Consider the following 72,015-nt stretch of genomic DNA (forward strand, 5'->3'; position numbering starts at 1 on the left):
TTTCATTGTTTTACTGATTTCCTTGATTCTTGGGTTGATTTGAGAACTTTCCCTTAGCCTTTCGATTCTCCTATTTCTGACTTGGTTTATTTATAATTTCAAATTTCTGACTCCTTGATTTACTATGTACTGATTGGTTTATTCTATTTCTTACCTTATTTGGTTGACCGTGTATTTCAAAGATTCTTCATTAAATCTTCACTTAGTTAAACACCTATGTATTTTACCCCTAATTTTCTACTTTGCACAAGATGTTTACTTGATCTCCTTCCTTAATAATTTTTGTCCATTACCATTTAAGTTTAAACTCCTTAATTAAAGAAAGTTCTTATACTGATTGATTTGTTACTTGGTACACAGTTTCATAATTATTTTCTGCCTGTTTTCACACTATAAATACGTGTTCTTCATTGACACAAACACACCAACACTCATAGTCTTTCTAAACTTACACTTACCCTCGAAAGAAAATATTCTTTCTTGTTGCTTGTAATGTGACCTGTTTACAAGACCTACTGCTTACTTTTCTTTATTTGCTTCTTCGAAACTGGTATATCCTGATTTAAGCTTTTTAGCATCACAACAATGTGTTTGTTTACTGCTTTTGTATCCCTGTCTGCTTACTGCTTCATTGTGTTTCAACACTACTAATCTCTTTCTGCCTGTTCTATTGTGAATCCCAAACCCCTGCCCCCTATGTGTTTAAGCTATGGTTTGAGGCATGGCAATACTACAAGTTATTGTCCATGAATCAAACTCGATCCCTTGGGATCCTAGCCTCTAAATAGTGTGTTCTGGCAGGTTTGAGAGTATGCTAGCATCCTCCATTGCTGAGCATGCTTAAAGCCTATCCTGGCCTAAGCAATAGGCTCTTCACAATTTCCCTACCCCCCTAAACTCCCTATGTGTGTTTATTAGTAGTTGTTTCCCTCTCCTTTTCCTCTTTAGTAGTCTATTCTACACTTGCACACTTTCTTAGTCTTTAAGTTCTGCCCCTCTCTTGTGAGCCTTGCCTTGGGACCCTTTGAGTTCCCTCTGAACTTGGACACTTGAGGGTTGGCCTTTCCACACTGCACTTGTCCTAATCTGATTATACATTTGTGTGTGAGCATTGCCCGGAGTCCCTTTTGAGGCTCTTAGGGAACTTGGACACGCTCAAATGGGAGAAAGGCTTTGGATCATGATCCCTTAGAGTTGGTTTACCTCATGTTTCAGACATGAAGTCTGAATCAGGCTCTCCTTTGGTTGTACTTTTATTTATATTTTCTACTGTATTTTTTTTACTTCATTCTGGGCTGTAATAATTTGTAATAAACTTATGGGGATGGATAGTAAAAAGGGCGGGTAACTATGTATGCAAGGGGTAGATACCATGCTTATAGGTCATTCTGAATTCTGCAACTCTCACATAGATGCCATGTCTATAGGTATTTTTGAATTCTACAGTCTCTCATATAGAAATCATGTCCCTAAGTATCTGGAAATCTGAATTCTGCATATGCGTATAGAAATCATGCCTATAAGTCTATTACAATTCTGCATATTCCAATCCAATACATATAGAAATCATGCCTATATGTCTATTACAATTCTACATATTCAAATACATATAGAAATTATGCTTATAGGTTTAAAGCGATTTCTGCATTAGATACCATGCCTATAGGTTTGAAAACAAGCTTCTGCACCCAGATGTTATGTCTATAAGGTTTAAAATCAGCAATGTATAGAAAGAATGCCTATAGGAGTCTCTGAACGAATCTGATTCGCTTCACTTAATGCCAGATCTAAGAATCAGTAATAATATGTACTATCATCTGCAGAACCTGTAATCAATTTGTTAATTCTACCTTTCTTCTAATAATTTGAGTCCTTTACTTAACCAAAGTTTAGCATGCATGCCTATAGGGTTTTCAAATAATTTGTCTCGAGTTTTAATGTCTTATTACCTTCCAAACTCAGTAGATATCATGTCTATAGGACCCCGTACTAACACTTAGGCAAGCCTTAGGGTAATAACTATAAACTGAATCTGTTTTAATAAGTACAACCAGCAGACAGGCCTGATTTGGGCTTCTTATCTGAATTATGTAATAAATCAATTTGCCTCAACTTTTAGACTCTCTCTCATATTTGGTATTTAATCAAACCTAAATAGTATGTGAAAGCCATGCTACTTATGTGCTTTTATTGTTCAAGGAGGTATAACTGAGCCTCTGTTTGTTTATATGCTTCCCCTAAAATGTGCAATGTGTTTTTTGTATGTCGCCTTAGATTTTTTACCTTTTGAAACCTCAAATAAGCCCAATATCCCTCCCTTTTAGGATTAGTAGTCCTTAGTGCCTCCGGAACTGATAGGATTGGGACGGGTAATAGCATGCAATAAGTAATCGAGACTATCCGCGCTTTAAATAACTTAATGAGGTGGGAAGGGTAGATATGGATATGATGACCACGCGATAACGTCTCGTGTAGCCCCTCACTGAGAAGTGATTACCGGATGTTGTGTGGGGTGATCCATATTATTAATAAACCTAGGACCCCCCTTTTTCCTTTGTTTCTTTGTTTCTTCTAAAGATTTCAAACTATTTCTTTTAAGAAAATTAGCTTTTTTTTATTTCTTTCCAATTTTGTTTGTAACCATTATGTGAAAATCCCCTCTTACTTGAAGTTTGTTTTGCCTACATGTTATTTGCACCTAAATTTACAACAATAATCTGGCCGGGAACCACACTAGTGGATTCTGAGGGGTGCCTAACACCTTCCCCTTAGGATAATTTTAAGCTTTTACCCCAATCTCTGGTTACTCAAATCAAACCTTCTTGGTGTCCTAATGCACCTTAATCATTAGGTGGCGACTCTTCAATTCAAACCCAAATTCCCAAAAAGGGAATGAGTTATCCTCCCAAATATCATAAACCCAATTTCGCGAGAAAAGAGGGCGCGACAGTTATATGTTTCAAGTTGAATAAATGTCGCACGATAAGGAATGAATGAAGTGGAAATTTTTTCCTACTAGTTCTGTAGCCTCTCGAAGATAAGTACAGACGTCTCCGTACCGATCTGCAAGACTCTACTGAACTCGCTTATGATTTGTAGCACCTATGAACCTAGAGCTCTGATACCAACTTGTCACAACCCGAAAATCCCTCCAAAGGAGTCGTGATGACACCTAGTCTCTAAACTAGGTAAGTCTAACATTTTATGCAATAACAAGGATATTTACTAACTTTAAATTCAATAACTCTTAACAATTTACAATTCCCAAAACTGGTGGTACTAGTCATAAGCCTTTCTAAGAGTAGTTATACAAAATAAATACATCACTGTTCTGAAACGAAGGGGGACAAATGGAAATAAGTACAATTGAAGGTGACTCCGAGGACTGCGAACGCTGCAACAGGTTTACCTTGAGTCTCCACCGCAACGAACAACTACTATCGATCAAATACCTGGATCTGTACACAAAAATGTACAGAAGTGTAGTATCAGCACAACCGACCCCATGTGCTGGTAAGTGCCTAGCCTAACCTCGACGAAGTAGTGACGAGGCTAGGACCAGACTACCAAATAAACATGTGCAATATAGCATATAAAAATAATAGGAAGAAGATAACAATGATGGAAACAATGACCAACCAGTGATATAAATAGCAGGCAACAAGAACACCATAAATGCTCTCAACAAATAATAAATACAAGTGCAATAAATTAATCAAATCCTTCAAATATAAATCTTTCGCCTATAAATCCTTCAAGTAAAATCTCTAAGATAATATGTTTTTCAATAAATATATTTCGAATATATTTCCTTCAAATAAGTATCTTTCAAATAAGCATCTTTCAAATATAATTCTTTCGAGTAAAGGTCACCTTGTGACGCCTCACTTCATAATCATAAATAATATAGGTTTCAGCCCATTTTCATATTTCCACGGCACCTCGTGCCCACATATTTCTGTCTCATATTGCACAATAATATTCTCATATTACTAAGTTCATAGGTTCCATAACCCAATACAATTAAGAATGTTCAAGAAGCCTCATTCATTTAACAAAAAGTAGAGTACAACTTCCAACCCAAATAGGAAATCAACAAGAAAAGATGAAGTTATTTTTAGAAATCATTTGATAAAGAAAATACCCCTTTTCAATTAAAGTGCAATTTCGAATGAATTATTATTGTTAATACGAGAAATCAATAAATCAAAACATAAAAGAAATTCCTTTTTAAGTAAAGTACAACCTCAAACGCTTTAAGGAAAATTTAGCTGAGAAATCAATTGAGTAAAAAAAATGTAACAATTGTTGAAATTTGAAGTATTAAATATATATAAAACAAATAGGGCGAGGTATTGTCAACACTATGGATTCCCACACAAAGGATCACAGTCGTAAAGGAATCTAAACCATTAAAACACTTGAATTGATAACAAAAATTACAACGGAGACAAAAATAATCACGGAAGGAGTACAGATCAGCACAAAAATAACAACCGGGAATCTCCCACGATACCGTCCTGTAGTCCCCAAATATAAATACTCAGTATTGGGAGAATCTACCGGGTGCATTCCCGTAGTTCCATATAACTGTGCAGGGGGATCTCCCGGGGATCTAACCCATAGTCCCAAAGAAAATATGCAGGGGGATTTCCCGGGAATCTAACTTGTAGTCCCAAAGTAAATGTGCAGGGGGATCTCCCGGGAATCTAACCCGTAGTCCCAAAGTAAACAAATAAGGGAGAGCTACTGGAATCCCACATCTGTAGTCCTAAAATAAATACACAACGCAACCAACAGAATCAACAGTTACATCACAACCGAAGGATCGAATATCACCGCAATACATATAACAACAACAAATGACAATAACACAAGGTAAGACAAGTAAATCAACTCAGAGGCTGTAAATCACGAGAAAATGGTAGAACCAGCTCAAAGGAATAACCACAGAAAAAAATACTGCCATAAAGGAAACAGTTCAATAACGGGAAAACTAAAACATAGCAACGATACCACAATATACAAGTCAATAATAAGGAAATCAACACGAGTCAAGTAGTTATGAAAATATAACATAACAATAGGAGAGGCAAAACTCTTCAGTTAAGTCAAATAAGAGTCACATTAATCAAAGTATAAGACTCACGGGCATGCTTGACACCAACGTATAGATACTCGTCACCATGCCTATACGTCGTACTCGACAAATAACACATAACAATTATGACACAACTCCTAATACCTCAAGCTAAGGTTACATCAAACACTTACCTTTTTGAAGTTAGGCTAATATTCCAAAATAGCCTTCTTGCTTGAATTGACCTCCGAGAGACTCAAATCTATCCAAATTAATTGTAAAACTTCAGTAAAATACATCAAAAATAATTCTGGATAATAAAACATTGACTTACAAATTCACATTAAAAAGTCAACCAAAAGTCAATGCTGGACCCGCCTCTCGGAACCCGACTTGATTTTTATGAAATCCGAACACCCATTCCAGTACGAGTTCAACCGTACCAATTTTATCAAATTCCGACATCGGATTGATCTTCGGATCTCAAAATTCATTTTGGAAGTTTCTATAATATTTCTCCAAAATTTCACCCCAAATTACGAATCAAATGATGAATTCAATGATAGATTCATGTATTCTAGCCAAATCCGATAGGCTTTAGTATTTTGGCCATAACTTTCTCTACATATGTCCAAATGCCTATTATAATATGTTTCTGAAAACTAGATTCAAAGATCTACAACTTTTATTTTGAGTAATCCCTAAATTCCTTGTAGATCAAAAGATATGAGCTTCCGAAGTTGGACCAACGACCTGCAGATTCTTCATGACCGCGGACCATTTTCCGTGGCCGCACTAAAACCATCGCGCCCACGCTAAAACTTCTCCCCCCATCCATTTTCTAAGTTTCGGAATATCCGGACTCACTCAAAACTCACCCGAAACACACCCGAGACCCTCAGACCTCAACCCAAACATACCAACACCTCCCATAACATCATTAACACCTAGTCGAGCCTTCGAATCACTCAAAACAACATCAAAATACCAAATCAAATTCAGATTCAAGCTTAAGAACTTAGAAATTTCAAATTCCACAAACAACGTCGAAACCTATCAAATCCAGTCCGATTGACCCCAATTTTGCACACAAGTCATAAATGACATAATGGAGCTATTTTAACTTCTTGAGTTGGATTTTGATCTCGATATCAAAAAGTCAACCCCTCGGTCAAATTTCCAAACTTTGACTTCTCATTTTCGCCATTTCAAGCCCAATTAAACTACAAACTTCCAAATAATTTTTCGGGCACACTCCTAAATGCAAAATTACCATATGGAGCTATTGGAATCATCCAAAATCCATTTCGGATTCGTTTACGCATATTTCACCTTCCGGTCAATTTAATTCAACTTAAGCTCTCTTCTTGGAGACTAAGTGTCTCAATTCCTTTTAAAACCTTTCTGAACCTGAACCAATTTCCCCGGCAAGTTACATAAGAACCGTGAAGCATGAATGTAGCAGTATATGGGGAAACGAGGTTGTACTTATTCAAAACGATTGGTCAGGTCATTACATAAGGCAGAAGTTTCATCTACATACCTTATTTTTGCGGGGGTCCTATAATAGTCGGATTATTAACCCTATAAATGCCGAGGTGGCATAGAGAGTCTGTTCCACTCTCTTTAAGAGGTGAGAAGCAAAAAAGTGGGGAAAATTTATTTTTGTAATTTTTTGTTACAATTAAAAAAATCGCTCTCTTCGTTTGTCTTTTTTTCTTTCCGACAAAGACCATGAACACCAATGACCTTCTCGAGTGAACTATTTTCCTTTATTTTATTTTTCTTCTAATCTTCTTCCTCTCACTCTCACCACTACTTCGATGTTGTAACCACCACTTTCACGTTCCCCCACCTCCTTTTTATCATCACCCATTTAATCTTCACCTCGACACCATCATCTTGGCTCCATCATCATTACCCAAACCCAGATCTTATCTCTCCAGCTTCCCGCTGGAACATATAAGTCACTGAAAAAATAAAATCATAATCGAAACTCATAATTGGTAAATAAATTCTCCCGCCGGTAAAAATAGAGTTCCTGAAATTCCAATATGAAATAAGCAATAGACCCATATACACAAACTCTTATTAAACAAGGATAGGATCAAAGACTGGATCTTTATGAACGGTTCAAATACTTGAATGTGAAGAAAGAATGTAAAAGAAAAGGGATTATGCATAAAATCCTCCCCGATCTATGATCATATTACCAACTACATGTCACGACCCAAAATCCGACTATCCGTGATGACACCTAACCTCACCCGCTAGGTAAGCCAAATAACAATAATTTAATTTATTTAATATTTAACTAATGCTAATACACTCCCCAAGTAGTAGTTGTAAAAATATAAGCTTCTAAGACAAGAATTTACAAAGCTGGTGTGAAATAAAAATACATCATCTGTCTGAAATATACATGAACGTATTAAATATTCTAAAGCTACCATGAGCAAGAGGCAGCTATGACTAGATTGTAGGTACATCTTCAATCCTAGCTTCTGCCATACACAACATCATCAACATCAGAAATTTGCATGCAAGATGCAAAAGTATAGTATGAGTACAACTGCTCCCATGTACTCAATAAGTAACAAAGTTAACCTTAGGTTGAAAGTAGTGACGAGCTTGTACCAAGGTCAGAGTCCACACCAATATCCAATAACATCTCATAACAATATAATTAAAGTAGCACAACAAATAACTGAATAATAAAATGCTCAGCTCGTTCACAGTTTCCGAAAAAATAAATATTTTATTTTCATGTATTATATAGTAAAATTCAATTCTCTTCACTAAAATTACTAATATATGAGTAAGTCTGAAAACTGTGATTTTTCCCAAAATCTTTCTTCCACAACAGGAAATTTCATTTTTCAAATGGCGTGAGGAAAGTACATCTCTATGACTACATGTCAATGTACATGCCAATGTAATGCAACATAGTGATAAAACAATATGCATACTCTCAGAGTATCAATTCACTCAGTCCTCCCAGTCACTCAATCCTCCCAAGTCACTCGGCACTCGCACTCAGCATTTGCTTGCGCTCACTTGGGGTGTGTACAAACTCCGGAGGGGCTCTTTCAGCCCAAGTGCTATAACAAGCCAATCATGGTATAAATCAATAAAATATGCTGCAGCGTGTAGCCTGATCCCATAAACATCTTCACCATCAGGCCGTCGGCCTCATTCAATCATTAATCTCTCTAGTCTCTCAGGATCAAAAATGTCATGAAAATCAGCCCAAGAATGATGATATGATGTATCAATAATTGGGATATGATATAAATAAATGAACATGACTGAGTTTGAAATTATAACTTAAACAAATTCAACAACAAGATGACCTCTGTGGGTCTCAATAAAACTGGCATATAGCCTCAGCATGATTTTAACCTGATTCTCAGCTCAAATTTCTTTAGCATATGAAAATACAAGGATAATGTCGAGATCAGTTGACCACAAAATTCCACGGAATCAATTACGCCACAATTTCAACGGTGCATGCTCACATGCCCATCATCTAGTATGTGCATCACCTCCAAACAAATCACATAACACGTATAATCAGGGTTCATACCCTCAGCTTCAAGTTTAGAAGTGTTATTTTCCTCAAACAAGATGAATCCAACGCCGAGCAAGCTAATCAATACTCCGGAAATTCCATTTCGTGCGTATCCACCTCTGAATGCCTTCTTGTCTCCTCAATTCAATGCCAACAATCTGAAACTGAAATTCACCCCTTGATGATACTATAATGATATACTACGCTAAGTAACTTCAATCTACAATATCAAATGAGACTAATATTAGTAACAAATTCCATAGTTTAGGTCATAAGACAATTTATCAAACTCCTAGTAGGCATACATTTCTACATCTCTTAACCATATAATTAGTTCTTCCAACTAACACCATTTACCAATAATTCATCACACCGTCATTTTTTAATAACTTATACTCCCAATATCACATGTGTGACCAACCATTTACACCCAACCCACAAAATCTCATCAAATAATCACCTTTCAATCTCTATAATTAGTATTCATTTAAATTGAGAATTTATGGCGTCCAATCACCATAGCATGAGTTCCAATACTCGATTCATACTCATATTTTCATAATAAATCTATACATGTATTCATAATACTCTCACACCCAAGAATCATACTTTGCGTGACTTACTTTTAATCCAAATCCGAAATTGAAAACTAGGGTATGAAAACTTACCTTTGTGATGAAGAACTTGAGGGATTTCTTGTTGGATTTCAAGGCTTGGACAAGATTTTGATGAATAAATCTCTTGAGCTTCTTCCTCTCTCTACAATCACTCTCCCCTCTCTCTAAAACACCAGAAATTCCCAAAAACTAAATCCCAAATAAGTTAATAAAATGAGGGTCAGGTTATGAAAACCCAAAAATTGCACTACCGCGCTACATAGGGCGCCGCGTGGGGCACGCCGCTGTAGCAAAAAATGTGTCTAGAAATGAAATTTGGAAGTGTTCTGGAAATTTGCATAGCCGCACCGCATGGGGCAGCGCGGTGGTCTAAAATTCAGCTAGCTTTTGGTAACTTGCTTATAACTTCTTGTAGAAGTGTCCAAATGACAAACGGTTTGAAGAGTTAGAAACTAGACTCAAAGATCTTTCATATGATAGGTTGTGTATCACATAACTCCTTAGATATATATGGCTATACTCGTCCAAAATTTGGTCTTGTGTGTACTCATTTGAAACTTCATATCTACTATTTTTATAATTTTAATAATGTTTTACATATAAATTTTTGCTCAACGTGAAAAGTTATGGGTTCAATTAAACCTGTTGTCAACACTCTACATCTGCCTCTGCCTATATATATACAAATTTTTTGTTCTTTGAATCACTAAATGTTAAATTAGTTGATTGTTATTGTATAACATTGCATATATTATTTTGAAATTTTCAAGTGGCTTTTTCTCGACACCATACTTGGCTTAACCTCAATGCAAACTACTCAATTGCATTTATATTCAAATTCAGATATCATATCAATTTGTTAGTAATAGTAATTTTGTAAAAACGACATACAATTTAAATTAAAAAAAAAAATCTAAGATATCCTTGTCTTATAGTCTATATATTTGAGTTGAAAAATATTTAAAATCGATGATATCAACTTCTAAATTTTTTATACTTAACATAGATTAAACAGAAGAAGAAATTCGTTGTCATCTCTTATTTCTGGTTTTTAGATTTTTCAAACATCTTTTCTATATTTATTTTCTTTTATCTTATTTTTTATGTCTTTTTTTTTTTACAAAAAATTAATTTATTTCTCTATAAAAATATTAGTTTAAATATAAATTGTCTACATAGGAACTTTATTTATATTTTTAGTGTTTAGTTAAAATTCTTCCATATTTTTCTTTTGGCTTTATCTAATCAAAATAAATAAGTGCTCGACTTACCACTTAAATTAAAAAACTGAAGAATGTATAATTTATATATAATCCATATATAATATGTGTATAATATATATATATATATATATATATATATATATATATATATATATATATATATGTGTGTGTGTGTGTGTGTGTGTGTGTATGCATGCATGCATGCATGTGTGACTAATCAACCACAATAAATCAAAATTGATAGTGTCCAGGAATTGCCCTAAGCATACTACCAAAGAGATGGTTAAGCTTTTAAATATCAACACAAGCAAAAGCTTTGGAAAATATCTAGGATATCCCATCACAAATCACAAACCTAATTCTTCTTATTACCAATTCATTATAGAAAATATGACTAGGAAATTGGCCTCCTGGAAATCAAACATACTCGGCATGGCAGGAAGGGTAACTTTAGCTCGTGCCACTTTAAATAATGTGTCAAATCACAACATGCACTACAACTTCCTTCCCATTAAAATTCTCAACTATATTGATAAGCTTCAGAGAAACTTCATCTGGGGATCGACCTCAACTACTAAAAAAATCCACCTAGTTGTGTGGAATATAGTTACCAAAGATAGGTGCCACGATGGGCTAGGTATTAGAGCTGCTAGGCATATGAACTTAGTTAATCTAGCTAGTTTTACTTGGAGACTTATTCATAATATCGACCGGCCTTGGTCAAAGGTTCTAACCTCTTTATATGGCTCTAAAAAAAATCACAACAGTTCTTATATATGGAAGAGCATTATTAAAGGATGGGACATTTGTAGTAAAGGGTTAAGATGGATCCCCAGATCTTGTTCTAATCTAAATATTTGGGAGGCCAACTGGATCCCTAAGTCTTCGGAATTAAGAAAGGTTATTGCAGGTCCTCTAAACAATAATAATTCAAATCTTTTGATAAAGGATATTTGGACTAATGGTAAGTGGGCATTAGAAAAAATTTCTTTTAACCTCCCAGTAGATATTACTAACTGCATTCTAACCCTTCATCCAAACATAGGGAAAACTGACAAGATTACTTGGGTCCTAACGGGGGATGAAAAATTCATTTCGAAAAGTTGCTACAACCTTAGTACTCACAGTGATCAACCGCCTATTGACTTTAGTTGGATTTGGGAGCTCAAATGCCCAAGAAAAATGAAGTTTCTTTTATGGAAATGTCGTCACAATAAGTTACCCACTAGATCATACCTCTCTTATATTGGTATTAACATAGATCCCACGTGCCCAGTCTGTAAGCAGGACACAGAATCTATAGAACATATTTTTTTGCAGTGCCATGCAGTTAGAAACATATGGAATAGGTTGGGGTTTAACTACAACCCATGATCTGATTATTCGTACTGGTTAGAAACAATGCACAATACGAACACCACTTCACCCTCATCCCTCCTATCATGGAAAGATTACTATCCTTTTTTTCTCTAGAGTATTTGGCTTAATCGAAATAACAACAACCACCAAAATACCAATTACCACCTTAACCCCAAAACTGTTGTAGCCCTAGCTATAGAGTATATTCTTATAACTGGAAAAGAGAAATTCACTGTTCCAACCCATGCAATCAAAGTTAGTTGGCATAAACCTCCTCCCCACAGTTATAAACTTAACATTGATGGGGCCTTCAATGATAAAGGAAAAGTAGGAGGACTAGGAGGTCTGTTTAGAGATCATAATGGTCGTTGGTTATTAGGTTACCAACACAGATGTCCTGCAACATCTCCTCTGCATGTGGAACTTTAGGCTCTTAAGGAGGGCCTCAAAATTGCCCTAACAAAGGGATTCACCCCTTTGGTCGTGGAAACGGAGGCCACACAGGTAATAAAACTTCTAAAAGTTGGCTGCAGTACTCATGAAACAATCATTGATTCTTGCAGGTAGTTAATGCTCCGGCTGAGGGAGCCGAGGATCATCCATAATTTTAGGGAAGGGAACAAAGTAGCACACAAGCTGGCGAGGGAAGCACTGAAGGAAGGGAGTGAGTTCCAACTCCTGAATAACCCACCCTCTTATGTAATAAATAATCTAGCTTCGGATAGGGCTTCTTGTGTTTATTTTGTAAAAACTATGGCTGTTACTGTTTGTGCCCAACTAGCCGAGTGGGGTAATTTGAATGTCCTTGAGACGTGCTACTTTGAAGGTGATGTAACAGACGATAACCAGTAGTATTAATATATTATCTTCCTTTTGGTCAAAAAAAAAAAAGACTAACATAGTCAAATATAAAATAAAGTTACCATATACTATTTGCATTTATTAGCTTGCCACTTGGCTTACCCACAATGTAATTATATATATATGGTAACTTTCTTGCTTGAATATATATAAAAATTATATTATTTATCTTTTATTTCTTTATTTCTCATTTTTCAACCTTTACTTCACGTTGTATGCAATAAAATTTCGACATACATGAAATTTTGTTTATTTATAGTTCCGTTAAATTTTATGACCACATTTTGTTAGATATATCAACAGTTCTCACTTTTAGTAAACTTAAGGGCCATATTTTGGTCATTTTATCTTTAGCATCATTATTTGGAATAGTTTCTCATCCTCACCTGTAAAGCTACTTTATAAGATGCCTTTGGAATCTCATTCTTCTCATACAGAAGCATTTTATATTCTCTCACATGAGAAGTAAGCAATATTTTACTGACAAAAAACAGAAAGGAACAACCGCTCCATACTCTCTGTTGCTTCATTCAAGTAAAAAGGTTAGCCAATTATGATCTTAATCTCTATTAACTTAAACAAAGTTTGTTTAACTGAACTTTTATGTATGGCTATATATATCTGCAATCATGTTTTCTACTGTGACTTTTTTACGCTTCTTTTCTTCAGTTACTTGGGGACTGACCAGTGAAAATTACAATAATGGAAAGAGGAAAACAAATCGAAGGAGAAAGCGAGAAAGGGAAAGCAACCAAATTATCGGTATGTCATACAATATGTATTAGTCATATTTATTAACACCTTGTTTGGATGGTTGTTACCCATTGTATCGTATCGTATTGTTACTTTAAATACAATGTTTGATTTGATTGTTACTTTAATTGTATTGTATCTTATCATTAAATTTGTCGTTACAGAACGACGAAATGTGTCACTTTATGTAACGACTGATTTGGTGTGGTCGCGTCGTTACCTTGTCTTTTTCTCTCAATCTCACCCTTTATTATTATTAAATTATTTTATTTTATCATTTACCCTACCTTTTTATATAGTAATTTTATCATGTATCATAATTTCTATTTATAATATTGCAAGTTTATTCTTCATATTGCTGGTGTGTGATATCATAAAACGATGGCAAACGACACAATCTATCCAAACATTGTATTTATCAAACGATACAGTACAATACAATACAGTACGATACGATACATTATGAAACAATGTGTAACAACCGTCCAAACAATGCGTAACAACCGTCCAAACAAGTTGTAAGACTAATATTATCTTGGAGGATTATCCAATTAATCCTCAAAATATAATATGTATGTATTATTTTAATATATAAAAAGGAAGTGACATAATTCTTATGACTCTTTCTTTAAAAGTTGTATCTGTTCAAAATTATAAATAGGTTTCTGCAAATTAAGAAGAAACCAACGTGTTTTTTCTCCGGAAAATTTTCACATAAGAATAACTGGGCTCCCTACTTTTCAATTTTATAACCCATATTTTAATTTACAATCAACTAGCCCAAAGATAATAGGCTAAGATTCAACATCCAACTCCAATAGGTTCTCGAAATACTATTTAATTTTTAAAAAAGAATATTCAAGCTTTTAAGTTAATTTTTGAATCAATAACTGTGATTCAAATATTAGTTCAACAAACTAAATCTATTTGGGTGGTGAAAATTAGATTTTTAACAAGTTTAAATATGTGGGTTTAAATTTCGAATTTAATTTTGTAAGAAATTTGGAGTGGGTGTTATTTAGACTTGTTAGAAATAGTATAAAGAGGTTGTATATAAAATTTGAAGTCATTTAATGGAGATTTGGACCGGTTTTGAACAAGAATTGCATATGAAAATCGTGGAAGAAGTTCGTCTAAAGACGCTTGTATAAAGGTGTATAAAAGTGAAAATAGTGTATAAGATGTGTTTATACACTCATATACACTATTATACAAGATTATACATAATTATACAAAAAATTGACTTCGTCTTCTTCCTTGCATCTTTTCTGAAATTTAACTCAAATCTTGCTCAAATTTACTCCAAATCATTTCAAATTTAAATTTTGAACTCTTTTTGATATTTTCAATCAATCAGAACTACACTCAATTCAAACAACTAACAAACTCAAAAAGTCCTCTTTTCGAAAGTAAAGCTTGAATAGCCTTCAATAGTGGATTTCTACTCTTCAATTTTCTTACATAACAACCAGATGACATAGGGGGGAGAAGTAGTAATGGCGAACATCCCCTTAAAGCATATGTAGAAGATGTGAGAAGAAGAGAGAGTGAAAACAATGATTGTGAGAATACAAATTAAATTTAACTTCATAGCTTTTAGAAGCAATGGTTGTAAGTAAGGGTGTTCAAACCGAACCAGAAAACCGCACCAAACCGAAAAATCAAACCAAATCGATTAAAAAACCCGACTAGGTTTGGTTTGACTTGGTTTGGTATTGAGTAAAAAAATCCGAACCAAACCGACATATAAATATATAAATTTTATTTATATTTTTAAGACTTTATAGTGAATTTTCTTTAGAAAATGTAGAAATATTTGGGATCCTCCTTAAAAGTGTAAATTAACGAAAAATTATTGTTAGACGGCTAAGAAAATAACTATTATGTGTTACTAAAAAAATTCTCCAATTAGAATACTTTAATAGATCATATGTTTGTCGATATTTTCCATATTTACTAAATATACATTCACTTATCAAAGCTTTATCTATAATTTTAACAAAGTAAGATTGAAATAATATTCATGTAATAAAAAGACCCGAAAAACCCGATAAAACCGAACCAATCCAAACCGAAATAATTGGTTTGATTTGATTTTGATAAAAATCAAATCAACCCGGTCCATGTACACCCGTAGTTGTAAGAATACAAATTTTGAATTTGCATTAGCTTTCAAACGATGGGCTAGATCGGGTAAAACTTAAAAACATGGGTCATTTTTTGTTATGGTGTGAAGTGACATGTATTTTGTGGTAATTCTTTCCTATTCTCCACTCTAACTTTTTCCTTTCTAATATCAGAAAAGAGAAACTCTCTTCAACTATTGTGGAGGATTCCTTGAAGCGGCCTTTAAGAAAATACTGGAACTATGCTCTACAACTCAGGTATTTAATTACACAATTGTTCTTACAATATGTAATCTCCATTTCCAAACAAGACATTGCGAGTTCGAGTCTCTCCAAGACTAAGGTGTTAAGTTCTTGGAGGGAAGGATGCCGATATCTATTTGGAAACAGCCTCTCTACTCAGGGTAGGGGTAAGGACCGCTTACACACTACCATCCCCGGGATTAAACTGGATTGTTGTTGTCGTTGTTGTTCTTGTAATATGTAGTCATACGTATTAAAACTAATATTGACTTAGATGGTTATCCAATTAATCCTCAATATATATATAAATGTTTTACACAAGGATGGATAGTGTAAAGATCTTCTAACGCTATTACTGAATTATAACTTGTGATAACAGATCAATTGCCATTTTTATTCAATTATCCATTGAGGCTATTTTTTAATCTAATAAAATGTGTTAATATTTTATATTATATGCTCCGTCATCTGTTAGGGTTCGTCAGCTACGCATCCGTCAGAAACATCAGAGCCATCCTGGGGTGTAGTTTCGCTTGGAGATCCTGTCGAGACGCAGGTTAGATTTAATAATATTTAGGGGACGTTTGGCCATACAAAATTTTCACTTTTTTTCGAAATAAGCCGTAATTGCAGGCTATTTAGAAGAAAGTCTGTTAGTTGCCTGTATAGAGTAAAGTATTGAATGGTAGATATGTGGCTATGAAAATTTGATGCAACATTTGGTCTTTTGGCAGGTGTCTTTTTCTGCTTTTCGCAAGGACATTGTCAATGTTCTGGTATTCCTGGAGAGGTTAAAGAACGAAGAAAATCAAAAAAATATTATGGTGGTTCGAATTGAAAAGCTGAAATTGGTGCTGGCATTTTTTTGTACATACACCCAGCTTTCTTATTCCGATTTGGAAGAGTTTGAAGATATAATGACTGGCAAAAGAAAAGAGGTTGCAGATTTGGTTCAATCAATTGTCAATCATGTTGGCCGCAACATGAGGTTTAAATATGAAATGCGGCATGTCCTTCCTCGCCTCAGGTATAATATTCGTACCAACTCACGTTGTCGTCGTTCTAGATCAAGTGCCACCATGACTGAGGAGCAGTTGGACTTCCTCCTCCTAAATCTCCATCATCTATCCAAGTATCATGCTAAACAGGTTTTTCCTTTAGTGAATGAATATGAGATTCTTCAGGGTGTATGTGGCAACATAAGAGATTTCCATGCGTTGAAAGTGAATGGTTGCGTTGAGCATGAGATTATTGAATACGTCTTACCTCAGCTTCAACTTATGGCTGAGAGAATAGGACTTTTCCTTTGGGATAGTCGGATTCATGGAGGTTCTCGACTCTTCGAGCTAGCACATCTAATCTTGAAGACTGTTCCAGTTGAACTGGAGGTTATGCACATATGTTATACTAATTTGAGAGCTTCAACGTCAACAGAAGTTGGATGCTTCATTAAACAGCTCCTAGAAACCTATCCAGACATTCTTAGGGGATATTTGATTCATCTACAAGAGTACATGGTGAATATAATTACCGCTAACACTTCAGGGGCTCGAAACGTTCATGTCATGATAGAGTTCCTATTGATCATTCTCACTGATGTGCCTAAGGACTCTATTCATAATGGCAAGTTGTTTGAATTCCTAGCACGTGTTGGAGCACTTACCAGGGACGTATCAGCTATTGCTCGCGACTTAGAAGAGAAATCAAAGAATGGAGAGAGTACCAATGAAACAAACACTGCGACTCTAGGCTTGCTTGAAAATATTGAACTCCTGAAGAGATATCTCAAAGATGTTTGCTTGAAAGCCCCGGACTCATCTCAACTCTGTTTCCCCATGAGTGATGGTCCCCTCTTCATGCATCTTCTACTCAGACACTTGAATGATTTGCTCAATTCCAATGCTTATTCAGTCGCATTGATAAAGGAAGAAATTAAGCTGGTGAATGAAGATCTAGAATTCATAAGATCTTTTTTGATAAATGTTGAGCAAGAATTGTATAAAGATCTATGGGCACGTGTTCTAGATTTATCATATGAGGCAAAAGATGTCATTGATTCAATTATTGTACGAGATAATGGTCTCTTGCATCTTATTTTCTCACTTCCCTTTGTCATAAAAAAAATCAAGCTTACCAAAGAAGAGGTCCCGAATTTAGTTGAGAAGATTCCAAAGAACAAGGGCCTCCTAGTTGTGAAGTCTCCCACCAAGTACGTTGAAAGGAAGTCTTTAACAACTGGTCAAACAATCGTAGGTTTTAAAGAGGAGACAGATTTGATTATCAGTAAGCTCACCAGTGGACCGAAAATGCTAGATGTCATTTCGATCACTGGTACGCCGGGTTCCGGTAAAACTACTTTGGCGTACAAAGTGTATAATGATAAGTCAGTTTCTAGTCATTTCGACATTCGTTCATGGTGTATAGTTGATAAAAAATATGACGAGAAGAAGTTGTTGGTGGACATTTTTAATCAAGTTACTGGCTCAGTCTCGAAGTACAGCGATAATATTGATGTTGCTAATGAGCTACGGAAACATCTATTTGGAAAGAGGTTCCTTATCGTCTTAGATGACTTGTGGGATACTGCAGCATGGGATGAGTTAACAAGACCTTTCCCTGAAGCTAAGAAAGGAAGTAGAATTATTTTGACAACTCGAGATAAGAAAGTGGCTTTGCATGCACAATGCCACAGTGATCCTCTTGACCTTCGATTGCTAAGACCAGAAGAAAGTTGGGAGTTAATAGAGAAAAGGGTCTTTGAAAATGGAAGTTGCCCTGATGAACTACTGGATGCTGGAAAAGAAATAATCCAAAATTGTAAAGGGCTTCCTTTGGTGGTTAATCTGATTGCTGGAGTCATTGCTGAGAAGGAAAAGAAAAAGACTGTTTGGCTTGAAATTCTAAATAATTTGCATTCCTTCATTTTCCAGAATGAAGTCGACGTGATGAAGGTTATAGCATTAAGTTATGACCATTTACCAGATCACCTAAAGCCATGCTTAATTTACTTTGCAAGTTTTTCGAAGGACAAAAAATTTTCAGTCAACACTTTGAAAAGTTTCTGGCATGCCGAAGGATTTGCGGAACACACAGAGATGAAGAGTGTGGAAGAAGTGATGGATGTTTATTTGGATAATTTAATTTCTAGTAGCTTGGTTATTTCTTTCAATGAGATAGGTTATAACCCGTCTTGCCAAATTCATGATCTTGTGCATGAGTTTTGTTTGATAAAAGCAAGAGAGGAAAAGTTTTTTGACTTGATAAGTTCAAATGCTTCATCATCTTCTTCTTCAGATCTGATGCCACGTCAAATGATCATTGGATATGATAAGGAGCACTTTGGGCATAACAATTTTGTCCTGTTCGATTCAAAAAAGAGAAGGCATTCTGGTAAACACCTCTATTCTTTGTGGATAGTTGGACAGAAACTCGACAATAGTCTTTATGATATATGTCATCTAAGACACTTGAGGCTTCTTAGAGTTTTGCAACTGGATGACTCTTTTATCAAGGTGAATGATTCTTTGCTCATTGAAATATGCACATTGGTCCATTTGAGGTTCTTAAACATTAAGACGGATGTTAAATCTCTGCCTTTGTCTTTTTCAAATCTTTGGAATCTAGAAACTCTACAGGTGGTAAACGACGGACCACCCTTGGTACTACTACCGACAATTTGGAATCTTGTAAAGTTGCGAGTGCTGGACATAGATGATTGTGCTTTCTTTGATTTGGATACAGATGAACCAATACTGGTAGTAGAGGACTCAAAGTTAGAGAAGTTGAGAGGATTATCGGGACTCAAACTTTCCTATTCGAAAGACACGGAGGATATTTTCAAAAGGTTTCCCAATCTTCAAGAGCTTAGTTTTAATCTCAAGGAATCATGGGATTGTTCAACAGAGCGATATTGGTTCCCGAAACTGGACTTCCTAAATGAACTAGAACATCTCAATGCAACTTTTGAAAGTTCAAATACAAATGATAGTGCACCGTCTGTAGCGACGAATCGGCTGTGGGATTTTTTCTTCCCTTCGAGTTTGAAAATATTGTGTTTGTTTGAGTTTCCTCTGACATCCGATTCACTATCAACAATAGGAAGACTTCCCAAGCTGGAAGATCTGTACCTTGTAGACACAATCATCGAGGGGGAAGAGTGGAACCTGGGGGAGGAAGACACCTTCCAGAAACTCAAATGTTTGTATTTGGACCGAGTGAATCTTTCCAAGTGGGAGGTTAGAGAGGAATCCTTTCCTGTGCTTGAGAAATTAGAACTGTGGGAATGTCGTAAGCTTGAGGAGATTCCACGCAGTTTCGGGGATATTTGTTCATTAAAAAGTATCGAACTGGGGAAGAGCCCTCAACTTGAAGCATCTGCTCTGAAGATTAAGCAAGAAGTTGAAGATATGATGGGAAAAGACAGGATTCAGGTCGTTACTGACTGATTAAGTCTTGAGCGCTCTTACCAAGGGAAAATATGTGAGTATAGACGAACTTATTACCTTCTCCATTTCATTTTATGTGAAGGAGTTTGACCAGTGTAATTTTCTTTGCAGAGCGCATGTACATCAGCTTTTGAGCCTAAAGATGGATTTCTCTGTGTCACTCCTTTTCTTTTACTCTGTTGTAATTTTCTTTACTGTTTCAGAATGTGATGAGTATATGTATACTCTCTCTTCCTTTTTTGACTCTCTGCTGTGATGGGCAAGAAGGAAGTGCAGCAAAAGGAGGGAAACCTCTAGCATGGGTTGAATTGTTTGCTAATCAGTTTTTTAAGTTTTGTAAATCTTTCAAGAAATACTATTACTAACATGGGAAAACTCTTCCTATAATCAATAAAACTCCAATGCAACAAGATTTATCTTGTTTGTGAGGTATTATTATTAGAATTCACACTATTATATTAGGTAATAATCGCCTTGTTTTTGTCTTGTAATATTGTCGGTCTAAGGAGAGGAACGGAGGTAGTCGTCTTGCTTCTTTTCTTTGGATCTATTTATGTCTCTACTTTGCTTGATTCTCATGCCAACGATCTTTAGTGGCTGTATCTAATGATCAAGATGTTTCAATAGGTGGTGCTTTACGTTAGGCCTCATCATGTGCAACAGTAAGCATTATTAATGCAGGATATGCCATCTCAAAACTTATACAAATTGGTGCAAGAAAAATGTACTAGTTGTGTCCAAGTCCTGAGCAATAGTATACTAAGCATATGAATCTATCCAAATTTGGAAAAGAATTAACCTTTCAGGAAGTGGAAGCTGACATTCTTAATGCTACCAGATTCTAAGGAAACTCATATTTGGAGGTGCAGTCCCTGTAAGTTTGGTCTATTTAATTTCTTGTGGCTTATAAATGATATATTTTTTTACTATTATTTTAAGAGTGGCTATACAATGTCATTTTCCTAAAAATTTATCGCATCTGTCAAAGTTGACACATTTTTTCAGTTACTTTGCTTCCGAGGTAAGTATTACAAACTTCTTAATTCTATCAGATTACGACATTAATTCTATGCACGTATATAAAAGGCTTACCTCCTGTACGAGCTAGAAGAGGGAATGCAATTAGTAGGATTGAACTCCGCACCTAAGTGGCACAGAGTAATGTTGTAAACACTGAACTGCAATTTTAGCCCGTGCGGACATACTTGCATAATATTACCTCATATACGAGCTACAAGAGGGAATGCCCTTAGTAAGATTTGAACTGTGCATCTAAGCGGTGCAGAGTTAAAGTTATAACCAATCCCACTTGTTTGCACTCATAAAGTGCTTTGTCGGAGATATAAGGATTGACACAATGTTAGACTGCAATTTTGCACATTTATAGATTCATATGATCTTGAATGTGTTTGTAAAATCAGGTTGTCACTCCTTTTAAATTGTTCACTGCTGTTAAGTTTATTTGTTAATTGTGCTAACTTGAAAATTTTGTTTTAGGAGTTATTTGGGAAGCTTGATATTGGTTTTCTGGAGCTACGAGATTATCTCGGTACTAGTCTTTCCTCTTCTTCATATTGTAGTTGATGTTTCAGGTTATCAATTGTAGATGTTGTAACTTTGGTAAGCCACAAAAATATGGAAAGTGTGCAATTTCCTTTCTGTGCTTTCTATCTGATTGACCTGAATTTCAAAATAAATTCCATCGTCGTGCCATAATCTTGTAAAAATTATTTTCTTGATCCGAATTTGAGGGTCAAAGAACCAATCCTTATATAATCATTTCATTTTATGAAATGCATAAAGTGCTGGCCTCTATCTTTTTCATGGTTGGCATTTTTCTTTAAATTGATTGACTCTTGTCTTCTGATGATTTCAAATTGTTATTCTGTAGCGATTGGAGCTATTTTTTCAGCAACAGACTCTGTTTGCACATTGCAGGTACGGATTTCCGCCAAAAGTTGCAGATGGATTATGCGAGTAAAGGAGATATGAGATAGCAACTTATGTGAACTGAATGGTTTGAGTATAATCACAGGTGCTTAATCAGGATTAGACACCTCTATTCTATAGTCTAGTCTTTGGCGAAGGAGTAGTGGTAGATGATGCAACATCTGTGGTGCTTTTTAATGCAATCCAGAAGTTGGACCTCTCCAACATCAACTCAAGGGTTGCCTTATCGTTCACCGGAAATTTGTTCTACCTGTTCTTGCAAGCACTTTGCTGGGAGTTTTGGTGAGTAGCATTCTTTCTTTGTTTATGTTTTACGCACATTGGCCATTCCTTCACACCTTTGTCCCATAAGAGTTTGGGCTATGTCTCAGTCCTAGTGTGGCTAATCATCCTCTCGGACCAGCCACTAATTATCGCTTTCTTAAACTATTTACTTATCAATGCGGATCTCCTTTTCCTTATCAGGGTATTAACAGCCTTCTCCCGTTGTTGTTTCCCTCTCAAGAACAGGTTCTTACACGTTACTCACCCATCCCCCATTGGAAATACCACTTACCGTTCGGCTTGCATGTGTTAAGCATGCTTCCAGCGTTCATCTTGAGCCTGGACCGAACTCTCGATGAGAATTGTCTTTCCTTCCAAGACGTAGCTTGTATCCATGCTCTTCATATTCGACTTGCTTCACGACTTTGTTCTGAGAGATGGATTCCATTTCTTTTATCAGAGATGGCCAAACAGCTGACACTATTTGACTGTTGTAACATTGTTTTGGTCATAGAAGAGTATGTGTTCATTGGCAAGACATCTATCATTTCCTATTTAATATTTTTGTTGTTTTCAGTTTGAGAAGGTCTGAATATTTTCGATCTCCTAATGGAAACTAGTTGTATGAAATCTTGCTCTTAAATGCAGGTAGGGTTGCTAAGTGCATACCTAATATCTTGGCAGGTATGCTTATCTTTCTTCCATGTTCTTTCTTTTAATTTAATTAATTACTGTAATGTTCAACCCACATCCCCCTTCAGTCTGTGGCTTACCTGTCAAAACAGCAAAAAATGAAGTGATTAAAAAGCTAGGAATGTCCCCCTTCATAGTAGATTTATTCTAAGAGCGGACTTCTTTAATGTCACAAGCTACTATAGGAGTTTTTTCTTTGACTTATTGGCTCTTAACAGCAAAGCCTTTTTCTTATTTATGGTTGCATTTCCTACTATAGTAGACTCAGTGTAATCGGTGATATACATGAAGATTAAATGCATGAAAAACTTCACTTTTCCTCAGAGAATTTAAGCAGAATTTTCAAATAACGCCAGAATAATTTGTAGTCCTTGTGCAATAATTGGTTTCCTAGGCCTTATTAATTATTGAGTTAGATGTTACCATTCTGATATATCACGAACTATTTATGTAGTCATACTGATTTTGAACCTAGTGTATAGATTATTCAGGAAAAGAATTTAACGACATGGTATGACCAAAACCTCTCAAAATGTTTTCTATGGGTATCAACTTGAGTATCTATAAGTATTTTTCATTTGTAACTATAGAAACCGTCCTTTTCGCTTGCAGGCACTTATTTCACTCCAAAAATACAAGTGAAATAATACTAAAGAGAGAAGATACAAATGCCTTAAACAGATGAGAAGGCAAATGAGAGGTGTGTCTCAATTCTAAACATTAGGCCTTCTTTTATAGGGGAAAAATCCCTTCCAAACTTAACTCCCAACCAATGTGGGACTTTGGCATTTTGCCAAACTTCAACAAATCTCCACCTTGGCAAAATTCCACATTTTCAATTCTCTCTCAATAACAAATTTTGGTTGTGTCTTCATCTTCAATCTTCAGTGTTCAACAATGTTGATCAAATCCAAACAATGTTGAAACTTGACCGCAGTCACCACCTTTGTCAGCATATCAGCAGGATTCTCTGTAGTATGAATTTTCTTCACCGTGACTCCACCTTCTTCTATGATTTCTCGTACGAAATGATACCGAACATCAATGTGCTTCGTCCTTGCATGATAAACTTGGTTCTTCGCTAATTGAATAGCACTTTGACTATCACAAAAAATTGTGATACCTTTTTGTTCAACACCAAGCTCCTTTAGCAATCCTTGAAGCCAAATTGCCTCTTTCACAGCATCTGTAATAGCCATGTACTCTGCCTCTGTTGTAGACAAAGCAACTGTTGACTGCAAAGTAGACTTCCAACTAACTGGTGCCTTTGCAAAAGTAAACACATAACCAGTAGTTGATCTTCGTTTGTCCATATCACCCGCAAAATCTGAGTCACAATATCCAACTACAGACTGATTGTCTTCCTGCTCAAAAACTAACCCGACATCTACAGTATTATGAATATACCGTAGAATCCACTTCACAGCTTGCCAATGCTCCTTCCCTGGATTGTGCATATATCTGCTAATAACTCCAACAGCTTGTGAAATGTCAGGCCTTGTGCAAACCATTGCATACATCAAGCTACCAACAACATTTGCGTATGGTACCTTTGACATATACTCTCGTTCAGCTTCATCCATTGGCGACATAGTAGTACTTAGCTTAAAATGGGAAGCAAGTGGAGTACTAACTGGCTTAGTCTTGTCATCTATGCCAAAACGTTGAAGTACTCTCTTCAAATATTCCTTTTGAGATAAACAGAGTTTCTTTGAACGTCTATCTCTAATTATCTCCATGCCAAGAATTTTCTTTGCCTCACCCAAATCCTTCATCTCGAACTCCTTCTTCAGTTGAATCTTCAACTTATCAATTTCTTCCGAATTCTTGGAAGCTATCAACATATCATCAACATATAGGAGAAGATATACAAAGGAACCATCTTTAAGCTTGTGCAAATACACACAATGATCGTATTTGCTTCTCTTGTACCCTTGCCGCAACATAAACTCGTCAAATCGCTTGTACCATTGTCTAGAAGATTGTTTCAATCCGTACAACGATTTTTCAAGTTTGCACACCATATTTTCTTTTCCAGCAACTTTGAATCCTTCTGGCTGAGTCATGTAGATTTCCTCCTCCAAGTTTCCATGTAAAAACGCAGTTTTTACATCCATCTGAACTAGTTCCAAATCCAATTGTGCTACCAAAGCCAACATAATTCTAATGGAGGAATGTTTTACAACTGGAGAAAACACTTCATTGTAATCAATTCCCTCCTTTTGAGCATATCCTTTGGCCACCAATCTTGCTTTGTAGCGAACATCTACTTGGTTAGGAAATCCTTCCTTCTTTGCAAATACCCATTTGCACCCAATTGCTTTCTTTCCCTTCGGGAGATTGGCCAATCTCCATGTATGATTCTGATGAAGGGACTGTATTTCATCATTCATGGCAATCCTCCACTTATCTTCTTCTGAACTTTGGACAGCGTCTTTATAAGTAGTAGGAACATCATCAGCTACAATTGAGGTTGCACAAGCAACCGTCTCTATGAGACGAACAGGTTTCGTTATTGTTCTTTTTGGCCTGCTGGTTGCTATTGATTCAAGTTGTTGTTGAGATTCCTGAGTTGGAATCTCCTCTACTGGCTCTCCTTCCAGAGGGTAATCTTCATTTGTTTCCTCCTCTGCTTCTTGTGTAGGAAAAATAAATTTTCCCTCAAACTCCACCTGCTTAGAAGCACCTTCATTTTGTTTGGTATCTTCTGTTACCTTATTTACCATAGCAAATTCATCAAAGGTAACATCTCTGCTGAATATTACTTTCTTTGTCATAGGGCACCATAAGCGATATCCTTTGACTCCAGAAGTAATTCCCATAAAAATAGCCTTCTTTGCCCTTGGATCCAATTTTGACTCCGTCACATGATAATATGCAGTTGAGCCAAACACGTGCAAAGAGTTATAATCTACAGCAGGTTTTCCGTACCATTTTTCAAATGGTGTTTTGCCATCAATAGCAGCAGATGGTAGACGATTAATGAGGTGACATGCATATGTAATTGCCTCAGCCCAAAATTCTTTGCCCAAGCCAGCATTGGACAACATACACCGTACCTTCTCCAGCAAGGTCCGGTTCATACGTTCTGCCACTCCATTCTGTTGTGGTGTATGTCTAACAGTGAAGTGTCGGACGATGCCATCATTTTCACAGACCTTATTGAAATGATCATTTTTGTATTCACCTCCATTGTCTGTGCGAATACACTTGATCCTCCTGCCTGTTTGATTCTCCACCATCGTCTTCCATTTGAGAAAAATTCCCAGCACTTCATCTTTGTTTTTCATTGTATACACCCACACTCTTCGAGAAAAATCATCAACAAAGGTTACAAAATAGTGCTTCCCACCCAATGAAGGTGTTTTGGAAGGACCCCAAACATCAGAGTGTACATAATCCAAAATGCCTTTAGTATTATGGATCGCTGTACCAAATTTAACCCTTGTCTGTTTCCCTTTGACACAATGCTCACAAAACTCCAAGTTGCAAGCCTTTACTCCTTTTAACAATCCTTGATCTGATAGAGTTTTCAAGGATTTTCCTCCAGCATGTCCCAAGCGCATGTGCCATAGCTTGGTTGCTTCTGCCTCTTTGTCGTCACTGGATGTTACTGTCGCTGTCCCAATAACTGTACTGCCACGATAGCGGTACATATTATTATTCTTCCGATTAGCCTTCATTACCACTAGTGCACCGGAGCATACTCTCATCACTCCATTTTCTGCAATGATTTTGAACCCTTTTGATTCTAGGGCTCCCACAGAGATGAGATTCTTCTTCAAATCCGGTACATATCGAACATCTATCAATGTTCTGATCATTCCATCATGGTTCCTTAATCGTATTGAACCAATGCCATATGAGGTAAGAGGGCTGTTATCCGCTGTGTGGATGACTCCATATTCTCCTTCTTGAAATTCCATGAACCAGTCCCTGTTGGGACACATATGATAGCTACAAGCCGAGTCCATCAACCATATGTCTGATGATGTTGATGACTCTGTTGTAACTAATGAGAAGTCTGAATCATCACAATCAGCTACATTTGAATCCATAATGGCCTTTCCATTGTTATGTTTGGCCTTATTCTTCAACTTCGGACAGTCTTTCTTCCAGTGCCCTTTTTCTCGACAAAAGGCACATTCATCTTTGCTGGGTCTGGATCTTGACTTGGATCTTCCCTTCTTTGTCCTCGTTTGATTTTGAGGACGACCCCTCACAAACAGTGCTTCTCCTTCTCCGCCCTTCTGTTTTTCTCGCTTTCTTTGTTCATAGCTGTACAAAGCTGAACAAACTTCTCTGAGAGAAATTTCGTCATTTCCATGGAGTAGAGTAGTTTCAAGGTGCTCGTACTCATCAGGAAGTGACGCCAACAACATTAAGGCCAAGTCACCATCATCATAAGTTGTATCCATATTTTGCAAATCTGTGACCAACTTATTGAAACTGGTGATATGTTCATTCATCGTGGTACCAGGAACATAGGTGAAGTGAAACAGTCTCTTCTTCATGTACAATTTATTTTGACTGTTTTTCTTCAAAAATTTATCCTCCAGTGCTTTCCATAATTTACTTGCAGAAGTTTCCTTTGTGTATGGATATTTCTGCTCTCTAGCAAGGTAGGATCGAATGGTACCGCAAGCAACACGGTTGATAATTCTCCAATCTTCTTCTCCAATAACATCTGGTTTCTTTTCTTCAATGGCCAGATCTAGCCCTTGTTGAAAAAGGACATCTAGAACCTCGCCTTGCCACATCCCAAAATGTCCGGACCCGTCAAAAATTTCTACCGCAAATTTCGCATTTGACACAATTCTTGTCATAAGCGAAGATGCCAATGATGACGTATTGTTGACACTTGATGTAGATTCTTCTTGTTTATTGTCCCCCATATTTGACACAAATATTATTTAATAGCTGACGACACAAATCAAGATTATTTCCTTTCTGATGTAGAAGATCAGACTAAGCTGCAACTACAGAGCATACTCAGACAGAACCTTGACTCAGTTACCAAGATAAATCTTTTCTGATGTGGAAGATCAGACTATGCTGCAACCACAGAGCATACTTAGACAGTACCTTGGCTCTGATACCAATTGTTGCGGAAGCCAAATGTATATAGTGTGAATAAGTCACAACTACTATACCAAAAATTATGACAGCCACCAAATAATAAATAAGACAATAAAGCAACAATAAAGGGAACACCAGAATTTACGAGGTTCGGCTAATTTTGCCTACTCCTCGGACACAACCAATATTTTATTTCACTCCAAAAATACAAGTGAAATAATACTAAAGAGAGAAGATACAAATGCCTTAAACAGATGAGAAGGCAAATGAGAGGTGTGTCTCAATTCTAAACATTAGGCCTTCTTTTATAGGGGAAAAATCCCTTCCAAACTTAACTCCCAACCAATGTGGGACTTTGGCATTTTGCCAAACTTCAACAAACTGATCGTGAAGTTGCTCTCATGATTCTCATGGCTTACCTTTCATATGTGATGGCAAAAGTAAGTTTTTTTGTACGATGTGAACACCTTAATACTTATTATCTCCACTCTTCGTAGTTTAATTTGTGTGATTATTGATCATGATAATTTTCCCTACTTTTCAGCTTAAGTGGAATACTTACAGTATTTTTCTGTGGGATTGTCATGTCATACTATACCTGGCATAATGTGACCAAAAATTCTAAAGTGACATAATCACTTATTCGGAGTCTCTCTATAACTTGGATTCAAATTTTAAGAACTTGTCAAAGCAGCTATATATGTGTTTCTTAGTTTTAACTAATTTTCATAGGCATGCTTTTGCAACACTGTCATTTATTGCAGAGATTTTCATTTTCCTTTGTGTTGGTATGGATGCTTTAGATATTGAGAAATGTAGATTCGTCAAAAACATGTACCATCTTATATCCATTTTTCTTTTATTAGTAAAAGTAAGATATGCGTTGGTCTTCTCCTTTTATTCTGTAAAAACTATTTAACATAAAAAGTGTGTTGGATTTCCATTTATTTGGGAATTTTGATTTATGCTAATTCTTGTTTTGTGGATTCTTCATTCCATAGTCCTGGAAAATCTGTTGGAGTGAGTGTCGTGCTGCTTGGCCGAGTTCTCGTTGGAAGGGCATGATGTGTGTTCCCGTTGTCTCTATTATCCAATTTCATTAAACGATGATCTAACCATGACAAGATTGGTTTCAGACAGCAGGTTATATCTGAATTTTGTCCTTGTTTCTTGCTGCTGTATTGCTAAATCTTATTGGAAACCTCTTAATTGTTTGACTTTACAGGTTACAATATGGTGGGCTGGTTTAATGCGAGGATCTGTCTCTATGGCATTGGCTTAGAATCAGGTGTATATTTGAACTTCTCAGTTTTTCATCTAAATCTTATTAGCTATTTTAAGCTTTTTTACCCCTTTCTCCTGAAGGGAATATTTCGAGAAAATATTTTTTTGTATTTTAAATGTGATGTTGCTTTATTGAGGAATGATTTCTGGTGTGCAGTTTACTAGGTTTGGCCACACTCAACAGCCAGGAAATGCAGCTATGATCACCAGCACAATTACAATTGTCCTCTTCAGTACAGTGGTAAACATCATCTTTCTTTTGACCAGAGCTTGAAGTATCTTTCATAAATTTAGAAAGAAAAAAAAACACTACTAGATTTTCACTTCTTAAATATATAGATCAGCAGTTAAGCATGTATGCTCCTCATTGAGCGTGGCCGTCCCTTCTCCTTTCTTTTGACATATTGTAGCTATTTGGAAGTTGAAAAAAAAAACATATGGCCAACTTCCCTGCTTACTGGTGTTTGCGTGAATTGTTGTATTTACTGAATTCCATAAGTACGTTATACTAGTTGTCACCCGAAAATGAGCTAAAAGGCGGTTGTAGAGGACAAATTCTCTAACTTTCTCCATATTTGTATTAATTGGAAGGAAAAATGTTCTCAAGAGTCAAGTCTGCATTATTTGTTTTACAACAGCTATAACAACAACGTCTCTATCTCAAACAAGTCGGGATAGGCTATATGAATTATCACCAACCATGTTACTCCATATAAAACTCATCTCAGGCCAATATTATACAAGATAAGAATAAAAATTAAAATTAAAAGGTTCTAGAAGTTCTTTGTTATACTAACGCTTAATTTTGAATTAGCTAAATCTAATTTTTTTGAACCCTTTTAGGTGTTCGGATTGATAACTAAGCCTCTTGTAAGTCTTGTTGCCTTCATCACAAGATTTCAGCAGCCTGATGATTTCTTCTAAACGATCATTCGTGCACCCACTTCTCACCAACAAACAAGAACCTGAAGTTGAGATGGGAAATGTTGATTTTTGCCGACCAGCCAGTTTGAGCATGCTACCTAAGAAACCTTCTCACACCATTCATTACTATTGGAGAAAGTTCGATGATTCATTTATGCGACCCTTGTTCGGAGGCAGGGGATTCGTACCAGATGCACCGGAGTTATCTAAAGGCGGATGTGATCAATATTGACAGTCTAAATGCAGCAGAGTTTCTTGAATTGCTGGTTATATATGCTGTCAAGTACCTTACTAACTTCAGTGTCCAGTTCTTTAACCATGATATTCTACATACTATGGTTAAATGTGTAATTATGATTTAACAAGGCATTGTGCATAGATCTTTACTGTTTTAGGTTTGTGGATGAAGTTTTACTTGTGGATAGTTCAAAAGCGAAAACATTCTCAATGAGCTATTGTGGCTTGTATTTTGATGTTAGTCCGTGTTTGATGCTTACACTGTTGCCCCATGATCTAAATCTACTTGATATGTTAAAAGGGATGATAGGCATAGAGAAAGCGTTGAATCTAACAGAACTTTCCAGAATGTGAGTGAAAAAATCACTTCTACAGGTTAGGGTTTGAGAATTGGGAATAACAAGAGCATCTCTTAATACTCTATGTGATAGTGGTACTATTAGGGGTCGTTTGGTAGGAGGTATTAGAAAAAATAATGCAAGCATTAGCTCTATCATTACTAATACCTTGTATGGTACATTTTTTCAACCTGTGTATAACTAATTAATACTTGTATTAGTTATATATCATACTTGGTATTATCTTATGTATAAGTAATGCATAGAAAACCATGGCATTAGTAATACCAAGGCTATTAATGCATTTATTAGTATGGTTAAAGACATAATTGTCCTTAAAGTCTCTTGACAACAACAACAACCCAGTATAATCCCACTTAGTGGGGTCTGGGGAGGGTAGTGTGTACGCAGACCTTACCCCTACTCTGGGGTAGAGAGGCTGTTTCCAAATAGACCCTCGGCATCCTTCCCTCCAAGAACTTCCCACCTTGCTCTTGGGTAGACTCGAACTCACAACCTCTTGGTTGGAAGTGGAGGTTGCTTACCATCAGAACAACCCCTCTTGTCTCTTTAAAGTCTCTTTAAAACTAGAGAATATGGAGGACATTTTTTGTAAACAACTATTTTTCTTAAAAATTATGCAATGCATTATAATTCTAATACACCACACCAAACAGTAGATAAGAAATAATATCTGCATAACTAATACTTGCATTACTAACACATTCATTACTGATCCATGCATTACTAATACACACTATTCTGCATTATTCTTATTCACCCTACCAAACAACCCCTTAGAGTGTACATTGGACGAGAGAGGGAGGTATGAACATGCTATCTCTCATCAGACTTGGTATATTGTACACTAAAACTTGGACATATGAGGAAAAAATACTACGAGTAGTATATTATTAGAAATTGTAAAGATAGGGGTGCTCATTTATTCATGCTTTGATATTTGTTTTTCGAGCGACCTTCTAGTATTTTTATGAGTGGACTTTTAGTACTAATATTTTCAGAAGAAACATCAATTATATGAAAGTTATTCGAAAATTAAGAAAACATAACTTGAAGATGAGCACATCCCAATAACATTTCTAAGTAGTCGAGCGTATTTCTTTTCCAAATATGTACTCCCTTCCCTAGCTGTAGTACTAGTATTATCCTATCGCGTTTCCTATTTTTAGAACGATATTATTATCTGATGTTTTCTTTTTTTTCGTTTTTGTTTTTTCTGAATGTTATTACTATTTTGTTTTCCATAGTTTTTTGTCGTAATTGCTGTGATTTTGCTTTATTGAGTCGAGGGTCTTCCGAAAACAACTTCTTTATATATCTTCACAAGGTAGGGGTAAGGATTGCGTACATAATACCCTCCCAAAATTCCACTTCTGAGAATACACTGGGTATGTTGTTGTTGTCGTCGTTATAGAGTTGTATCTCACTTGTATCCTTCTTTTCTTTATTTAATATTCAAGTTAAATTATTTTATGAACGTTGCACTAAACGTAGCGGGCGTTTGGTCTAGTGGTATGATTCTCGCTTTGGGTGCGAGAGGTCCCGAGTTCGATTCTCGGAACGCCCCTCAACTGTTTTGTTATCATTTTTTCATGCCTTTTTTTTCATTTTTATCTGATGGAGTTAGTATGGTCCTTATTTTAATACAAAATAAATAAAAAAAATCAGTTGTATAACTTATTTCATCATTTTAATAAAAACTTAAAATTTTCAGTTGTATAACTTGTTTCATCAGTTTGGATTTTATTTCCATTGTTATATTGCTCAAATCAGTCAATCTTTAGTAAAATATAACTAAAATGGAAAATCTAATTCTTCCTTGTCAGGATTAACAATGTAAAATATAAAATATATGTGCTGAAATTTCATCCAAATATGAAATAATTCTTATCTATAAAAATGATAAACGAAATTTGCTTTGCTTATTAGAAAATATGAAAATTATCTTAAGAAATATAATAAAAAAATAGGGCGACATAAATTACATTATGATGTTAATGAAAAAGAGAAAAAGTGAAATAAACTCAATAGATGGAAGAAAAAAAAAAAGTGGACTTTAAATGATTAAAAATGTGTTAATTAAACATTTCATGATATTAGCGCAAACTAGTTGTCTTTCAAATAGAAGTTTTGCAAATTAATTAATGATGAAAATTACAAAGACATAGTTCATGATGAAATTAATTTATATTAATACATTTTTGCAATAAAAGCGCATAAAAATTAAAATGTTTGGTGCATATGGTACTAAGAAAATATTTCAATCATTTCACTACATTCTGTCCAACTTACAATATTTATGAATTTATAGACGATATTGAGTGTTCTATGACCACCAATGTGTGTATTAAATTCAAAAAATTCTTGATTGTGTCCTAAAGTTTGAACTTTCTTCAAGCTTGTAAATCAAATTTTAGGCTTGTATATCCTTATTCTGTAGAATAATTAAAACCAACAATTTGAAGTCGTTGGTTAAGATAAAAGTAGTATACTAACTTTTATCGCGGAAAGTGTGTATGAATAGAACTAGGGCAATTGCTGAAAATGTGTATAAAATTTTTATTTATATATATATATATATATATATATATATATATATACAAAAAGAATATACCAAAATATATATTTTTCGACTAATATATTAAGAGCGGTTATACAATATCATTTTGTAAATCTTGGTTGAAACTTAAATAGCAGTCCAAAGAGTGGCTATATGTGGGAAGAAATTCAAAATTAGCCAGATTTACAAGTGGCCATTCAAAAATAGTCACAGTTTTAAAAGTAATCGAAATTTAGCCACTTTTCATGTAAAGATAAATCTGAACTAAAACATTATTCAAAATCCGAAAAATACTCCAGTATAATATACTGGAATTCCAATATAATATATGGGAACTCTAGTATATACTGGAGTTCCAGCATAAGTATACTGGAACTCCAGTATATTACTTCCAGTATAATATACTGGTCCAGCATAATATGCTGGAAGTTCATACACAGATGCTCCAATCTCCAATATATTATGCTGGAACTTTCTGTATGTTGGAGTTCCAGCATAATATGCTGGAAGTTTATACACATGTGCACAGGTCTCCAGTATATTATGCTGGAACTTTTCGTGTTGCAGCAAAATAGTGGTTATTTTTCAATAACTCTGTAAATGGTGACTATTTTTAAATAACCAATCCGAAAAACATTTAAGCGCCTATTTTTAACTATATATGTGCACTACGGACATTCTATAAGCTAGTCCCTTCTAATTTCCCTCCAAAAATTTGCCGCTTTTGTATTTTTATTTATTTATTGACCCCTCCATTTCCTGTCAAACGACTCAAAACCTCATTTTTGCCATTGATAAACCTCACGTTCTCGCGTACTACACTATATTCCACTTTTCTCCATAACCCCTAGGAGAAGTTCGATCATTCCGGTTTCTGCAATTTAATTTAATTTTTCGATTTTCCATTTCCAATCGTGTGTTATTATTCAGGTAAATTGATTTTCGCTACTATTCAACGTACTGTTTGGATTTTTTTGTTTATTTTGCACAAAATGATTATTAGTTGATGATTGTTGATGATGATCTCGATGAAGATAAAAATAGTTGAAATTTTAACATGATCGTATGTATAAGTTTTTGTATTTTTCAATTTCTGTTTTTGATTTTGCACGAAAATTGAAAAAAATAAGGTTTTGGCTCCTTGCATGATATCTAGGTATTTTAAATGGATTGGCAAATGAGTTTGATGTACATTGCAGATGCTTAATTTAGCTTTCAATTATTTTCATACTCTATGAATTTGTTAGAGATTAAGAGGAATTACGGATGTCCCTAAAATCTTCCATATTTAGTGTGTCCTCATAACCCAACCAATCACCTCAAAAAAAAAAAAAAAAAAAAAAAAAAAGGATGAACCAATTTATGTTAATCAAGGAATCAACTACTGACTCAATGCCAATTTTTCGCGTAGTTGCAGTCAATTATATTCGTCCTATATTAAAAACATAAACGTAAAGGTGGATTTAGGATTTAAATTTGATGGGTTCAACCTTTAAAAGTCTTAGCGCTGAACTTATTTTAGTTTTGAAATTATGGGTTATTTGTTAAAATTTAGTGTCTTTTCACACAGATATTCATGTTCCACGTCAAGAATATTGAGTCCAATTGAACCCCTAGCTAATAAGCTACATCTACTACTGTATAGACACATATACATAGATTCATTCATTCTGCTCTATTTATGTCCATTTCATCTTAGAAGTTTTATACATGATCATGTGATCAGATAGTAAGCGAAATGATCTGCAGAATTGGAGCAGAATGGAAGCTGAGAATGCATATACACTTCCCTTGGATGATACTGTTAACATTGAGAGTCCTACAATTGGAATGGAGAACCTTGATTCTCCTGCAAAGATTTTGGATGTCCCTGATTGTGTTGAAAATGAGAATTCTTGTTTGGAGAACGACTCTGAGGAAGAGGTTGTCCTTGACAGTGACGATGAAAGAATGCACTGTGCTGAACTGGAAAGTGTCTCAAAGTTGAGATCTTCTGATGATACAAGGTATACAAAGCAGTCGGATAAGTGGAAACTCTCACCGGTTTCTGAACGAACCTATGTGGGTAAGCATTTAGCTTAGGAACATTACCTTTGACTCTTTGAGTAAATTTGATTCTTCCAACTAATGATATATGGTTTCTATGATCGTCTACTCATTTGGAATCCTACTTACTCTCTAATAGCATCTTCCTAGCTTAAAGTGCTCCTGTTTGCATTAGCTCAATACACTAGCAGCTGTAAACTTTTGAAGGAGGACAACTTATTGTATAGGTTTAGATGCATCATCAATGCCATTGGAAATGTTGGATGGGCTGTAAATTGCTGAATGGGCTCATATTTTACTTTCGAATAGCACTTTACTGATTATTTGTCCAATTAGATATTTGTTGCCAATGACAGAATACCATCTTATTATCACAATTCTGGAAGATAACCATGTGTATTTAGATAAAAAGGAAGAAGTGTATAGAAATTAGGAAGCCATAGTGACTGAGGCTTAATAATTTTATGACTTCTGAGTGATATATGGCATAGTTTAATTTTCAGTTTGACTTGAGAAAACATGTCTGAAGCGTAAGTGTTGAAGTTGATAAGTAGCTATCAGCATACTATCATACTTAACTTCTGCATCTGTGGAGAGAAGTCCTCTCAATCCTCATCTTAATAGCTTGCCTGATCGTCATTGCATCTTTCAATGTGCATGCCATGAATTCTTCCAATTGTGTATCTCCTTTTTCTGTTGCACCTTGAATGTTGTCTATATTTTCATCAGGATGTCTACGGAGGTCAAAGAAATTAATTCAGCATGTGGATTCAGCCAGAAGCACCACGGATTTTGATAATACTAGTCAACAGAAGCAGTTTCCTGAGGTAAATGGTAGAACATCTAGACAAGTGGATAATATAGCTTCTGGTACAAAATCAAGAGTTGAAGAGGACCATTATTTGTGTCCGGGTGCTGAAATATTCAAGGATGAAATCTTTGAGGGGAATGTGGAAACGGAAGCCTTAACTGGTTACGCTCTAGACAAGGAGAGGGTTTCATCAGTTAATCAAGAGGAGGGTGTGGATGGAGATAAAGAGTTTCCAATTCATTCTTGTAGCATAGGTGTTCCCAAGTTAAGCAACACTGAGTCTCAAGTACCTGATGTGCTATCAGAAGCTAACGCTCTGGACTTCGTGGACCACTACCTATCAGTTAACAATGAAGATGTTCTCAATGAAGTCAAAGCTGGAGGAGTGAATAAGATCATATCACGTCCAATATTCAGCCATGGGGGACCTCAAAAGCTGGCAAGCAGAATGAATATTCAAAATGCAGTCAAAAACTCAGGAGTTTTTGACTGGCCTGAGAGCCAAAAGGATGGCACAAAAAGTTCTTTTTCAAGAGACAGAAAGATATTGACCTATGACCACAAGAACTATAGACTAAAGAACAAAAGAGTATCAAGTGTCCAATCCAGCAAGGAGCCAGTGGGAAGTATGGAAGATTTAAATAAGGCGGAACCGAATTTTCTAGCGGATGGAGAAGCAGTCAATGAAGTCAAAGCTGGAGGAGTGAATAAAATCATATCAAGTCCCATTTTAAGCCGTGGGGGACCTCAAAAGTTGGCAAGCAGATTGAATATTCAAAATGCAGTGAAAAACTTGGGGGTTATTGACTGGCCTGAGAGGCAAAGTGACAGTGCAAACGGCTCTTTTTCAAGACGCAGAAAGATATTGACCTTTGACAGCAATATGTCCGGATTGAAGAAACAAAAGGTATCAAGTGTCCAGTCCAGAGTGGAGCCAATGGGAAGTATGACAGGCCTAAATAAGGCCGAACCGAAGTTTCTAGTGGAAGGCCGTATGAATGTTGAAGATAACTTCCTACGGAAGTCGGATGAGCAGTTTGATGTGGGGGAATTTGAGCAACAATTTGAAGGAAATCGATCAGACACACTTGATACATATGATGTTGGCTTTGACACTCAACTGGCTGCTGAAGCTATGGAAATCCTACTACATGCCCCTCCTTTGAAATGTGACACTGTTTGTGCCCTTCAAATTCCAGAAAGCAGCATACTTAAAGAAGGGGAATATCCTGAGAGTGCTTTCTCAAGAGAGTTTAACATCGATAGCTATTCATCAGAACCTACTGAATGTAGCTCAGTTGAAACAGAGCTGTTAAGAGGCAAAACCAGAGATTTTTCTTCGGTTGTTCGTAGAACTAGGCATCAAGTATCTTTAAATTTAAGGACCCCGGAGAACCAAGCAACCAATCCTAATACAGAGTCTGATTTTCCAAAGAAAAGAAGGAAGCCACATGGCCTAGTAGAGTTAAATGACAATTTGTTGAAAGTGGCTGCTGTGAGAGGAAAAGTCTCCAAATCAGGTACTGACACATCAAGGAAAGCTACAAAAGTTAGCATGCAGAAACAAGGAGAAACCCATCAAAGTTTAGCAGCAATGTTGAGTCAAGTGAAATTGGAAAGCTGGGTCTCTAAAGGGAAAAGGACACATAAAGGTGCACGACGGCTATCAAATGGATCAAGCAATCTCTATCCTCTACAAATCTCTGCTGATGAGGATAATGACTTTAAGTATCCTGATTTGAATCATAAGGCAGAGAGGAGACCACAACTCTTAGTATTTAAAAGACGGATTCAGTCTTCATCTGAAAAGAACCACTCAGGACTCTTGGCAATTCAGTGTACAAGTGAACCTTATTCCTCACCTTGTAAATATTCAGTCACAAGTGAAAAGATGATGTCCATGGATTTCAAGAGAGCCGAATCTACTGAGACTGCCAAATTAAATGAAGTGATATCCATATCCACTAATCTTTTGACAAACGACATGAAATTTGACATAACTTCAAGTGGAAACTCAAATCGATCATGCAGTCTTAATGGTGACAAGAAAGGCAGGCAACACATGAGAAATCTCTCTAGATCAACCCTTACTCAAGAGCTTATTAGATTAGGCTATGCAGAGAAATTACCTGATTTTCTGCCCAGAGGTTCAAGACGACGAAAATGTGCAGGTGAAATTCATGTCTTGTTTAGCCAGAGCCTGGATAGCAAATTAATCAAGCAGCAGAAAAAGGTAGTGCTTCCAATTTCCTGAGATATATTTGACTTTTAACATAGTGCTTGGCAATGATTCAAGGTTATTCCAATTGCCTGTGAATGCAGATTTTAGCAAGATTGGGATTTATCTCCACATCAAATTGTTCTGATGCCACGCACTTTGTTACTGACAGTTTTGTTAGAACAAGGAATATGCTGGAAGCCATTGCATGCGGAACACCAATTGTAACACATTTGTGGCTTGAGAGCTGTGGAAGAGCAAGCTGTTTTGTCGATGAGAAAAATTATATCTTAAGAGATGCCAAAAAGGAAAAGGAACTTGGTTTTAATATGCCGGCTTCACTTGCTCATGCCAGAAAGTATCCCCTTCTAAACGTATGTGTTTATACTTACTGCTTGAGAAGTATTCAGGCTATCATTAGTTAATTTTTTCCTGTGAATTAACAGGGTCGAAGTGTCATTATAACTCCAAGCATAAAACCTAATAGAGATACCCTTCTAAGCTTGGTCAAGGCAGTGCAGGGTGAGGTACACAACCATGGCATTGATTTAACTCCTTTTTAATGTTGTTTTAGTTTCTGCTTTTGATGTGTGACTAATGTGCATGGTCAGGATAAAATCATCCATGCTCGTAAATTCTTTTTTATTAATTAATAATTTGAAATGTTATAACAAATTTACGTCAATTAAGGTTCTTGTTTTCCTTTTTTTAAATGCTTTTCAGGTGGTGGACGAATCGAATAATAAAGCCACTTGTGATGATCTATTAATTCTTTCCTGCGAAGAAGATTACAAAGTATGCATTCCATATCTAGAAAAAGGTATGAATTCATTTCTTTCTTTCTCCCTTCTAGCAATTAACTGCTACCTTGGAACTGATGGCTATAAGTATCACTGTTGCAGGAACTCTTGTTTATAGTTCGGAGCTCTTGCTTAATGGTATTGTTATCCAGAAACTGGAGTACAATAGGTATGTATTGCTAAAATAAAATCACATCTTCCATTTGTTTTCTCTTTTGGGTCAAAATTACCATTTTTTGGAATAAATTTAAACAAAGTCCTTGCTTAATTTGAGTATATACTAAGATAAGGTAACAGTTACTGCACATCGTTGTTCTAGGATTATTTTTAGTCATCTCCACTTTATTTGGCTTTTGGATCATCTATAGTAGAATGCCTAACTGGTTTACTTCCCATTATTCTTGTTTCAAGTACAGGCATCAGCTTTTCACAAAGTTTCATGACAAAAACTGCAAATATTGAAAGACTATTATATTGACAAGGACGAGCTTTTTGAAGAAAACGCAGTGCCCAACTGCTTGTATATCGGTCCAAAATGTATTACTAGTCCAAGTAACAAATGATGATATCCTTGTGTAACAGGAAACTCGGAGCCTTAGATGGGCAGAAGTTTTGAATATTGGTAAGATGACTAGGCTCTAATAGTTTGTGCAGAAAAAAGTTGTCATCTTAACTATTCCCTTGTAAATTCACTTGGTTTTCTAATCAATATTATTGGAAAGAACCTCTCTATCTTCACTAGGTAAGGGTAAAGTCTGTGTACACATTATCCTCCTCAGACCCCATGTGTGAGAATATACTCGGTTTGTTATTGTTGTTGTTGCTAATCAATAGTATAACGTTTGAACAAATGTGATGCAAAATGTTTTTTTAAATACAAAAATAACTTAAATGGAATATCATAGACAATGAGGATTCATATAGTCGATCCCTACTTGTTTGGAATTGAGGCGTAGTTGTATTACGGACAATTTTATGGAGTAAATTAGGCTTATTCACCCAACTCAAAGTCAATACATCTTCCAACGTAAACAAGATATTTCTTTGAGAAATTTTCACAAATCACTATTTTTTAGTGATTATTAGTTAGTTGTAGCTACCATTTACTATATTACTTCCTATAGCTGTGTTTTCAGGTTTTTTAGAGTGTATTCGATGTATTTAAGCTATTGTATTCATGAATATAATAGCATTTATCGGCGTGAAACAGGGGATTACAGTTAGACAGATTATTATATTCGACTGTATTCACAGCGAATTACAGCTAGATAAATTATTGTATTCGACTGTATTCACGATATGTATTTGTGAATACAGTAACGTAAATAGCTTAAATCGTGGTTAATTCAGCTGTTTTTAAACGGAAAGTGAATCAATTAACACAAATAGACTCCTAATATAACTCAACAAACTCAATTATAAATCTGAATACATAAATACATCTGAATGCATAAATTATATTAATTAAAAAAAACATATGAATACATTCGTGTAATATAGCGAGACAGTGATACATGGAATACGGCGACATACATTGAAATACAATGAAAAAAAAGATAACGAATACAATCAAATACATAGAATACAACAAGATATATTAAAATACAATGAAAGCCGTATGTATTATATCAGCTCAATTCGGGTCCTTTTTCTTGTTTGCCGCTATTACACCGCGACCGACGCCGACACCAAACTGATAAGATAATTTTTTTACAGTTTTACAATTCAAGGAATTGGCATCTCTCGGACTGAAATCCTAGATAGAAAAAAGGAAATTTGATTGTATTCAGAGAGTTGAATTTGGAATAGCGCCAGTGAAAATTCCTCCGCCAATCTCCGTCGACGGCTCCGACGAGCATAAATTATACGTAGGCCATAAAATTTGAGAATTCTTTTAGCAGTGTGGACTCTCTTGCTTCTCTTTCGCTATTTGGAATAGTAATTGCAGTTCCACTGCACCGAAGGAAAGCAAGGGAGAGAACTATGTCGTAGTGGCATTATTTCCGTTGGTGCTAATTTCCCCCTTCGAAATATCCTTTTGGATTTTGAACTTTTTTTTGTTGTTGAAATACTCCATTTTTCTTCTGCGAAGCTGGTATCCCAAGTAGGCCATGAGATCTAATTCGTTAAAACAAGAGAAATTTTCACGGAGAAAGACGGGAGCTCTCTCAAAAACGTAATCGAGTGTTGCACTAACGTGAATATCTGCTCACTAAACTCACATCAATATCTGAGTACTGAACTGCCTTTAATGTTTCTGAATACTGGAAACATAAATGTCGTGACATGAGATTTGAAAACTGGAAACACAACTGTCGTGACATGAGATTTGAATACTTGAAACTTGAATGTTATAACGTGACACAAAATATTGGTGTACAACAGCTAATTATGGTGGAAATTTCAACTCATAAACTACTTACCCGATCCTTCATAGGATCCTATATAGGCTGATGTATCTGGGATTGAGCCTTTCTTTCTTCCCAAATATTGTAACACCTTTTATAGGCAAAACTTTTAGGAAAACCCAATCATCAACTTGAAACTCTAGGTCTCTATGTTGCATGTTCGAATAGGACTTTTGGAGACTCTGAGCTATTTTCAAATGCTGTTGAATCAGCTTGACTTTCTCCATATATCGATTGACCAAATCTAGTCCCAACAACTCTGCTTTGCCAACTTCAGACCAACTTATTGGTCTACACCTTCGCCCATAAAAATCATGCTTTCAAAACGAGCGAGATAATCCTATTATAAGGTCCATATTTACCATCTCCACTAAAGGATATATGTGTTCTGAGATAAACACTTGGTTTTATGTTGCTCGACTTTCACTCGCTGACAATTCAAATACTTGGCCACAAGGTCTGCAACTTTCTTTATCATGTCATTCCACCAATAAATCTCCTTAAGATCATGATACATCTTTGGGAAACCTAGGTGGATAGAATACCTGGAATTATGGGCTTCTAACATCTTCCTCCATTACTAAGTCCATGTATAGTTGGAACTCACACTCTATCGTGGTACCTCAAAGTACTATCATCCCCCTCTTGTTTAAAAGCCATCATCTTATGCCTGTGAATCCCCCCTTTTAGCTACAACAGGTAGGGATCATCAAACTATTTCTCCGTCACTTAGGCTACTAAGGAGGAACAAGCCATATTTAAGACAACAACTACACTATCTTTGGATTACGCAAATTGAACTCAGAGCTGGGCTAAGTGGTGAACTTCTTTCACTAGAGTTCTCTTATCTACCTCAATCATGAGTTATACTTCCAACACTTGGTTATCTTCTTCCTGAAAACACTTATAGTATTATTGTGAACTAGTCTTTGACATGTACTCTAAATTTTAGAGTCTCGTGCAATGGCACTACCCTCATAACACATAAATAGGAATGATTTTATAGATTTTCTGTGATCACTTATCATCAATAACTAAGCTCGGTGGTCATTCTACTCACTTTATGTTTCTTACACATGCTAGACATATTCCTTATGATAATTATACAATTTTCTTTCGTTACCGAACCAATTTTCTTTTTCATATCCATGCTAACTATTCGGGTTTCAAATCTCTAACTAGACTTACTGAAAATTTTCACTTCACCCATTACACAAAACGTCTTATACTTGCGGATCTTTCTATTTTTGTTGGGATCCAAATAACCTTCTTTATTCTCTGCAATTCTTTGCACTCTACGTCAATGACGACTCATCTACCAACTTACTTCCGTGATAGGAAAAACTAAATTATTCACATAAAGGAAAGCTAATGTATTCACACCTATCATACACTATCTTAATAATTTAACTCTGCTCACACTGTCAATCTTACAGGAACCACATTACGATAATTCCTTAAGGCTATTCTTCTATAGCTTACTCTCTCACTGTTAGCTGATTTTTTTCCACTACCACTGTACTTCGAGTTTAACTTAAACTCTTTGGGTTCTAACATTCGTTTGGTGTTTCAAATTGTCACTCATTCACTAGTGTTAATCTTGCTAAGTGAATCGAATCTTACCTCTACTAGCTCTGCTGAAATTGCTAATTCACTGTATTTACTCTAATCTTATTTACTATTATTTTACTAACCACTTGCTAGCATCATATTTTTTTGCTCTGCTATGAATAACTAAAGCAAAGTATAAGGTTATTTCTAACTTACCACATCATTTGACAATATTCTACGGTCGCACATAATCTTTCTTTTGTACTATGTACATGGATCACACTTAGGAAAATTTCATCTGTATTAAATAAAATTGGAATACCTAACCCCAAATTTCTATACACTTCAAAATTATATCAAACTATAAACTTTCGGGGAAAACACTTAGTCACATAACTTAAAGGGAACTGTCATATCCTTTATCTCACAATACTAACTTCTTCTTATAGTAACATACAAAGGTAGTACTTTCTAGTTCTAGTATGAATAAATATAAACAACTTAAAATAATTTCCTAAAATTCAATATCGATTGCTATATGTTCTCATTTTCGTACATCATATCTTCTTAGTCATATGCATAAGTCGTAATAAAAATATCTCTCTGGTAATATCAATTATTTCTGACTGCTAGGAATTTTGCCCTTAGCCTCTTTTTTGTCCTAAATTATAATAACCAATTCTAGGCCAGTTGCGGTCAAATTCTTAACCTGCTATACTATAGGGTCTAACATCTAAATTATCATCATCCAACTTGTGACTCAATTGCTAAGAATTAAAAATAAAATTATTTTGTGAGGTAAAATGCATTCGGATACACAACCATACATAAATATGTCCTTTAGAGATACCATCACCTTATAAATAACTTCTTACACAATCCAGCGAGTCTTGGTCTTAATTCAGACCTAAAATATGTGACAATTTTGCTACAATCACTATTCTTACTTTTTCTCTTAGCACTCATAGGCATCACCGTATACTCCCAAGTTAGTAGACGTTAGATACACTGGAAATTGGAGATCTGGTAATTGAATAACAAATAACTGGCATACTGAATAACCATAAACCTGGTAACTGAAAGACTGTATAATTGGTACCTGAGTTAAACTGATAACCATAAAATATAGTGACTGCTTTTGTAATTTCTGATAAGGTTATGCTCTAATCTCATTGCATCACACTTTCAACATCCTCTCAAATCTCAGTTGTTACCAACATGAAATCTATAGTAATACCACAATAGGCAAATCATCCTTCCAGGACCTTGGGCTTTTTTTTTTTTCCCTGCCCGTCGCTTAGTCATTCAATATATCTGGAATTCGATATGAATAAAAGGATACATATTGCTCTAAGCTTCATGGCACGATCTAGAGTAGAAAGAAATGAGACAATCCTGGATATCTTAGTAGTTAAACGTTTATATGAGTGGCCGGCGCACACATATAAAGGAAATTCCATTGGACACAACTTAAGATTGTAAGGAAATCATAATGTCCCGAAAGAACTAGGGATCACCAATAGTTGGTACGAGAATCCTAGCGCTCGGAATTATCAACCTATAAATCATTACCTGTATCGTGAGATGCAGGCCCTGGGCAAAAATGGACATCAGTACATTTGAATTGCACTGGTATGTAAAGCAACTTAAAGAAAGAATTATAAATGCTGAAATTGAAACAAAGCTGATAATTGAGAATTGATAATTGATAACTGAAAAGATTAGTATTTAATCTGAATCTGAAACTGAAATGATAAATGATAACTGATAATTGAACTGAATAAAGGAAGTAAGGATATGAATACTCTCTCTTCTGAATAATGAATAACCTGTTTATCTGTATATTAAATAGCGGCCTCAGGCCCAATATATCTGTGCACAAACTGCGGCCTCGGGCCCAAGTATATGTATACATAAATGCGACCTCAGACCTAAAAATGCATAAAGCATAAACTACGGCCTCAAGCCCAAATACAGATGTTCAACATTCAGGGATTTAATATCAAGAACTGAGAATCATATTGCAATACATGATACTGAAATAATGAATCACACCGAGTTACATAATACTGGAATACTAAATAGGAGTACACTGAGACATGAATTCTTGAATTGATTATGAACACTAAAACTTTGATTGTTTATTACATACTGAGTAATCAATACTGAGACTCGGGGCATCAAAGCCAAGTCTATATTGAATATGCACTAAGCTCAAAATGTTCAGAATGAAAGTCATGAACGAGTTATAAAGCTAGAGAATAGAAGTTCTACAACAATTCATGGAACTAAGACATAATTACTTTATTAGGAAACTCGTAGCAGTCATAAAGGATGGGATGTAGGGAGAATCATAAACATTCCCAAACATAAAGAGAGTTAGCCTCACATACCTCAATTTCGCCCCTTAGTGATACTACAATGGTCTACAATACTAAAAACTTTCAATCTACAATAGCAACATCCAATGGAACCCAATATTAGTAACAAATTACATAACTTAAGCTCTTTAGGCATATTATCAAATACCTTGTAGGCATAAATCTCTACATCTCATCACCATATAATTAGTTCATCTAACTACCACCATTCATCAACAATTTATCCCACCATCATGATTAACCAATTTATAACTTTCAACATTATAATATGACCATCCATCCACACCCAACCAATAAAATTCCATCAAATAATCATCTTTCAATCTCTAATATAGTTATGTAATTAAATTGGGAACTTATGGCTTCCAATAACCATACCAAGAGTTCTATTACTTATTCATACTCATATTCCCTTAGAACGTGTTTGGAAAGCCACATATGAATTGGATTTGGGTGTAATTAGCTATAATTACACAGTTTGACATGTTTTTTGGCCAAGTAATTACTTGGTCAGCATGGAATTGGGTGTAATTGGATGGGTGTTATTACACTCTCCAATTCTCAAGGAGGAGGTGAGAATAGGTGGTAATTAAACTATGTAATTACAAGGTTGTTTTTTTATTTTTATTTTATTTTATTTTCTTTATAACTTTTTATTTCTATTATTTTAATTTCTTAATTTTATTTTTACTTTTTAATTTCTTTTAAAATTTTAAAATATATTTTTCTTTGTACATTATTTATCTTTTATTTCTCTTCCTTTACTTCTTGTTATTTCATGTAATTGTTTATATTTTTATTTTTTATTTATTTTATTATTCTACTTTTTGAAATTACACCTCCTAATATTATAAATAATGAGTCATTTACAAACTTGTCATGTAATGAGTGATGTAATTAAAGTGAAATTTCATGATTGAATGTGGTTATAAACTTATTATGTTTTCTAATCTAAAGTTATAGTGGAACTTACTATTATTATGTTGGAATTTGACATATGCTAAATAATTTTTTTTTTTGGAATTTGAAATTATGTTATATTCATGGTTTCAATTTACTTATTTTAGTAGTATTGGCTCACGTCACATGTTGTTCATTTTTTAGTTAGAATTGATAGATCAATGTAGTCAAACATTTGAATAATGTTATGATATTATATTTATAAATATTAATTTATTTTATCAAATATGAATTCCATGATGTTCTTACAAAAAAACATATATTTTAAATTTTTGTAAGTATCTAAATTAAATATTATTAATTTACACACACACACACACACACACACACACACACACACACACACATATATATATATATATATATATATATATATATATATATATATATATATATTATTTTTACAATATTAGTTATAAATATATGATTACTTATTAATGTATATTCACGAAAAATATACATCTTAAATACCAAATATAATATCATTTATACTTATAAAAATTTATATGCATATATTTATTATATCAACTTTTAAGTTTTGACAATTATTTGATTTAAATTTAATCTAACTGTGTAATTACACATGTGCAACCAAACAGTAAACTAGTAATACACTATGACAAACAAACAGGTCGTCGTAATTGCACAACTGAGTAATTACTAGGCTGTGTAATTACTACCCTAGTAATTACTCTAATTTCAGTTACACAGTGGCTTTCCAAACATACTCTTAATAAATCCATACATGTAAGTCTAAGTATGTAGGATTACCTTTTTGGAAGGAATCTTGCAAAACCCTCCTTGGAGTTCTTGAAGACATTTCTTGAAGATCTAAGTATTTTATATGTAGATTTCATCAATACTAGTGTAAAAATGATGGAATTTCACACCAAGATAATGGGGATTGCTTACCCTGAAGAGGGTAGGAGTTGGTGCTCTTGAGTGGGTGAAGATCGTCCAAATAGAATGGGAAAAATGAATCCCGAAATTGTGTTTATAAGCCCAGATTTCGGACGCGGACGTGGAAACTTTGCATCCGAGCAATCCTCCGCTCAGGAGCTCGGATGCTACAGGGATGCTATGGCAGCACTTCACTGCCAGCCCCTCTTTTTGGATGCAGCCTCGGATGCTTCGCATCCGCGTAGTCCTCCACTAGCCTTTGGCAATTTGGTCATAACTTCTTATAGGAAAGTCCAAATGACGAACAGTTTGCAGCGTTAGATACTAGAATCAAAGACCTTTCATTTGATAGGTTTTGTATCATCTAAAACCTTATATATCCGTAGATATGCTCGTCGGAAATATTGTCTTGTGCTTACCCATTTGGAACTTTAGTCTTTCATGTAGATTTCCAACTTGGCTGAGACTTAGGTCTCTCCTTGGACCCAAAATCACTAATGATATGCCTCGTACACTTATTATCCTACCAATTTGATTACCATCAAGTTAATACTCATTTAATGCATCCACAACCGGTTCAATTTTACGGGGTGTAACATTATTTACAAATTCAAACTCAAACACTTATCAATTCAAGAGGTTTCTTCACAAAATACATAAATAACTAATTTATTACTTAAAGAACTATCAAGCGATAATATAACTAAAAATCAACCACAACACTTTTGCATTTTCGGATAATAATCAATGATAGAAGATATTCTAAGGTTCATAGGCTAACTAACAATCATATTGCATCCTTGGTTTAAAATGACTAATTGAATTATCTAGGTTATTGATCAACATGATTGATAACGCTCATTAGAATCTGTCGAGTTCTTACTCGCCTATTCAAGCTAACTTAGTACCTATATATCTATGGAATCAAGATTACCGAGAATGCATTTACAATTCCTAAATTTCAACCAAATAAGACAATTAGGTATATGTCTATCCTAATTGCAAATTCATCCACCGATGCCCAGGATCAAGAACTTGATTTATGTAATTCTCTAGGAAATCTAGAATTTTCACTTTCGAGTTAAACTCTATATTCATAAATAGTATTTCACTATTAGCTACTCAGCAAAATAATTGAAAGCAGAATTAAGTAAACAACCCAATATGATAAATTCAAATTAATCAAATTAAACTTCAAACATTACAATCATATAGCACCCATGATCCTAAAATATTTGGGTTCTTAGCCACACATATTCATACAAGAATCAAAAATACTATTCTTAAACATAATATACATGGATACTAGAAGAAGGTTGGAAGAATTGATCAAATCCTTGCTCCCAAGTACTTTGTACTCTCCTTTTGCTCTCCAAATTGGATCACCTTTTGTTTTCTTCTCCAAATTAGCCCCCCCCCCCCGAAATAGTGTTTATTTTTGTTTTTATACCGTGTAGGAATAGCTTTGGATGAATCTACCATTTTTAAGCCGAAGTAGAAATATTTTGCTATTTTTACACACGCGTAGCGCGCCGCATTAGCGGTGCATTTTGTTTTTTGCAAAATTTTCACTCTAAGGCAAATTACATTGCCGCGGAGCCCCAGGAGGCGCGTTAGTACAAATTTCTTAGAGTGGAGTTATTTTCTCCTATTTTGCTATCAAGGCTTGCTATGCGACTATCGAACACGACCCCGACTTAATTCATTGGGCTTTTACTTAGACTTCAAAACCCCAAATTGATCGATTTCATTCCAAATTACCTTTTGTCTTCGGAATCACTTCCTGCAAGGCATAAAACATATATTATGTGTAATTCACTATTATTTAAGGTCAAACACATGTAAAATGCAATAATTAAAGTATTGTTACTATGGCTAAAATACGAGTTTCTAGCCTAGGATCACTGGCCATGCCACCACTGGATTCCAGTAAATAACCCTTTTAGATCGAATTGTGTATGCTATTATAAGTTTTTGGTTATGTGCTCGTTGTTGATTTGACTAAGTTTCTTATCTAACATTGTTATTTGTGGCTTGAATTATTTCATTATATTTTTAGGAAACTCATAGTCCCTGTAGGTTTAGAAAATCCATTGTCCTAATAGATTTGGAAAAGGAAAACCTATAGTCCTTGTCAAATTGGGAAACCTTTCTCATATATGTTTGGGACCTTTTGGGATCTATATGTAGGGGTTGTAGTTTGGGATTCTAGAGATTGTATTGTGCTTTTCTTCTCATTCATAGTGGAAACTCTCTGCTTTTGGCCCAAGGATTAGGCTTAGCCAAACCTCGTTAAATCCTTGTATTGATTTTTCTTCTCTATTTGCTTTGTGTGTGATTGTGTGAACTTACGATATTCTGCAACAATTGGTATCAAATCAAGGTTCGGGTTTCTACATATAATCTAGGGTTAAAATGTCTTCATCATATTCAACAAAGTATGAAGTAGAGAAATTTGATGGAGGTTCTAGTTTCAGTCTATGGAAGATTAGGATAAAATCATCCCTGATGTTACAAGGATTTTTGATACCAATTGATGAGGATTTTCTAGAAGATATGAAAGAGACAAAGAAGGAAGACCTAAAGGAGAGGGCTTTGAGTGCGATCTTCATGATGGTTATAGATAGCGTTCTTCGGGAAATTGTTAAAGAAACATCTGCAGCAATGACATGGAAGAAGCTGGAAGATCTGTATTCTAAGAAATCGCTGACAAATCGCCTTTACTTGAAAAAGAGGTTATACAATCTCCGTATGAATGAAGGTATACATGTTAAAACTCACCTTGATGAGTTTAATTCAATTATAATGGACCTGAAGAATGTGGATATCAAAATTAAGAGTGAAGATCAGGCCTTGATTGTGTTATGTTCTTTACCACAGTCTTATGATACTTTTACCAATACACTGCTATATGGGAAAGATAACATTTTACTAGAAGATGTTAGTAATACACTAAAATCTAAAGAGTTGAAAAAGAGCTTATCAGACAGCAAAATTGAGGGCGAGGGTCTTGTGATTAGAGGAAGAACACAACAAAAGGACTTTAACAGGAAAACGTCAATCGCAAGATCAAAGTTTAGATCAAGGAAGCAACACTATTATGAGTGCGGGGAGCAAGGTCACTACAAGAGAGATTGTCCTAAGCTGAAGGAGAAAAGAGGGAAGTAGAAAATAGATAATTCGGAAAATATTGTTGACATTGGTAATAATTCTAATGATAGTGACTATGTACGGGAAGTTTTTGCTGTGAGTTCTAGTCATGGGCAAAAATCTCTTTGGTTCTTGATTCTGGTGCTACTTTCCACTTGTGTCCACACAAAAATTGGTTTGCAACTTACAAACAAATGAGTGGGACTATCTATATGAGAAATTATAATCCATTACCAGTAGAGGGGGTGGGTAACATCAAATTGAGAATGTTCGATAGAATATCAGAAATATTGAGTGTTGGCATGTTCCTCAGATAAAGAGAAATTTGTTTTCTTTTTTCGACTTTGGATGATAAAGGGTATAAATTTCACTCCGAGAATGGAATACTTAAAGTTTGTAAAGGCTCAATGGTACTCATGAAAGGTAAACTACATTCTAAATTGTTTCATCTTCAGGCAAATGTAGCTGAAGGGGAAGCTGTTGTAACTTCTAGAAAAAGTGATCTGAATCAGTCTCAGTTGTGGCACTTGCGACTTGGTCATATGAGCGATAATGGATTTTCTTTGTTGAGTAAGCAGAATTTACTAAATGGGTACAAAAATCAAGTTTTCAATTTTTGTGAGCATTGTGTGTTTGGTAAACTGACAAGGGTAAAGTTCATCAAGAAGGCCAAGCACAACACTAGGGACAAGTTAGATTATATACACTCTGACTTGTGGGGTCCAAATAGAATTTCCTCCAAGAGTGGTGCCCGGTATTTTATGACTTCTATTGATGATTACTCAAGGATGGTGTGGATGTATTTTCTGGAAAAAGAAAGATGAGGCATTTTCGACATTTGTTAAATGGAAGACGATGGTTGAGAGGCAGACGGAAAGAAAAGTTAAGCGTATTCGAACTGACAATGGGTTGGAATTTTGCAATTCTGAGTTCGATAATTTTTGCAGCAGGGAGGGCATAGTGAGACACTGCACTTGTATCGGAACACCACAATAAAATGGTGTTGCAGAACGTATGAATAAAACGCTTTATGATAGGCATGAAGCATGCTTTCACACTCATGTGTTAGTAAAGATTTTTGGGCTGAAGAAATCAATACAACTTGTTATTTGGTAAATAGATCTCCATTCACAACTATTGAGTTCAAAACTCCTTTTGAGGTATGGTCCGATTTGCCTGTTGATTATTCAAATTTAAGAATATTTGGTTGTCCTGCTTATGCTCATGTGAGGGATGGAAAACTTGAGCTGAGGGAAAAGAAGTGCATATTTCTAGGGTATGCAATTGGAGTGAAATGTTATAGGTTGTGATGCACAAATCAAAAGACTTCAGGGCTAATTATCATTAAAGATTTAACATTCAATGGATCTTCCTCACTGGATAGTTAGAGGGAGAAGGCAATAGCAGAAATAGATCGTGGTGTCAGTGACCGCATAGAGCTAGAAATTGAATCTCCAGTAGCTCATCCCAGTAGTTCTAAAGTAGAGGAAGTGGAGGAGGGGCAAAATATTGATCAAGACGATAATGTTGATGCTCCTATGAAAAAACCCTATAGCATTGCAACAAGCAGAGAGAAAAGAGTGATCAATCCACCACAAAGTTTGCATACGTATCCGATGGTAATTTTCTTGGATATGCTAATTTTATGGAGTTTGCTTTGTCTGTTGCAAAGACCATTGATGTGCTTGAGCCTAATAGCTATAAAGAAGCTATTTCTAGTCCAGAAGTAGATAAATGGATTTGTGTTATAAGTGAAGAGATTGAGTCTCTTCATAAGAATCAGATATGAAAGCTTGTTCCATTGCTAAAGGAGCAGAATGTACTAGGCTGCAAATGGATTTTCAAAATAAAAGAGGGAAATCCAGAGGTTGAAGCATCAAGGTACAAGGAAAGATTAGTAGCTAAAGGTTTTACACAGTGGGAGGTGATAGATTATAATGAAGTGTTCTCTCCAGTGGTAAAGCATAGCTCTAACAGGGTCTTACTAGCTTTGGTAGCTCTTCATGATTTATAACTAGAGCAGTTAGATGTGAAAACTGCATTCTTGTATGGTAAGTTGGATGAGCAAATTTATATAAGTCAACCCGAGGGATTCATTACTCAGGATAATAAAAATCATGTATGCTTACTTAAGAAATCTTTATATGGTCTGAAATAGTCGCCTAGGAAGTGGTATAAAAGATTTGATACATTCATGATTCAAAATGCATTTTCTCAAAGTGCAGATGGCAGTTGTGTGTATTACAAAAAGCTTGAAGATGGTTCTAATATATATTTGTTGTTATATGTGGATGGCATGCTTATTGATGATAAAAACATGTCACATATTATCCGATTGAAGAAGCAACTAGGTGAGGAGTTTGAGATGAAGGATTTAGGTGCTGCAAAGAAGATATTAGGGATGAAGATTTCTCGAGATAGAAGGGTTGGAAAGCTGATGTTGTCCCAATGGTCCTATATTGAGAAGGTCCTCTAGAGATTTAATATGATAGGTGCTAAATCCGTGTCTATTCCTTTTGCTTCCTATTTCAAGTTGTCTGCAGACATGTCACCAAAAACAGACTAGGTGATGGAATAGTTGTCTAGTGTTCCATATTTGAGTGTTGTAGGTAGCATTATGTATGATATCGTTTGCACTCGAACTGACATTTCACATGTTGTTAGTGTTGTGAGTAGATACATGGCGTGTCCTGGTAAAGAACATTGGCAGGCGGTGAAGTGATCTTGAGATACTTGAAGGGCACTGCAGATGTAGGCTTAACTTTTTGCAGAGACAAGTTGAGTGAATCCTTAGTTGGCTATGTCGATTCAGATTATGTAGGGGACTTGGATAAGAGAAGATCTCTGTCAGGCTATGTTTTTACTCTTTCTAGTAGTTTCATCAGTTGGAAGGCGACTTTGCAGTCTGTCGTTGCTTTGTCTACCATAGAAGCTGAGTATATGGCAATTACGGAAGTAGTTAAAGAGACTATTTGGATACAAGGCTTGGTAAGTGATCTTGGACTAGCTCAGAAGAAGACGCAACTTTTTTGTGACAGTCAGAGCACCATTCATCTTACTAAGAATCAAATGTTTCATGTGCGGGCGAAGCATATTGAAGTCAGACATCACTTTATTCGAGACATTATATCAAAAGGGGTTGTTAAAGTAGAAAAAGTGTTGATAATCCAGCTGATATGATGACCAAGGAAGTCCCGACCAACAAATTTAGGCATTGTCTAGACTTGATTGGTGTGTGCAGTACTCAATAGAGCCCTTGCGAGGGCTAAGGACAAGGTAGAGAGACGTTGTTCCTATTGATGAAGAGAATTTCAAGCCAAGGGGAAGATTTGTTATTCGTGGCTTGAATTATTTCCTTGTATTTTTAGGAAACTCATAGTCCCTATAGGTTTAGGAAAACCCATTGTCCTAATAGATTTGGGAAAGGAAAACCTATAGTCCTTGTCAAATTGGGAAACTTTTCTCATATATGTTTGGGACCTTTTGGGATCTATAAATAGGGGTTGTAGTTGGGGATTCTAGAGATTGTATTGTGCTTTTCTTCTCATTCATAGTGGAAAACTCTCTTTGCTTTTGCCCCGAGGATTAGACTTAGCCGAACCTCGTTAAATCCTTGTGTTGAATTTTCTCTTCTATTTGTTTTGTGTGTGATTGTGTACTAGTTAACTCACGATATTCCGCAACAAACATGAATATTTGAGTTTTTATCTTTTGTTGCCTATGACCTTAATGGCTTAATTCAACAACTCTTAGGATTCTTTTTGGGACTTACAGATGGAGTGCAAGTATTGGATTGGCTCGTGACCTCTAGCAAAAGAATAGTTTAAACTGATGATGATATATTACTGTTACGCTGGTGGAAATTCAGTAGCTTGATCATAGTTTAAACTGAATTGGATTGGCTTGTGCCCTACTGTTCAGTTTCACTGTTACTATTTAACACAATTTTCATGAAACTGATAGACTGTAGTTGATCCATATTGTATTTTTACGATGTGTCTCTTTTTCATATCTGTAATATCAGGATATAGTATTGATCTTGTAGGAAACTTAATAAAGGAGAGAAGAACAGAATAATAAAACTCAATGCTTGCAATGCTGCCTTGCAATGGTATAATTTCAAAGGGGAAATACATGCTATCAAACTCTTTAATACTGTTGGCAGTATTATAATCATAGTATACATTCTGCATATTTTACGCTGCAACTAATATTCTGTTACCTCAAAGAGTAGAGAACCACATTGATTTTTGTTTTTATGTTTTAAGATTCACAATGAGCTAGCAAGCTACTTAAAGTGAAGAAAAGAGATGTGTTAAATTTATCTAATCGAAAACGTATTGTGGTTGATTTTGACGACACAAATTCTCCCATTGGTGAAGGACAAGGCGTTCTTGCAGGCTTTTGTGGAATTTTAGCAGCCGACTGTTCCATTTTTCAAATTCACTTTGAGAAATGGCCGGATTTACCTGTGACAACCTTCAACCATTGTTGAGATTGATTTATAAAGGTATTCCTGAGGCATAAAATACTTCTGTTTTATGTCATTAAATTGTATATTTGCATGTAATAATTATCTAACCCTTGGTTTATTCTTGAAGCTTAGGACAACTGAGTCAAATGCAAGACGATATGTTTATAATTCTATGCATAAGAAGTGGGGCGCAAAAAGGCTAAAGTTGTATGAAAAGGTCTGTGATCCACTTAAGAGCAAAGGTGAGATAATAGATGATGTTCCACTGGGGATTCCATCGAATCAATGGATTTCTTATGCTGATTATCACTTTAAAGAAAAACACAGGTATTTATTTCATTGCTTCAATTAGTATATGTAGTTATATGACTTCACTTTAACCAATCTTCATCTCTGGTAATATTTTCAAGCTTTTCCAACAACATCGACTTAACTTAAACTTAATTTTCAGATTCAAAATTCGAGATCACTTCTTTAAACTTGTAACAATGGTGAATAGTTGAAAACATTAATTTGTTCTAGCTAGAATATTTCAGAACTGTTATGATGATTTATTGTACAACCAACAGGCCACTACTATGTGCAATGAGACCTAACAGGTGAAGAACATAATGAAAATTGAAACTGAAAATAAACTTGTTCATTATAGCAAAGTACACAGCCCATATTGCTACATAAAATGAAAATAACTAGACACGCTACTCCTATCTCTTTGATGAATCATAACATTGTACCACATGTTAAATGCTTGCTTAATAACCGGAAAAAAAACAAGCATTTATTTTAGTGCTTCAATTATATTTGTAATTATATGGCTATTTGTCTGTATATCCAAATTTCTTGGTATCTGTTTGTAAGGAAACTTGTAAAAGAAATGCTGAAATTCGAAAGAAACAAACTGTTTCACATATTGGTAGCTCCAAACCTAATTCCAGATGAAGGGCTAAAATGGTATTAATTTGTTTTGGATACTTTAATTAAACTAGCAACTATTCATAGTTAATTAAGTTAATGCGACTTTGACTTTTTCATTTTGTAGATGGCTGAGACTGGACAAAAGCCCGGACGAGGACAGCTTTATCTCGCTACACATAGGAATGAAGATGGATCATATGTTAGTGAGGTGGCAAAAGAGATATGTGTACGACAGCTTTATATGGAGCCCCAGTAATTGCTATTAGTCTTTTTGGTTGATATATAACTTAACAAAGAATATGGTATTTTTCATCTTCAACATCAATTAAAAAGGTTAGTCCACCATGATCTTAGCCAATCATGTTTAGCTAAACAAAGTTTATTTAACTGAATTTTTATGTATGGTTTCCTGCTATGGCTTTTTTTATGCGTCTTTTCTTCAGATCCTTTGTATTCTTGCTCCTCCTTCTTCTTTTTTCTCCTGATTAGGTTTTATGTATATTTTATACATCAGATCTTGAGAAGTTGAAAGGAAGGGAAGGAATTACAATCATGAAAAGAGGGAAAGCAATCAAATTATTGGTATGCCATGTCTTTGATGAATCATAACAGTGTACCACATGTTAAATGCTTGCTTAAGTATGCTATGTATTGTTTAAGTATGCTATGTAGTTGCAGCATAGTCTGATCTTACACATCAGAAAAGATTTATCTTGATAACTGAGTTAAGGTTCTGTCTGAGTATGCTCGGTGGTTGCAGCTTAGTCTGATCTTCCACACCAGAAAGGAAATAATCTTGATTTGTGTCGTCAGCTGTTAAATAATATTTGTTTCAAAATGGGAGACAATAAATAAGAAGAATCTACATCAAGTGTCAATAATATGTCATCGTTGGCATCTTCGCTAATGACAAGAATTGTGTCAAATGCGAAATTTACGGTAGAAATTTTTGACGGGTCTAGACATTTTGGGATGTGGCAAGGCGAGGTTCTAGATGTCCTTTTTTTAAAACGGCTAGATCTTGGCATTGACAAAAAAGACCAGATGTTATTGGAGAAGAAGATTGGAGAATTATCAACCGTTTTGCTTGCGGTACCATTCGATCCTACCTTACTAGAGAGCAGAAATATCCATACACAAATGAAACTTCTGCAAGTAAATTATGGAAAGCACTGGAGGATAAATTTTTGAAGAAAAACCGTCAAAATAAATTGTACAAGAAGAAGAGACTATTTCGCTTCACCTATGTTCCTGGTACCACGATGAATGAACATATCACAAGTTTCAATAAGTTGGTCACATATTTGCAAAATATGGATGCAACTTTTGATGATGGTGACTTGGCCTTGATGTTGTTGGGGTCACTTCTTGATGAGTTCGAGCACCTTGAAACTACTCTACTCTATGGAAATGACGTAATTTCTCTCATAGAAGTTTGTTCGGCTTTGTACAGCTATGAACAAAGAAAGGGAGAAAAACAGAAGGGCAGAGAAGGAGAAACACTGGCTGTGAGGGGTCGTCCTCAAAATCAAACGAGGACAATGAAGGGAAGATCCAAGTCAAGATCTAGACCCAGCAAAGATGAATGTACCTTTTGTCGAGAAAAGATGCACTGGAAGAAAGACCATCGGAAGTTGAAGAATAAGGCAAAACATAACAATGGAAAGACCATTATGGATTCAAATATAGCTTATTGTGATGATTCAGACTTCTCATTAGTTACAACAGAGTCATCAACATCATCAGACATATGGTTGATGGACTCAACTTGTAGCTATCATATGTATCACAACAGGGACTGGTTCGCGGATTTTCAAGAAGGAGAATATGGAGTCATCCACACAGCAGATAACAGCCCTCGTACCTCATACGACATTGGTTCAATACGATTAAGGAACCATGATGGAATGATCAGAACATTAACAGATGTTCGATATGTATCGGATTTGAAGAAGAATCTCATCTCTGTGGGAGCCCTAGAATCAAAAGGGTTCTAGTGCACTAGTGGTAATGAAGGCCAATCGGAAGAACAATAACATGTACCGTTATCGCGGTAGTATAGTTATTGGGATAGCGACAGTAACATCCAGTGACAAAAAAGAGGCAGAATCAACCAGGCTATAGCACATGCGCTTGGGACATGTTGGAGGAAAATCTTTGATAACTCTATCAGATCAAGGATTATTAAAGGGAGTAAAGGCTTGCAACTTGGAGTTTTGCGAACATTGTGTCAAAGGGAAACAAACAAGGGTTAAATTTGGTACAGCAATCCATAATACTAAAGGCATTTTGGATTATATACACTTTGATATTTGGGGTCCTTCCAAAACACCTTCATTGGGTGGGAAGCACTATTTTGTTACCTTTGTTGATAATTTTTTCCAAAGAGTGTGGGTGTATACAATGAAGAGTAAAGATGAAGTGTTGGGAATATTTCTCAAATGGAAGATGATTGTGGAGAATCAAACAGGCAGGAGGATTAAGTGTATTCACACAGACAATGGAGGTGGATACAAAAATGATCATTTCAATAAGGTTTGTGAAAAGATGGCATTGTCCGACACTTCACTGTCAGACATAAACCACAACAGAATGGGGTGGCAAAATGTATGAACCGGACCTTGCTGGAAAATGTATGATGTATGTTGTCTAATGCTAGCTTGGGCAAAGAATTTTGGGCTGAGGCAATTGCATATGCGTGCCACCTCATTAATCGTCTACCATGTGCTGTTATTGATGGCAATACACCATTTGAAAAATGGTATGGAAAGTCTGCTGTAGATTATGACTCTTTACACGTATTTGGCTCAACTATATATTATCATGTGACAGAGTCAAAATTGTATCTAAGGGCAAAGAAGGCTATTTTTATGGGAATTACTTCTGGAGTCAAAGGATATCGCTTATGGTATCCTATGACAAAGAAAGTAATATTCAGCAGGGATGTTACCTTTGATGAATCTGCTATGGTAAATAAGGTAACATAAGATATCAAACAAAATGAGGGTTCTTCTAAATAGGTGGAGTTTGAGGGAAAATTTATTTTTCCTACACAAGAAGCAGAGGAGGAAACAAATGGAGATTACCCTATGGGAGAAGAGCCAGTAGAGAGGGAGATTCCAACTCAGGGACCTCAACAACAACTTGAATCAATAGCAACCAGCAAACCAAAAAGGACAATAACAAAACATGTTCGTCTTATAGAGACGGTTGCTTGTGCCGCCTCAATTGTAGTTGATGATGTTCCTACCACTTATAAAAATGCAGTCCAAAGTTCAGAAGAAGATAAGTGGAGGATTGCCATGAATGATGAAATACAATCCCTACATCATAATCATACATGGAGATTGGTCAATCTCCCGAAGGAAAATAAAACAATTGGGTGCAAATGAGTATTTGCAAAGAAAGAAGGATTTCCTAACCAAGAAGATGTTTGCTACAAAGCAAGATTGGTGGACAAAGGATATGCTCAAAAAGAGGAATTGATTACAATGAAGTGTTTTCTCTAGTTGTAAAACATTCCTCTATTAGAATTATGTTGGCTTTGGTAGGATAGTTGGATTTGGAACTAGTTCAGATGGATGTAAAAACTGCCATTTTACATGGAAACTTGGTGGAGGAAATCTACATGACTCGGCCAGAAGGATTCAAAGTTCCTGGAAGGAAAATATGGTGTGCAAACTTGAAAAATCATTGTACGGATTGAAACAATATTCTAGACAATGGTACAAATGATTTCACAAGTTTATGTTACGGCAAGGGTACACAAGAAGCAAGTACGATCATTGTGTGTATTTGCGCAAGCTTAAAGGTGGTTCCTTTATATATCTTCTCCTATATGTTGATGATATGTTGATAGCTTCCAAGAATTCGGAAGAAATTGAAAAGTTGAAGATTCAACTGAAGAAGGAGTTCGAGATGAAAGATCTAGGTGAGGCAAAGAAAATTCTTGGCATGGAGATAATAAGAGATAGACGTTCAAAGCAACTCTGTTTATCTCAGAAAAACTATTTGAAAAGAGTACTACAACGTTTTGGCATAGATGAAAAGACTAAGCAAGTTAGTACTGCACTTGCTCCCATTTTAAGCTAAGTACTACTATGTCGCCAAAAGATGAAGCTGAACGAGAGTATATGTCAAAGGTACCATACGCAAATGTTGTTGGTAGCTTGATGTATGCAATGGTCTCTACGAGACCTGCTATTTTACAAGCTGTTGGAGTTATTAGCAGATATATGCATAATCTAGGAAAGGAGCATTGGCAAGCTGTGAAGTAGATTCTACGGTATATTCATAATACAGTAGATGTTGGGTTAGTTTTAGAGCTGGAAGGCAATCAGTCTGTAGTTGGATATTGTGACTCAGATTTTGCGGGTGACCTGGACAAACGAAGATCAACTACTGGTTATGTGTTTACTTTTGGAAAGGCACCAGTTAGTTAGAAGTCTACTTTACAATCAACAGTTACTTTGTCTACAACAGAGGCAGAATACATGGCTATTACAGAGGCTGTGAAAGAGGCAATTTGGCTTTAGGGATTGCTAAAAGAGCTTGGTATAAAGTATCACAATTTTTTGTGATAGTCAAAGTGCTATTCAATTAGCGAAGAACCAAGTTTATCATGCAAGGATGAAATACATTGATGTTCGATATTATTTCGTACGAGAAATCATAGAAAAAGATGGAGTCATGGTGAATAAAATTCATACTACAGAGAATCCTGCTGATATGCTGACAAAAGTGGTGACTACGGTCAAGTGTCAACATTGTTTGGATTTGATCAACATTGTTGAACACTGAAAATTGAAGATGAAAACACAACCAAAATTTTTTATTGAGATAAAATTGAAGATGTGGAATTTTGCCAAGGTGGAGATTTGTTGAAATTGTCAAATCCAACATTGGTGGTTTAGCCTTTTGGTTGGGAATTTTTCCCTATAAAAAGAGGCCTAATGTTTAGGATTTAAACACACATCTTATTTGTCTTCTTATATTCTTAAGGCATTTTTATCTTCTCTCTTTAGTATTATTTCACTTGTATTTTTGGAGTGGAATAAAATATTGGTTGTGTCCGAGGAAGTAGGCAAAATTGGCTGAACCTCGTAAATTCTGGTGTACCTTTTATTGTTGCTTTATCGTCGTATTTATTATTTGGTGGCTGTCATAATTTTTGGTATAGTAGTTGTGACTCATTCACACTATATACATTTGGCTTCCGCAACAATGCCTTTGTAGGCAAAATAACTTATGCATGATAGGAGCAAACCTATTGTTGTATATGAAAGTAGACAAAATAAAAGAAAGAAAAATCAAAAAGAAATAAAAATATTATGTAAGCGCTTACATCGACATTCTTATGATGTAAGCGCTTACCTCGGCATTCTTATGATGTAAGCGCTTACATCGACATTCTTATGATGTAAGCGCTTACCTCGGCAGGGCATTCAAATGCCTATAAATAGGGGTCTACATTTTCATTTGTAGATTATCCCAAAACTTCTTCTTTCTCTCTCCAATTAATAAAGAGCTATTCTTTGTGTGACCGTGGAGTAGGCAAAAAATGTCGAACCACGTAAATCTTGTCTTGTGCAATTTATTGTTTTTCTCTCTTAAATATTCTTTTCCTTCTATTATCTTGACACGCTTCCCAACAACTAGTATTAGAGCACAAACAATGTAATTCTGATAGAAACGTACAGTATTGGTACATGTACTATTCACAAGAATAGTGCGACACTATTGATCATCGTACTATTCACAAACACTATTCATATAAATTTTTTGTGAAAGATGATATCAGAAGAAGGGAAGGTTAAGATTGACAAGTTCAATGACAAAGATTTTGGATTCTGGAAAATGTAAATAGAGGATTATTTGTACCAGAAAAAAATTACACTTACCTCTGACCAAGGTGAAACCGGAGACTATGGCCAAAGCGGATTGGGATCTATTAATTGCCAAGCTCTTGGTGTGATTCATTTGACGCTAACACGAAATATGGCGTTTAACATCATTAAAGAGAAGATCATTGCAAGCCTGAGGATGGCGTTGTCAAATATGTACGAGAAGTCATTTGCTTCAAATAAAGTCTATTTGATGCGTTGATTGTTCAACTTAAAGATGACAAAATGTGAATTAGTCACAGAACATATCAACAAGTTTAATATAATATTAACTCAGTTGAGTTCTGTTAATATAACAATTGATGACGAAATCAGGGCGTTGATTCTATTATCATCTCTACCGGAGAGTTGGTCTACAACAATAACTGCAGTTAGCAATTCATCAGGAAGTACTAAACTCAGATTGAATGATATTAGAGACTTGGTTCTAAGCAAAGATATTCGTCGAAGAGAATCAAGTGATTCCCCAGGATCTGATTTTAGTACCAAAAGCAGGGGAAGAATCAACCAAAGAGGACAGAGCTATGGTCGTGGCAAAATCAAAGTCAAGGAGAAGAGGACAATCCAAAAATCACAAGAACATTACTTGTTGGAATTGCAATAAAAAGGGTCACTATACTAGCCAGTGTAGAGGACCAAAGAAGAAGGAAGAAAATTCAGCAAATGTAATTGTTGAACAAGTCGGTGATGCACTAATTTGTTGTGCAAATAGTCCAGTCAAATCTTGGATTCTGGACTCACGTGCATCCTTTCACTCTACATCATGCAAAGAATTATTGCATAATTATATTGCTGGAGAATTTGGGAAAGTTTATCTAGCAGATGGCGAACCTATCGACATTTCCGAAAAAGGTGAAGTTCATATAAAGACTTTACAAGGTACGCTATGGAAATTGTAAAATGTACGACATGTTCTTGGCCTCAAGAAAAATCTGATATCTATGAGTCAGATTGACGGTGAAGGATATATAACAACATTCGGCAACAGATCGTGGAAGATAACCAAATGGAATTTGGTTATGGCACGAGGCTTCAAAAGGGGAATACTATATGCAACTGCAATACAAAGAGATACTATAGCAATAGTTGATCATGGTCGTGATACAACATTGTGCCACCGGAGGCTCGGGCATATGTGTGAGAAGGGAATGACGTTTTTGGCATCCAAAGAAAAGTTGTCAAACCTAAAACATATTGAATTAGGTCTGTGCAAAGATTGCATTTACGGGAAACAAAAGAGAGTTAGTTTTTCAAAGGTGGGAAGGACGCCAAAGAAAGAGAAGCTGGAACTAGTGCATACAGATGTGTAGGGACCAGCTCCTGTAACTTCTCACGGAGGCTCACACTATTATGTCACATTCATTGATGATTCCACAAGAAAGGTATGGATTTATTTCTGAAAAATAATTCTGATGTGTTTGTTACCTTTAAAAGATGGAAAGCTAAAGTTGAAAATCAGATAAGTCTAAAGCTAAAATGTCTGAAGTCTGACAATGGAGGAGAGTATGATAGCCAAGGGTTAAAGCATTTTGCTCGAAGAATGGGATCAGAATGATCAAGACAGTTCCTGGAACACCGGAACAAAATGGCGTTGCTGAGAGGATGAACAGAACCCTAAATGAATGAGCCAGAAGTATGAGAATACATTCTGGATTGCCGAAGTATTTTTGGGTTGTGGCTATTAACAAGGCAACTTACCTCATAAATACGGGACCCTCTGTACCGCTGAATTTTGAAATTCCCAAGGAGTTATGGACAGGAAAGGAGGTAACTCTCTCACATCTGAAATTTTTTGTTGTGTTGCTTATATGCATGTAAAATCTAATGATAGAGATAAGCTTGATTTTAAAACCAAGAAATGTTTCTTTAATGGCTATGGTGATGATAATTTTGGTTATCAGTTTGGGGATGATCAGAATAGAAAGATACTAAGACACATGAATGTCACATTTAATGAAAATGTGATGTACAAGGAAAAGCTTGAAGTAGAACCAACCAACACCAGCAAATAGACAATGTATAAAACAATTGAGTTAGAAGAAATCTCAGAAAATGATGTGGCTAGAAGGATTAAAACTGATTCTGAAATTGAAGATGAAGAACCAGAAGTCAAATTTGAAGAAGAACTAGAAGCCAAACCTGGATCAGAACCACAACTAGAGATAGAATCAAATGCAGAACCAAATCTAGAATCAGGACCTGAATCAAATTTGGATTCTGTTACTCACGAACCTACATTGAGTAGATCTAAAAGAGTCACGAATGCTCCAGATAGGTTAACTCTCTCTCTTCACTATTTACTTCTACTGATGCTGAGAACCAGAGCATTTTGTTGAAGTAATGCAGGTAATAGACTTTGATAAGTGGAAGCTAGCCATGAAAGAAGAGATGAATTCTCTTCAAAAGAATAAAACATGGATACTTACGGAGTTACCAAAAGGAAAGAAGGCATTGCAGAATAAGTGGGTGTATAGAGTCAAGGAAGAGCATGATCGTAAGAAGAGATACAAAGCACAATTACTAGTAAAAGGCTTTCAGAAGAAAGGAAGGAATTGACTACACCAAAATCTTCTTTTCTGTAGTCAAATTAACTACTATCAGGTTGGTGCTAAGTATCGTAGCTGCAGAAAATTTGCATTTGGAGCAGCTAGATGTTAAAATTGCTTTCTTGCATGGTGACCTTGAAGAAGACATCTACATGAAGCAATCTGAAGGTTTTCAAGTTTCTGGTAAAGAAAACCTTATGTGTAAGTTGAAGAAGAGTTTGTATGGTTTGAAACAAGCTCCCCGACAATGGTACACGAAATTTGATGGATTCATACATAAAAATGGTTTCACACGATGTGAGATGGACCATTGTTGTTATATCAAAAATCTTGATGAATCCTACATCATTTTACTTTTGTGCGTTGATGATATGCTAATTGCAGGATCTATCATAAATGTGATTAATTTGGTTAAGCAACAACTAGCGGAGGAGTTTGAAATGAAAGACTTAGGACCAGCTAAGCAAATGCTTGGGATGAGGATTAGCAGAAATAGGTCGGAAGGAACCTTAAAGTTGTCTCAAGAAAAGTACATACAGAAGGTAATAAGCAGGTTTAGTCTTCATGATGCAAAGACCATAAGCACTCCACTCGGAAGCCATCTAAATCTGTCAAAGGACCAATTACCTAAGAGAGATGAAGAAAGGAAGTACATGTCCAAAGTTCCGTATGCTTTAGTAGTAGGAAGTTTGAGGTATGCTATGATTTGCACTAGACCTGACATAACCTATGCAGTTGGAGTTGCTAGTAGATACATGTCAAATCCAGGAAAGGACCATTGGGAAGTTGTAAAATGGATATTGCGATATCTCAAAGGCAACTCAGGTATGACACTTTATTTTAAAAAGAGCAATATTATCTTACAAGGTTTTGCTGGTACAAATTTAGGCGGCGATTTGGATAGTCAAAAAAAGTACCACGGGTTACGTGTTCACCTTGGGTGGTACTGCTGTTAGTTGGATGTCCAGACTTTAGAAAAGTGTTGCTTCATCTACCATTGAAGCATAGTACATGACAAACTCAGAAGCTGAAAAAGAGATGATTTGGCTTATGAATTTTCTTAAAGAGCTAGGTAAAGTGCAGGACAATTGTGAGCTTTTCAGCGATAACTAGTGTGCAATTCATCTTACCAAGAATCCAGTGTTTCATGCAAGATCGAAGCATATCCAATTGAGGTATCATCATATCTGATAGTTGATAAATGAAGGACATTTTTCCCTGCATAAGATACCAGGATCAAAGAACATGTCAGACATGTTGACCAAAGTTGTCGGTGTTGACAAACTGAGATTGTGCGCCACCTCAGTTAGCCTTCAAGACTGATAGCGTGAAGGCACCACCAGAGAATAGTAAATTTTTTTTCTTTCTTGATGTAACATAGGTTTGAGGTGGAGATTAATAGGATAACACCTATTGTTGTATGTGAAAGTAGACAAAACAAAAGAAAGAAAAATCAGAAGGAGATGAAAATAGGATGTAAGCACTTACATCAACATTCTTGTAATGTAAGCGATGTTAGGGATATAGTAGATATGCCCTAGATCCAATATCACATTTGATGTTTTGAACATATTTTTATAAAATATATATGGCATTTGATATTCTTTTATCATTGTTATTAATTGCTTGATTAATTTGATAAGGTCCTTGATTAAATTTTGAGACTTGACATTGTGATGGAGATCATGATAATGAGAGTAAAGTTTCTTATAATTTAATCTAAATTTGTTCTTGATCGTAGGATTATTAATCTGGACATTAGTAATCCGATAAGATCAATATTTATGTGATCGTCTTTATGGGATAAAGATTAGTTGATCTCATTAACTAAATTACATAGATAGATGATGCATATAGAGATATGATCATTGAACCGACTCATTGGATAATTCCTAATAGTTAGAATTACCATAAACTGTCAATAGGATATTCTCTTGAAGAATGTGATGTAACCATTTCCTTTGACATGAGATCGTCATAGTAATTGACAAGTTATTTATTGTGCTTTGATACTAGACACCTATGGCCCTAGGGTGATAGTTGAAAGGATATTGGGTATGATTAAATGCTTGTAGGATTAGTGCTTGATCAAGATGGAATCTGTCAACTCTTGGTAATGAGTTTAAGCTCCATGTTGTCATGAAATATAAACGACCAAATTAAGACCTTGGCCAGGGCAATTGAATGAAAGAAGAAATGAGTTTCTTAGGTCATTCAATGGGCGATTATATTTGACGTGAACATATAGTTGGTCGCCTATTAGGATTTGACAGTTGAACCATATCCTAGGGTGATCCAGAGCTATAAGGACAGAAGGAATTACTACATTATTCTTCTAATGGTTCTTGAGAGTAAATTGTATACTTCATATTATCCGGTTGTTAAGGAGTGTTGCTAGACGCTACCCTTGATTAGTATATTGATGTGGTCAATTTACTACCGGCTTAGTATTGAACCTATGGGATCACACACTAATGAGTGTTCTGATCTTTGCTAAAGGAATAATTAACTTATTATTTGATAATTAAATTAAGGAATTTAATTAGTCAAATACATTTAGTTGTTAGTCCAAATGAAATATTATTATATTCTTTGCTAGCATAGAGAATATAATTAATATTGTGAACAAATTGATGTTTTCTATTTGGAATAGAAAATTAAATTATATCTCTTGGTTGAAATATATATGTGATATATATTTGATACTCGTAATTATTATTTATATATAAAGGTTATATATTTAATATTAATTTATTCTTACAATCCAATTTTGAATTGGACATGAAATTCCATAAAGGTTTTCCTACGATTTCATTAAATGTGGAAATTAAAGTCCATAAAAAGGATGTCTGGCAACTCAAACGTGCTTTCTAGTTTACAATAGGAAAATTCCAATGTTTGGAATTGGACTTCATGGAAAGTCCATGATTCTCGACAGTCACGTTACCCTTTGAGAATGGGATTGTGAATTTTCATACAAAATCCCATAAAGTTTATTTTGGAAAAAACTTTTACCCTAAGTAAATCATTACCTCAACCAAATAGGAAAAGAGTTTGTAGGTGATGCTATATAAAGGGTGATGGAGAAAATCTGCCAATTTTTTTTTTCCATGAGAAGAAAACCTACTTTGTGAAAGTGAGAGTGCAATACAAAGCCAAGAGAGAAAATACAATTGCAAGAAAAGTGTTTCTTGTTCTTCTACTTTGAGTTGAGATTTTTGAGAAAAATTTCAACACAATATTTTATTCAATTTATTCGCGGGTTTCATTGATCAAAGAGTTGATAGCAAGGATCAGTCTCGGTGTGGATACGCATAGAGTCTTCGCACTATCGAAGAAATTTTGAAACGAGACTCTCTTCACCAGGTACGTCTTAGATGTGATCTATTGACATGTAAATAAATTTTAAACATAAAAAGATCTGCCTAGGATTATTATTGTCTTCCGCTGCGTGTTACGAACACCTATACGCAATCCTTCAGTGGTATCAGAGCCATGGTTTATTGTGTCTAAAATTTATTTACGAAATATTATAATATCATATTTGAAAAGTTCAAACCATAATACATGTGTCTTGTGCGATAGTCAAATCGTTTGACTGTTGATATTATTTTATTGTAGATAAAATATGTATTCATAAAACTATTGAGATAGTTCATAACTTGAATTTGAAATTATGTATTAGATACGATGGGAATCTATAATCGGTTACATGATTCTATTGTTATTTTAATTGTTATTAATTCATGAGATGTTAATTAATAATAATATTCTGGCATGAATTCTTTTTATGTGATATATAAGATAAACATGTTAGAGGATGTTGAATTTCGTTTTTATGTCATGTGCTTGTTCATTACATAATTCTGAATTATTTATTACATGTGATGTAAATTAATTAAGGACTAAGCGTGTAGACAACTTGAACTAAATTCACACGCTATAAAAGATTTGATCTTCATGTTATTAAAATTGTTTTAGTAACAATTCCCTCTTACTAAAATTTGAGTTCTTAAATAATAAAATATAAGATATTTTATTATGGAGCTAACCATCAAGGTAAATAATTTTACTTATTTCTTGTTTATAAGGAGCGGCCTGACTACCAGGAGACTTATAGTTTGAGAATATGTTAAAATTATTTATTTCATTAGATGTATGGATTGAAAGAATTATTCAATTTTACACTAAACGCCTGGACCACCCGGGGGAGTATAAAATTTAATAAGTTCTTTGCTATCATGATGGTTGAACTCAACTATGCTAATAGGATCGACCTGACTACCAGGGGCTACTTGACATAGAGCTATTTAAGGAAATTGTATAGGGATACAATTGGTAAGAGTACCTACCTTTAAAATATATGTGAGAAACGACTTGACTTCCAAGGGGCTCATACATATTGTTAAAGGATTCCTTTACTCCACTAATAGAAATAAAGATTTCGTAAACTATAATGAGGGTAAATAGTTTAAAATAATTAGTGGAAATATCATTTAGATAAAAGTCCATGTCTTTATGATATGTGCAAATATGTTCTTATATTATTGCCTTTTCTTTTCTATATTTTAGATTTCTCAATATGTCTGTTATATCACTGCACGAAATACTTAAGACCAACAAGTTGGTGGACCAAACTTTGATGAGTGGTATAGAAATTTGAGAATTGTTCTCATGCATGAAAAGCTCATTGATGTGATCGATAAGCCTGCAAAGATAATCCCACCAGAGAATGATGTGCAAGGCACCAAGGTTTATCAGAAATACTTGGAAGAATGCCTTGTTATTAAACACATCATTCTCTCTTCTATGAGTTCTGAACTCCAGAGAAAACATCAGAATATGGATCCAATTGCAATCATTGAATATCTTAAGAAGATGGTTGATACACAATTGGACATTGAAAACTCTCCAGTTAGACCCCTTGTCAATTATATGATTGTTCTTACAGAAGAACATGAGAAGTTGGGGTACAAGCTTGGTAAAGAGCTTTCTGAAGATTTGATCTTGTAGTCAGTATATGATGCTGAATGCTTTCACTGTAAGAAGAAAGGGCATTGGAAGAGAAACTGCAAGGAGTATCTTGCAACTCTAAAGGACAAGAAACAAGGTGAGACATTAATGAAAAATGTTTTCAAGGGTTCTTTAGCTACTACCAATTCTTCACTGTGGGTATTAGATACTGGCAGTTGTTATAACATCTGTAATATGTTACAAGGGTTTAAGATAATTAGAAGGCTAAAGAAAGGAGAAGTTAATCTACAAGTTGTAAATGGTGCAAAAGTTGCGGCCGTAGCTGTAGGATCAATTTCTTTAATAACGCCTACGGGCAAAGTACTTATGTTGGATGATTGTTATTACATTCCTAAATTTGTTTCGAACATAATTTCAGCTTCTATATTAGACAAACGTGGTTTTCGCATTAATATAGGCAATGGTATTTGCTCTATTTATTATAGTGATAATTTATATGTGAATGGCTATCTCCAACATGACGTTTATGTCTTACCTAATGTGAATGCTAATTCGATTATGCATGTTTCAAGTCTTAAGAGGAAAAGAGATGATCAAGTAAATCATGCATACCTTTGGCATTGTAGGCTTGGTCATATTGGAGAGAAAAGAATTAACAAGTTGTACAAGGAAGGGTACCTTGACAAATATGATTTTGAATTCATATCCAACTTGTGAATCTTGTCTCAAAGGAAAAATGACCAAATCTCCATTTACTGGAAGTGGAGAAAGAGCTTCTGAATTATTGGGACTAATTCATACAGATGTTTGTGGGCCCATGAAAATTCAAGCTAGAGGTGGATATTCTTACTTCATCACCTTCACTGATGATATGTCAAGATATGGATTTGTGTATCTTATGAAACACAAGTCTGAATCTTTTGAAATGTTCAAAAGGTTCCGTAGTGAAGTTGAGAAGCAGACTGGTAAAAGTATCAAAGTACTAAGGTCTGATAGAGGTGGAGAATATCTTAGTGAAGATTTTACCAGATATCTCATAGAGAATGGGATTCTCTCACAGTGGACACCTCCAGGAACACCACAACACAATGGTGTGTCTGAAAGGAGAAATCGAACCTTATTAGATATGGTGAGATCTATGATGAGGTTCACTGATCTTCCAATAAATTTATGGGGATATGCTTTGGAAGCAGCAACATACTTACTTAATAAAGTTCCCACTAAGTCAGTCTCTACAACACCATATGAGATATGGAAAGGATGTAAGCCTAACCTTAAACATATTAAAGTTTGGGGTTGTCCAGCTTATGTTAAGAGACTACAGTATGATAAACTTGACTCAAGATCAGATAAGTGTAGGTTCATTGGGTATCCCAAGGAAACAATGGGATATTATTTCTATCACCCTTCTGACCATAAAGTGTTTGTGGCCAGAGGAGCAACCTTTTTGGAAAGAGAATTTCTTTTAGAAGGAAATTATAATGGAGAAATAGAACTTGATGAAGTTCAAGAAACTAATGAATCAACACAATATAAAGATCATGAGACCCAAGTTGAAGAACCTTTATTGGATGTTTTGAAGTTGCCAAGGAAGTTGCCATCTTCAACGGTTGAAGTTCAAGAACTAACTGAAGTTCAAGAACAGGTTAATGAACCAGTTCTAAACCAAATTGAACAACAACCAAATCCAGCACAAGGTGAAGAGGTTGTACAAGTACCTCTTAGAAGGTCTACACGAGAACGTCATGTACCAACTAGATTAAATTTATTGGTACAAGATGATGTATCAAATGAGGTTGATCATAATGATGATGACCCTAAGACCTATGAAGAGGCTATACAAAGTTCTGATTATGAGAAGTGGCAAAAGGCCATGGAATCCGAAATGGAATCTATGAAGGAAAATAAAGTATGGACTTTAGTTGAACCTTCAAAGGATATAAAACCTATAGGTTGTAAATGGGTTTTTAAGAAAAAGATTGGAGCAGACGGAAAGGTGGAGACCTATAAAGCCCGTCTTGTTGCCAAGGGATATCGTCAGAAAGAAGGAGTCGACTATGACGAGACTTTCTCTCCCGTGGCAATGCTCAAATCAATTCGGATTTTGCTTGCTATAGCAGCATACTATGATTATGAAATATGGCAAATGGATGTGAAAACAACTTTCCTTAATGGTGAGCTAGAAGAGGATGTGTACATGACACAATCTGAAGGTTTCACATTTCCGTCTGATCATAATAAAATTTGTAAGCTGCAAAGATCCATTTATGGATTAAAGCAAGCTTCTCGAAGTTAGAATATTCGATTTAACAAGACAATTGAAAAGTTCAATTTTGTTTGATGCGAAGAA

The 72,015-nt window shown here is 35.3% G+C and overlaps 2 protein-coding genes and 1 non-coding gene across 15 annotated transcripts; all 3 read left to right on the plus strand.

Moving 5' to 3' along the window:
• Positions 1 to 13,164: 13,164 nt before the first annotated feature.
• Positions 13,165 to 30,939, plus strand: LOC104236338 (putative late blight resistance protein homolog R1A-3). Of its 9 annotated transcripts, none has more exons than XM_070168485.1 (13): positions 13,165 to 13,253; positions 13,381 to 13,473; positions 15,765 to 15,848; positions 16,309 to 16,389; positions 16,568 to 20,312; positions 20,390 to 21,152; positions 21,776 to 21,827; positions 22,170 to 22,216; positions 22,314 to 23,176; positions 29,266 to 29,407; positions 29,490 to 29,552; positions 29,706 to 29,789; positions 30,392 to 30,939. In XM_070168485.1, the coding sequence occupies exons 2-5, from the start codon at positions 13,414 to 13,416 to the stop codon at positions 20,276 to 20,278; spliced, it is 3,936 nt and encodes a 1,311-aa protein (XP_070024586.1). In that variant the 5' UTR covers positions 13,165 to 13,253; positions 13,381 to 13,413; the 3' UTR covers positions 20,279 to 20,312; positions 20,390 to 21,152; positions 21,776 to 21,827; positions 22,170 to 22,216; positions 22,314 to 23,176; positions 29,266 to 29,407; positions 29,490 to 29,552; positions 29,706 to 29,789; positions 30,392 to 30,939. The 9 variants fall into 9 exon arrangements, with proteins under 9 accessions (XP_070024586.1, XP_070024583.1, XP_070024584.1 ...); XM_070168482.1 differs by lacking the exon at positions 22,170 to 22,216 and having other exon boundaries at positions 22,217 to 23,010; positions 23,141 to 23,176; XM_070168483.1 differs by lacking the exon at positions 22,170 to 22,216 and having other exon boundaries at positions 22,217 to 22,510; positions 22,739 to 23,176.
• A 1,624-nt stretch (positions 30,940 to 32,563) lies between these two features.
• On the plus strand, positions 32,564 to 32,635 carry TRNAP-UGG (transfer RNA proline (anticodon UGG)). The gene has a single exon. It is a non-coding gene; the product is annotated as a tRNA-Pro (tRNA).
• Positions 32,636 to 34,364: 1,729 nt separating this feature from the next.
• On the plus strand, positions 34,365 to 40,292 carry LOC104250000 (uncharacterized). 5 transcript variants are annotated; one of them, XM_009806538.2, is made up of 8 exons: positions 34,365 to 34,558; positions 35,355 to 35,693; positions 36,404 to 38,718; positions 38,808 to 39,077; positions 39,150 to 39,230; positions 39,427 to 39,523; positions 39,606 to 39,672; positions 39,920 to 40,292. In XM_009806538.2, exons 2-8 carry the CDS (start codon positions 35,390 to 35,392, stop codon positions 39,963 to 39,965), a joined length of 3,180 nt encoding a protein of 1,059 aa, XP_009804840.1. In that variant the 5' UTR covers positions 34,365 to 34,558; positions 35,355 to 35,389; the 3' UTR covers positions 39,966 to 40,292. The 5 variants fall into 5 exon arrangements, 4 of the variants coding, with proteins under 4 accessions (XP_009804840.1, XP_009804841.1, XP_009804839.1 ...); XM_009806539.2 differs by having other exon boundaries at positions 35,359 to 35,693; XM_009806537.2 differs by having other exon boundaries at positions 35,378 to 35,693.
• The last annotated feature ends 31,723 nt before the right edge of the window (positions 40,293 to 72,015 follow it).

Source organism: Nicotiana sylvestris, chromosome 2 (genome assembly GCF_000393655.2).
Source record: "Nicotiana sylvestris chromosome 2, ASM39365v2, whole genome shotgun sequence".
NCBI lineage: Eukaryota > Viridiplantae > Streptophyta > Magnoliopsida > Solanales > Solanaceae > Nicotiana > Nicotiana sylvestris.

Coding starts and splice junctions, on each gene's coding strand:
- LOC104250000 (XM_009806538.2), top strand. CDS start 35,390: ATGGAAGCTGAGAATGCATATACACTTCCCTTGGATGATACTGTTAAC. Junction 35,694..36,403: donor TTCTGAACGAACCTATGTGG/GTAAGCATTTAG, acceptor TATTTTCATCAG/GATGTCTACGGAGGTCAAAG. Junction 38,719..38,807: donor TAATCAAGCAGCAGAAAAAG/GTAGTGCTTCCA, acceptor CTGTGAATGCAG/ATTTTAGCAAGATTGGGATT.
- LOC104236338 (XM_070168485.1), top strand. CDS start 13,414: ATGGAAAGAGGAAAACAAATCGAAGGAGAAAGCGAGAAAGGGAAAGCA. Junction 15,849..16,308: donor AACTATGCTCTACAACTCAG/GTATTTAATTAC, acceptor GTCATCTGTTAG/GGTTCGTCAGCTACGCATCC. Junction 16,390..16,567: donor GAGATCCTGTCGAGACGCAG/GTTAGATTTAAT, acceptor GTCTTTTGGCAG/GTGTCTTTTTCTGCTTTTCG.